Here is a 70858-nt window from a genome sequence, read left to right as displayed (position 1 = left end):
ATGTATAAAGGACAGACATCCATGTGGCATATGAGCAGATACAGTTTAAAAAATTTTTTTAACATATATTTATTTTTGAGAGACAGAGAGTGAGTGGGGGAAGGGCAGAGAGAAAGAGGGAGACACAGAATCCGAAGCAGGGTCCAGCCTCTGAGCTGTCAGCACAGAGCCTGTCACGGGACTCGAGCCCACAAACCGCGAGATCATGACCTGAGCCGAAGTCAGACGCTCAACCGACTGAGCCACCCAGGCGCCCCTGAACAGGGACAGTTTCTCTCTGGTGTGAACATTTCATGGGGAAAGGTCTCAAGTGTCTGTTTATGGGGGGCCCTGCGTGGGTGGCACAAGAGGTTACGGACAGACCATTCAGGTGCCGGGAGCAGTGCCCGGCGGTTCCACGCATCGTCTTATTTCGTCCTCCCAACAGTCGTTTATGGATCTGGGAGCTGCATGTTAATGACTTGCCCAAAGCCACACAGTGCGTAGGTCGCGTAGCCGAGGTCTGAGGCCAAGTCTCTTTCCCAAGCTTTGAACCTCCTGTGAAGCCAGGCCTTACAACTGAAGCCAGTGGGGAGATATCTGCGTCCTTATCTCCACCCCTGGGTATTTACCGTGTTGTTGGAGAGCAAGAACAGGAAAATAGACAGCTAACAGCACGCGTGTTTATGTTCTCACACTGTGTCTGCTCTGTGATGTGCGCGTCAGACATTGGCTTCCTGCTGCGGTTTGTGCCTTGGCTTATGGTCGCTTGAGGGGGAGCCACTTGCAGGGGGAAGGAAAGGGACCACGGAAAGAAACCACGGTGACCTTCACCTTCCGTGTTTCCTCCCTCTGCGCCCCTTCTGTGGGCTGCACCCCGTGGGGCTGGCCCCACTCCCGAACCCAACACGCTCTGGGTTTCTCACCAACACGCCACAACCTCCCGTTTGGGGTTGGTGAACTCAGGGGGTACGATGCGGGGCCGAGCAGCCATTTGAAGGCAGCAGATTTCTGACCAGTCACTCTGACATTCTCTGCCTTAGGGCTTAGTAGCAGCTCCAGGTCGGGTCAAGTTCCGGGTCATTCTGGACGAAGGTGGAGGGGACTCTTCAAGCTGTCTCCCCCACCAATATCCACTCTCCTCCAGGCTGTTTTCGATTCAGTGCTGGATGTGCGTGGATACTCTTGTGGATGAAAATTGGTCTTTAGGTGAACTCTTCTCCCAGGTGGAAAAAGTTAGCGGGTCTAACCCAACCCTAACATGACCGACATTCAGGGACAAGAGGGAAAGGGAAAAGGCGAAGAATGAACATTTTTGAGGTGCTGTCATAGGAAGATAAATGCTTTTCACGAATTATGTCATTTGTTCTTTACACAGCCTTAATATGGTCCCCGCTTTACCCATGAAGGAAACGAAGCAGGGACACGGAGAAGTTAGGTTTAAGTGCGCACAACTGGTTGACTCTTCACGTCGCGCTTCTCGGGGGTGCTCTGGGCCAGTTCTTGGGGGGCTCTGGCAGCTAGCCACCTTGGCAGTGGCCACTGCCCGGGCCAGGGCAGGGGGGAGGGGTGCCGAGGTGATTCTCCAGGGATGGACGGGGCCCGCCACCTTGCTGGGCACCCAGATCCCCTGCGGCGTCTCGGGCTGTCTCCTTCCTCCGGGCCCCACAGCAGCCAAGGGGAGAGCGTGGCTTCAACGGAAAGGACTGAGGGCATCACAGGGACACGCGTAGTGGTTTGTGGTAGTAAGATAACCCCGGGAAGACAGAAATCTGCAGAAAAACCCGTGAGGTGTGACAGAACCATGGCTGTTGTAACAACAAGTCAGGACAGTCAGGAGACCTCCCTGATGCATCCTCAGGCAATTCACTTCCTTTCTCTGGGCTCCCAGTTTTTCATCCATAAAAGGAGAGGATTAACTAGCTGAAGTTTTCTCCCCACAATTGGTGAAAGGGTCAGCTGGGGGATTTTTTTCTATATTTGGGGAACGTGTCTCCTCCCTGGTCCTCACCGATGACCACACTGCCCTTTGCCTCTAGATCCTTAGGGACGACGCCCCGAATAGTTGAAGGTGATTATATCGGGGACATGCCTCAGAATGTCCTGGTATCTGGCTCAGGAGGGAAACAGTGTAATAGGGAAGCTTTGTGCTATTGGATCTGCTTTTCAATAAGAAGGTCTTTCCAGCAAGTTGTCCCCGTTATGAGGGTCTCCGACCTGGGGTACTTTCTGTACTTGGGTAGACGCACTGTTCTTTACAGGGAGCGTTGCCCTTGATTCTGACCCCCCTCAGTGCATCCCCTGGAAGCCATGTGTCTGCTGGGACCCTCAGCTCCCAGGCTGGGCCTGGATCACAATCTTTTTGTGACCCTAACGTGGGAGGGCGGTCTGGACATGCACGTGATTTCCCTTCTCGTCCCCAATACCACCCTCTTTTAAGTGGCTCGCCTAAGCGTGCAGTAAAGGAAGCAAGACTTCCTGAAGTCTCACTGAAACCATAAGGTGTGTCAGGCATTAGACTAAGTGCTTTTCCCTGTAATTTAAGGTAATCCTGGTAACAACTCTGCAGGTAGCTGCTATTTTTATCCAGTTTCACAAACGAAGGCATTAAGTCCTAAAGAGATCAGTGATTGCGAAAGATCGTGACATGAGCTCAGATTCTCAAGCTTGTTGACTTGACCCCAGAACCTAAGGTCGCACCCCCTGTAACATTCATTGGCTGCCCAAATGGCCCTTATCGCTCATACTTAACCCATTTGGGGCATTTGATAAGCCAAGACCAAAAACTATTACAATTTGAGTATAGGGTTTTGGGGTTTTTTTTAATGTTTATTTTTGAGAGAGATTGGGAGCAAGTGGGGGAGGGGCAGAGAGAGAGGGAGAGAGAGACAGAGTCCCAAGCAGGCTCCACGCTGTCAGCACAGAACCTGATGTGGCGCTCAAACCCAAAAACCGTGAGATTATGACCTGAGCTAAAGTCGGACACTTAACCTACTGAGCCACGAGCTACCCCAGTTTTTGTTTTGTTTTGTTTTTTGCTTTTAAAGACAGCTTCCAGTGAGGACATTTTTCACTTCCTTTGTAGTTGGGCGGCTTTTACCTTGTATTTTACATCCTACGCCTTCTAGACTTCCTGAAAGTCTTCCCCGTACCCGACCCCTTCCTGCTTAGGAATATGACGGGTTCTCGTGTGCTTTCAAGTGAGGTTTAGGGGCACACCTGCTGTGTAACAACGGCCCCCACAAAGACGGTTCACTACTGTTGTTCTGCCGGCCCTATTCTCCAATGAGATTGCTCCATACCTATTTCTTGAGCACCTACTAACCTCAAGGTGGTTTTAGGCACCAGAAATACAGGCTGAACAACGCAGCCAGACCCTGCTCTCATGGGGCAACGCTCTGCGGCCAGAGAACCAGGCCCTCCCATGTTTTCTCTAAATCCCATGTTCTGCTGCTTCCTGGCCAGACCATCATGCTTCTCCAACGATTCTTAAGTTCAGTGTCTGGCAGAACCGCCTTCCACTACTTGTGCTCGATCCTCGTTTTCGTGGGGCATACAGCCTCACCTGGGCGCACCCTAAAGGCGCGTGATGCTCTCCTGTGGGGCCGAGAGAAAGGACATGAGTATTCGTCTGTACCACTAGAGACGGGTAACACAACTATGCGCTGGTATTTATAACACACCGTCTTGTGTAATCATCACAAAAGCACAAGGAGGTGAAGGTTATCAGCCTCATTTCAGACGAAACAGCTGAAGATCCTAGAGGTCAAATCAGAGAGCCTGAAAGGGCAGAGTTGGAGGCGGGATGCCGGCTGTAGGGCAGACACATCCCTTGTTTTCCCGGAGCGTCAGCCTCAGGGAAGTGCTGGGGACCCACCGGGAGGTGGGTGACAGCAATGGCTGAGCCCTAACCCGGTGTCACGCGACCCCTCGACCACCAGACCGTTCACGCAGAATCGGGGGACAGCCCCACCGCTCACACTTCCACCATCGTGGTTTATTCCTGGATTCTTAGATGGAATCGAATGCTCGTCTTCGGGCATTCCCTACTGACTGAGAGGCAGATGCTGTGCGAACAGAGCAACCACATCAAGGGAAAAGCGGGGAGCTGAGCGGAGAGGGAGATCGATTCCGGGAGCAAACGTTTCCCCCTACGCAGTTGACCTTAAGCTGCTGACTCCAGCCAGTTAGGGAGGCACGGGGATCCGCCTCTGGGATCTGTCTCTACAGCCTGCACACAGAACAAAACATCAAAGCATCGTGATGTTACAGACTTTTCCTTGTTCAACACGCTGTCTCCATACATCACGGTTCTCTAGGGAGCTAGACTCAGCTTGGAGAGGATTCTTCCAAGTTAGAAAAAAGGCCTTTATGCATCCAACTTTTTGCATGTTTTTTAAAAAGCTTATTTTGCCTATAATAAATATAAGGAAATTATTATAGCAAAAATTCAGACACTGAGCTTTCTAGACATAAGTTTCTAAGTTACTGTAACATTGTAGTGCTTAGTGGTCCTCATATAATGCCTTATTTCATAGGGCCTCTTTATTTTGAGGAAATATACTCTGAATTGCCTGAGTCATGAGTTCGGTGCTAACTGACCCATTGTTGGTCCTAGAAAAATATCTGTGCTTGGTTTTTGCGGGTTTTTGAGATAAGTCAAGGGATGATATCAACTGTGAGTCACTCAGGATTTCATATTCACAGAACAGGGCCTAAGGGCTATATAAGCAGGGACATTTGAGGAACTTTGCACGGAGGAGGAACCGGGTTAGTTGGGGAGAACCCTTCAGAAGTGGAGAATGAAGTTTCCTCTGTTGATGCTGGTCCTACAGGCCACTGCCTCTGGAGCTGTTCCTCTGACTAACTCCACAGGCTCTGAGGAGAATGATGTGCTCTTCGCTGAAGTAAGTACTGACCCCACAGCATTTACGCAGCCTGACTTTTGTCTTCAAAATTGATCGCGTTGACCAGTTTTCTCTTGACACGGACTAGTTGCAAACTGGTTTAGGCGGCTCTTTGCTTTGAACGCTGTATTTTTCTTTGCCAAAGACGAATGTAGGAGAAGTACTGGTTTTGAAAGTTTTATAAAATTGGGGGAGGACTTTGTTTCTTTTGCTAAAATGCTGTGGCCAGAGAGTTTTAGTTAAAAAATAATTGGAGTCGTACATCTGGTCCGTGTTTTACAATCATCGTTTCATGTCATTTAACAATCTGAGGTTGAAACAGTGGCTTCATTATTTAACCACTTCGGCCCACCATGATCTTTCAAGACGACTTGTTACCTTCAGTTATCCCAGCTGTTTCTTCATGAGCTTTTTTTTAAAGACAGGATTTTTTGGGGTGCCTGAGTGGCTCAGTCGGTTAAGCAGCCGACTTCGGCTCAGGTCATGATCTCACGGTCCGTGAGTTCGAGCCCCGCGTCAGGCTCTGTGCTGACAGCTCAGAGCCTGGAGCCTGTTTCAGATTCTGTGTCTCCCTATCTCTGACCCTCTCCCATTCATGCTCTGTCTCTCTCTGTCTCAAAAATAAATAAACGTTAAAAAAAATTAAAAATAAAAAACAGGATTTTTTTTTTCCATTTGTCTCTTTCCTCTAATTATGAGTTTGGATGCTCTCCCCGTTTTCCAAGACTCTTTTCACTTTGAACTTGTCGTCGTTGTCCATTTTGTTGAGCTTTGGATTTGTAAGCAGGAAAATTTTATCCCAACTTAAACTAATAATTTGTGCATCCTGACAATGAAGGTCTTGCTCTTTACTTGATGCTGTGACGTGCTAGATGCTGAAATATATTTTAAAAAAATAGAAGCCCGTTCAGAGAGGTAGGGAGACATCAAGGTGTTTTCAGTGGGCTTCCAGCAATCAATATCGCTAATGGTTTATGACTTCACCTTGACGGCACAGAAAATAAAGATTTTTTTCTCATTATAATTAGTTGTCTGATACCCGGTTCAGAAGCATCAGTGTACCGTTGAGTCATATATACAGAGGTGCCTCAGAATCCTTTCCGTGTAGTAGAACGTGTAACTAAAGTAGAGCGTCTAACGAAGTACATCTTTCCAGAGGTACCTGGAATCCTTTTACGGTTTTGTCATGGATGGAGTTCCAGTGACAAAAATGAAAGTCGGTCCGAACTTGATGAAGGATAAACTTCAGGAAATGCAGCAGTTCTTGGGGCTGAAAGTGACTGGGAGACTGGACGCCTCTACTCTGGACATGATGCACATGCCCCGATGTGGGGTTCCTGATGTCCACGAGTTCAGGACACTGGCAGGGAGGCCGGTGTGGAGGAAACGCTTTCTCACCTACAGGTAACGTCGTGGCGGTTTTCTCCTTTCCCTGAGGTCTGACTTCCAGAAGCCCGGACCATTTAGATATAGCCCCAAGTCTGAGAGTAGGTGAGAAGCCTCTCTCGATTGTCAACGCCATCCCTGTGTTAAAATTCGTTCTTTCTGGAAGGGGGGATTGTTCACTCAAAGAGGGACTGTTTGGCTTGTCCACCCAGAGCAGAGTAGAAAGCCTTCAAATAAAAGGAGAATTAAGCTATATCTATGATAAACAAGAGACAAGAGAGCATTTTATAGGATAGTCAAGATGGATAAATCCAGACGTCTGGGAGTGGGGACAAAAGGCATAGCCTTCTATGAATGTAAGTCCTTCGTGGAGAAAACCCATAAATCATAAATGAGAAGAAATCCAGTTAGATTCTGTTTCAGGAGGAAGCTGTCCAAGGATACATGTTTTAGTAGTTAATGATGTGGGGTTTGGTTATCCAGAGTATCGATTTACGAGGTGATTCTTTCTCCAGCGATGCAGACAGAAGTGAGGTGTCACAATAAGAACTAACACATGGTTCCCATATATTTCTCTCCCTCCCTCTCCCTCTCCCTCTCCCTCTCCCTCTCCCTCTCCCTCTCCCTCTCCCTCTCCCTCTCATACAGAATCAACAGTTACACTCCTGACATGAAGCCTGCAGATGTTGACTATGCCATCCAAAAAGCTTTTCAAGTATGGAGTGATGTGACTCCCCTGAAATTCAGGAAAATTCACTCAGGAGAGGCTGACATTATGATCGGATTTGCCTCTGGAGGTAAAGGAGGTGGACTTCTTTCATCTGTGTCATTGGCACGACCTGTTGTCTGTAAAGGAGGACTAATTGTCTTTACTCTTTCAAAAGCTCATGGAGACTTCAATCCTTTTGACGGCAGAGGGGGAATCATAGCCCATGCTTTCGGACCCGGACCCGGTATTGGGGGAGACACACATTTCGACGAGGCTGAAACCTGGACCGCGAACTACAGAGGTAGGCAAAAATAAAAGCTCACCCGGAGTGTGAACTCGGGAAGCTGAGAAGCCATAGTTTGGAAAGGTAAAAGCATTTAGGCGGTCAGTTCTTGACGGCACAGTCCGTGAAGTCCAGCAAAAGCAGATGCCAACCCTAGGCATACAGCCGTCCTCATGTACGTGGTCATCCACACATGTCATCATATGCTGACGTTTCCTTAGGTTTCTAGTGGCGCAGAAAGATGAAGTTCTATAATAGAAAGTTTAGAAATGCCTGTCGCAAAACACAAGGTTATATGGTCACATAGTCTCCTGAGCTTCCGGGATAGAAATTTCAGGATGCCCAGCTGACCCTTGAACAAAGCAATACCTTGTGTGTATTTACGGAGGAGGCTGCAACTCACCATCCCTCTCAGGCAGTTGGGGAAGAGGAACAACTACTCTCCCCTGTTTGAAGGAATCACTACCCATTGGAAAATTCAAACCATCCTATCACAAGCCTTCCTAATCTCTCTGTGGGACATTCTATGCTGTATGACTGACTCACGAGGGAAGTCATTGGAGAGAAGGTCTTCAAGAATGAGCTCCTCTCAGCATCCCCCTCTCTCTGGCCGATACTACATGCATCGGATGGCAATGTTTTTACAGACCAGAAAGGCTGTTTGTTTTAGTCTGATGCATGCCCCAAGGCTTATTAAGTTCTTTACCGAGAAGAGGAGTTTTGCACTGAGACAAAAAGCACACAGTGGGGTGGGAAACAGAGGACAGACAGACACCCAGGATTTTGAGATGAGGACCGGTGGTGGTCTTGTGTGCAACGCATTACAGGGATGGAGACTAGCATAAATTTAGGATTTAGGTCAAAATGCAATAGGTTTTGTTTACTTTTCCCAGTTTTAGGCAGAATGCTGAGAATGACAGTCTTTGGTTCTTTCTCATTATTGGAGAGAAGTGAGTTAGTTGCTCAGCCCAGTGTTAGAGGGAATGCTTAGGGGGTCTGTGTTCCTGAAGACCCCTCCAGAGATGCTCACTCTTGGGTACTGGCCACACCCTGCAGCTAAATGGCGTGTGACTCTGGGAAAATCTATTTTTCTGAGCCTCAGTTGTGCCGTAGAAAAAGAAAGATAAAAATGAAGGCGTGAGAGTAGAACAGAGATTTAAAAAAAAATCGTAACAGTCCAGGGCTAGTCAAATCTTCTGAAAACTGAGAAATGTGAGAGAAAGGATACGCCCCTTCTCTCTTCCCTACAAATGTGCATCTCTCTAGAACATACAGAAAAAATGAACAGGTGAGACTGTAACTTGGTGATGTCACTGTGTCTACATTGTAAGCATAGACTTTGCCTTCATTTTGAGTCATGTATAGTGAAAAAAGGAGCTTTTGAGCCAAGACATTTAGATTTGATTCTTGGCTCAAGCCCTCAATTTGGTCCATTAATCTTGCTGATACTGTGTCCTCGTCCGTAAATAGACTGAGTGCTGGCTTCCTTTCGAGTTTCGCAAGGAACAGACAGGGTATGATACATTCCTTGGTGGCTCAGAGGACCTGGAACTTAATTTGGCCTTTTATTTGGGTTTAGTAAAGGATGGTTAGTAAAGACATTTCCATATCCACTGAAGTCTGATCAAGCGTACCTGCGGAATGGAAAGGGAATGTTGTAGAAGTGGTGACAACCAGTAAACACAGCGACAAGACAACATTCTAGAGGTGTTCACGACAGAACACATGTCGTGTGAGCTGCTGCTGTGATCCTTTTTGCCCCCAACGGGAAATTTGATGGTGTGGAGAGACATTTTTGGTTGTCAAAGTGGAGGGAGTGTGCTACTTGAATTTAAGTGGCAAACCCGAGGGCGCCTGGGTGGCTCAGTCGGTTAAGCGTCCGACTTTGGCTCAGGTCATGATCTCGCGGTTTGTGGGTTTGAGCTCCACAAGGGGCTCTCTGCTGTCAGCACAGAACCTGCTTCAGATATTCTGTCCCCCTCTCTCTGCCCCTCCCTTGCTCATGCTCTCTATCTCTCTCTCAAAAATGAATAAATGTTAAAAAACAAGAAAGAATTTTAGGTGGCAGACCCAGAGATTTCTAGACATCTGTGATACACAGGACAGCCCTAACAACAAGGGATTATCTGGCCTATAAAGTCAATAGCGCTGACATCAAAAAACCTTATGTAAGAGAGAAAGGAAATAAGTAAAGTATTCGCAAATGCGTCCCCTTTCATTGTGGCAGATTTCAGTTGCGTCATTGTCCTCTGGATGCAAATATATTTCACTGCTCTTTCCCCCCCTCTGATTTCCTCTTAGGCACAAACTTGTTCCTGGTTGCTGTTCATGAGCTTGGCCATTCCTTGGGTCTTGGCCATTCCAGTGATCCAAAAGCCATAATGTTCCCTACTTACAGTTACGTTGACCCCAACACCTTTCGCCTCTCTTCTGATGACGTACGTGGCATTCAGTCTCTCTATGGTGAGTTGAGTTTCTTTACCCTTTTGCTTCACAAAGATACTCACTCTCATGAATAGTCTCATAATATCTGCATCTGAACAAACTTTAACATGGATCTTTTCTCTCGAGCCCCCTGAAAACCCTGTGAGGTAGGTCACCCAGATATTATCTTCATTTTACAGAAAAGCACAGAGACCCGGTGCGCTAATGCCAGTGACAGGGACAGATTCTGTGTCTTCTGGCCTCAAGCGTGTTCCTTCTGTCCAACATTGGACAATGCCATTGCCTTTGACGAAGGCACACAGAGAAATAATCTGACCGGAACAGGAAAACTGGAGTGATCAGATTTTTCTCCTCCCATGATGTTGCAACCACGTGGGAGAAAGATCTTTATTATATGCTTCCTATGAATATTATAGGAAGCCTAAGTTGCTTTTTATGCATTTCTCATCCCGAAAAGTGAATGTTGTAAAAGAATGATTCTTCCCTTTAGCAGCTAAAATGCAGATTTTTTTCCCTAATGCTTCTTGAAATGTATTTTACAGGAGGTCCAGAAAGGCGCCAACCCCCATCACATCCTGACAGTACAGAATCGGCCACCTGCAACCCCAGTCTGAGTCTTGACGCTGCCACTACTGTGGGAAATAAAATCATTTTCTTTAAAGACAGGTAGAATCCTCCTTACATCTAGCCAATATGGGAGGCTCTGTCCTTGGATTTATAATTTTTTTTTTTGGTCAGAGAATCGTGGAAAATGACGGAGAATGACATAGATGAAAATGAGGAGGGACTTGGACTGAATTCTGTAAGAAGTAGACAGCCTGAAGGTTTTGAAGGAAGAGAATGGTGTGATTGATTGCATTTGTGTTTAATGATAAGATTAGTAAGTAAAAAAAAAAAAAAGGATTTACAGTATGAATCTGGGGTGAGGAAAGACAAGACAGGAAGTGGAACAAGGCTTTTTTAATCACAGGTAAAAATGGTTAAGTCTGGGACTACAGGTGTGACAGTACCTATTAAAAGTCTTGATTCTTGATTACAGAGAAAGTGATTCCAGGATAACTTAATGGTTTCTGCCTTAGAGCACAGATTGGAGCAGGTATTGGAGGTATGAGGAGTGGAGAAAATTAGTATTTGATGGATGGGACAAATATTCTCCATTTTTTAAATGGAAGAGTAATTGACATACAACACCGTATTAGTTTCAGGTGCTCAACACAGTAATTTGATATTTATGTATATTACCAAAGGTCACCAGAGTAAGTCTAGTTACCATCTGTCACCACTTAAAGTTCTTACAACATTCTTGACTGTATTCCTTATGCTGTACATTACCTGTCTGTGTCTTACTTATTTCATCACCGAAGTTTGTGCCTCTGAACCCCCTCCAGCTATTTTGTCTACCCCTGACTGACTCCCCTCTGGCAACCATCAGTTTGTATCTGTGAGTCTGCTTCTCTTCTGTTTTGTTTGTTCATTTGTTTTTGTTGTTTTGTAGACTCCACATCTAAGCGAAATCACATGATGTTTCTTTCTCTGCCTGACTCCCTTCACTTAGCCTGATATGCTCTAGGCCCCCCATGTTGTCGCTAATGGCAAGATTTCATTCTTTTCTTATGGCCAGTATTCCATTGTATACATACCACATCTTCTTTATCCATTCATCTATCAGTGGACTTTTAAGTCGCTTCTGTATCTTGGCTATTGTGAATCATGCCGCAATGACCATAAGGGTACGTATGTCTTTTCTAATGAGCGTTTTGTGTGCTTTGCATAAATACTTAGAAGTGGAGCTGGTAGGTCATATGGCATTTTTTTTTTTATAACTAACTTTGTAAAGAGGCTCCATACTATTTTCCAGAGTAGCTGCACCAATCTGCATTCCCACCAACGGTGCTTGAGGGCTTCCTTTTTCCCACATCTTCACCACCACCTGTTATTTCTTGTCTTTTTGATGACAGTCATTTCGACAGGAGTAAGGTCATAGCTCGTTGTGGTTTTATTTGCATTTCCTGATAGTTAGTGGTGTTGAGCATCTATTCATGTCTCTGTTGGCTATCTGTAGGTCTTCTCTGGAAAAATATCTGTGCCAGGCCTCTATTTTTTTTTTTATCAGATTGATTTTTTTTTTAAATATCAAGTTGTATGAGTTCTTTATATATTTTGGATGTTAACATTTTATTGGATATATCTCCGGCAAGAGTCTCCCATTAAATAGTTTGCCTTTTCCTTTTGTTGATGGTTTCCTTCACTGTACAAAAGGTTTTTAGTTTGATGCAGTCCCACTTGTCTATTTGTGCTTTTGTTGTCCTTGTCTGAGGGGACAGATTAAAAAAAAAAAAGAAGTCTCTAAAGCTAGTGTCAAAGAGCTCACTGCCTATGTTTTCTTCTAGAAGTGTTATGGTTTCAGGTTCTACAGAAAACTCCATTTTGAGTTTTTTTCTGTATGTGGTGTAAGAAAGTGGTCTGGTTTCATTCTTCTGCATGTAGCTGTCCAGTTTTCCTGACACCAATTGTTGAAGAGACTGTCCTTTCCCTGTTGTATGTTCTCAGCTCCTTTGTCATAAATTAATTGACCATATAAGTGTGGGTTTATTTCTGCGCCCTATATTCTGTTTATTGATCTCTGTGACTGTTGTTGTCCTAATACCATACTGGTTTGATTAATTTTGCTGTGTAGAAATCTGGAGCATTTTACCTCCGGCTTTGTTCTTTCTCAAGTTTGCTTTGGCTACTTAGGATCTTTTGTGGTTCCATACAGATTTTAAGGGTCTTTGTTCTAGTTCTGTGAAAAGTGATGTAACTATTTTGATAGAGATCTCACTGAATCTGTAAATTGCTTTGGATAGTATGGATATTTTAGTAATATTTCCTCTTGCAATCCACGAGCATGGAATAGATTTCCATTTATTTGTGTCATCGTCAGTTCTTTCATTAGCATCTTAAAAGTTTTCAGAGTACAGGTCTTTCACTTCCTTGGCAAAATTTATTCTGAAGTACTTTATTTTTTTGATACAATTATAAATTGGAATGTACTATTAATTTCTTCTGATAGTTTATTATTAATGTACAGAAACACAACAGATTTCTGTGTATTGGTTTTTTATCCTGAATCTTTACTAGGTTCACTTATTAGTTGTACTGGTTTTTTGGTGGTGTCTGTTGGGTTTTGTATAGGTAGTATTATGTCATCTGCAAATAGTGACAGTTTTACTTCTTCCTTTCCAATTTGGATGTCCCCCTTTTTTTTTCTTGCCTAATTTCTGTGACTAGGACTTCCAATAATAGTGAACTTCATGGTCTTGTTCCTGATGGTAAAGGACAATTTTTCTGCTATTGAAACGATCATATGCTTTTTAGCCTTCGTTTTGTTCATGTGATGTATTGCAATGATTTGTGGATATTGAACCATCCTTGCATCCTTGGAATACATTCCACTTGATGGTGGTATATGATCCTTTTGATGTGTTGTTGAATTTGGCTTGCTAATATTTTGTTGAGAATTTTTGTATCTATGTTCATCAGGAATATCGGCCTGTAATTTTCTTTTTTTGTAGTGAGTTTGTTTGATTTTGGTATCAGAGTAATGCTGGCCTTGTAGAATGAGTTTGGGAGCATTCCTTCCCCTTCACTTTTTTTTTTTTTTTTTTGGAATAATTTGAGAAGGGTAGGTATTAAGTCTTCTTTCATTGTTTGGCAGGATTCACCTGTGAAACTGCCTGATCCTGGATTTTTGTTTGTTGAGAGCTTTTGATTACTCAATTTCATTTCTGGTAGCGTCTGTTCAAATTTTCTATTTCTTTCTGATTCAGTCTTGGAAGATTGTATGTTTCTGAGAAATTATATCCATTTCTTCTGGTTGTCCAGTTTGTTCACACATAATTGTTAATAGTAGTCTTTTGTGATTGTTTGTATTTCTTTGGAATCCATTGTAACTTCCCTTTCATTTCTGAATGTATTTATGTGAGCCCTCTTTTTTTTTTTTTTTCCGGTGAGTCTGGATAACGGCTTATCAATTTTGTTTATCTTTTGAAAGGCCAAAGTCGTACTTTCATTGATCTTGTAAATTTTTTCTCAGTCTTTATTTCATGTATTTCCACTCTGATCTTTATTATTTCCTTCTTTTAACTAGCTTTGGGCTCTCTTTGCTCTTTTTCTAGTTCCTTTAGATGTCAAGTTAGATTGTTTATTTGGGATTTCTCTTGTTTTTTTTGAGGTACGCCTATATCGCTATAAACTTCCCTCTTAGAACTGCTTTTGCTGCTTCCCTAAGAGTTTAGACTGTTATGTTTTCATTTCCATTTGTCTCAAGGCAATTTTTAATTCCTTTTTTGATTTCTTCATTCTTTATTGGTTGTTCACTAGCATCTTACTCAGTCTCCACATATTTGTGGGTTTTTTTTTCCAATTTTCTTCTTGTAAATGATTTCCAGTTTCGTTATTCTCCATTCTTGAGATCCCAAAACTGGACATTTAGGTTGAATAACTTCATTTAGATTACAAAACTGGTGAATGAATTGTGGGTGCAGATGAAAACCTAGATCCCTTGAAGTATCAAAGCTTGCATATGGTGGTTTGCCCATTCAGATCATTGTTATTATGAAAGACTTGATTAAGGTCCTTTCCTCGTGCTCCTAGGGAGACATTCATGGAACAGAATGTAAGAATATTGAAAAACAACATTGTTTTAGGTCATTCCCACTGAACATTTCATGGCTCTTGAGTCTACAGTGATTTTTTAACATGTTTTAAATGTTTTTCATCAGATACTTTGGGTGGAGGAATCCTGAGAGTCCAAAGAGCAATATTAGTTTAATTTCTTCTTTCTGGCCAACCTTACCATCTGGCATTCAAGCTGCTTATGAAATTGGAGACAGAAATCAAGTCTTTCTTTTTAAAGGTAACTCTCATGTTTAGTTTGCTATTGAGTGTACTTCAAGGAAGAGAATACATGAAGGAAATACTACTAATTTTTATAAACATAGAAAAAAGTACCCCAGATCTAATTAATGGTGAGTCTTAACTATGAGCCAAAAATAGCTTAAATACCTAGGTAATGTGTAAAAATTTCAGGAAAAATTTGTCAAATATCGATCATAATACTTGTGAAAAATATACAGAACCACTGGAGACAAATCATGTTCAAGAGCAAAGAGCAGTATGTTTTAGAACTATGGATAAAGAATGACATTGTTTGTAGTGAGTGTTTCTGTGACTCTTTTTATATGACTCCAGTGTATTCTTTTTCTTTATCTTCACAGATGATAAGTATTGGGTAATTAGCAACTTAAGACCACAACGACTCTATCCCAAGAATGTACGTTCTTTGGGCTTTCCTAACTTTGTGAAAAAAATTGATGCAGCTGTTTTTAATCCACTTCTCTATAAGACCTACTTCTTTGTAGGTAATCAATATTGGAGGTGAGCTTTAATGATTGGTTATTTGACTCCTAAAATTTGTGGAATGGGCAGGGAGTGGGGTTTTCCAGTAGGTAGTTTTTCTATTTAAATTCCTAAGGATCCTTGACCTTCCTAGAAGAGAGATCAAGAGAACATACATCTGGAATAGTTAATTATCATCCTGGGTCAGTTCTCGGGACTTCTGGATTCTGATTTGTAAGATGGCACATGATGTGTTTTTTTTTTAAAGGAACACTTTAAATAAAATGTTCCATTATTAATCATAGTGCAGACACATTGGGAAATAGTGGTATAATGTACGAGACCCAGAATTTACACAGTCTCTTTAGGGAGTGTGGGTATTTTCAGATTCCTTTTCATAACCTTGGACCCAGGAAGACAAAATGAGGAGACCATCTTCTGAGTGACAGCAAATCCTGCAAGGTCTTCCCTAACAGGAAATTAGACAGTCTGGCTCTGTAACGCAAGACCAGGTCCTGGTGCAAGCCTTGCGCAGGAGCGAGGGAAGTGCCTGACCAGAAATTGGGACTCCTAGGGTCCGAGTCCTGTGGGGACTAGGAATAAATCAGTGAACTGCTTAGGTCTTTGATCTTCTTATCAGCACAGTTTAAGCCTGTTCAGAAAAAAGCCTTTCAAGAGAGAATAGGTGGGTTTTGTGGTTCATGTCATAAAATATCAAGGTCTACACCATGAAATCCATTTTTCAGTGGAGGTCCTACTGATTGTTTTTTTGCTCAGGTACGACGAGAGGAGACAACTCATGGACCCCGGTTATCCCAAATTCATTACCAAAGCCTTTCCGGGCATTGGGCCTAAAATCGATGCAGTCTACTATAATAACAGTAAGTAGATTATGGGAATCCCTTTTTAAAACACTGAAGATGATAAAGGCTCCAAGGTCAGAGGATGTGGAATCAAATCAGAAAAGAACAGAACCCTGAATCTCTCCACAGGGCCACAGACAAAATTCATAGTCTGCTTAGTTGAGAATCGGTAGGCTTGAAGAATGAGGGAGCTAGAACCAACAGTTTATTTCTAGGGTGGTCTAGCAGGTGGGAGCATATGGTTGTTGCCGCGCCTATGTGTCTGAGTCTCTGGAGTTGCTGTTCCCATCAAGCTTTGCAGTTGTGCAAGTAAGCACGTGCAAGTCTCGGGCAAGCTGGACTCACACACTTATTTGTGCCTTGCATTTTTTTCCCTTCCTGGCAGCCCCCTCCACCCTTTGTGGGTTTTCATGGAGCAGGGCTAAGGGTGGGATAAAAAAAAAAAAACTGATCTTGTTGGCGTTTGTGTTGAGGAATATCCTCAGGCAAGGTCAGCCTAAGCAAATTGTTGTCTGGGCCAAGGCGTTTGGCTTCTATGCCAATGCCCCTGTCTGTCTTCCTTCTCCATCAAGGCCTCCGTGTGCCCTGCCTGGGCCCAGCGTCTTCCCTCTCACTCTGAGTTCTCCACCTGGAGTGTTACTTTTCAAAAACTCACCTCTTAATAGTCAGTTTCTAAGACCAAGCAATCTTCTCAATAAAATTACTGAAGATACTTAATGGTGAAATGATGATAGACACATATCCAGGGACAGGATACCCAGTGCCAGGACCCAACGTTTATATTCTCAAATGTCTAATATAAACCATCTATAAGTCTGGTCTAATATAGATATTCTGTAAAAACACAGATGTGTGTTACCTTGTTTTTTTAAAAAATGCAAGTGGGGATTTAAGCTATTCAATGTGTTTTCGCTTTCAGGACACTACTATTTCTTCCAAGGATCTGATGTATCGGAATATGATGTCCTATCCCATCGTGTCACCAAAAGGCTGAAACACGATATCAAGTTAGGTTGTTAGGAAGGGTGTAATTAGTAATGTTTGTCAATTCACTTCAGTTAAATAAGAATTTATTGCTTACTTGCTCTGTGGCCAGCGTACCAGTGCATGCTGGTGCATTTCATAAAATAAGGTAAAGTCTATAGGCCAGAGATAAACGATCATACACGTAAATGGTCATACAAATTGCGTAAGATTTTTCGATTTTGAAAACCCTCACTGTCACTTTTTGATTCAACTATTCAGCTTCAAAACAGACACCTTCAAGGGGCCATAGACTATCTTGGTCCCTGACCATCCCACAACTGAGACATTATCATGATTTCTTTGCCTTAACTAATATTAAGAAATAATTTGTTTCTGTGGCCACTAAAGGTTTCAACAAGTACATTTTTTTATTCTTTTGGAGTAAAAACAGAATATACCAGGAAATGACAATTAATGTAAGTAATATATAAGTAAATTATATAATTATGGTGATAATGTTATTTTATTCTGTTGTCAGTGTTGACTTTTCTAAATCGTATCTGAAGTATACATATATATATATATTTTTTTTTCTTTTGCTCAAATAAAAACTTTGAAAGAAAGTATTTGGTTTCTGGGAATTTTTTCATGAAAAACTGTATTTTGAAAATAGTTTTGGACCTACTCCTAAATAAAGAGTCTCTACATGAGTGAGGTGTGAATGGGAGTATGGCAAATGGGAGAGGTCATATTTGCCGTGGCCACTTATCTAAGGCTACCTAAATCCCTGGTCTCAAGGCAGGAAAGCATTCTCTGGACTGCGTGTGACCCCGAGGGGCACGCCCAGTGTACGACCATGCGCCTGGAGAGAAAAGATGTAGTGGGAACTTCCTGGTCTCCTGTGATTCCCACTGTGGCTCGAGTCTCCCCATGTGGGCCTTGTAATTACTGTGTCACCTTGACAAGGCATTAAATCTAAGCTTCCCCAAATTTAGTAAAAAGTATTAGAAAGCGTTACCTTCTTTCAAGGTTTTTATTCATTGAGAAAACAAGATACATGATGAGCACGTCACGCCGGTAGCTTGTTCTGCCTAGTGTCGATTTTGTTCGCTGCCTTGACCCACACTTTCCCTATTTCTGGATTGCATATACACATGTTAAAGTTCCAGTTCGTATGACACGGGTTTGTGGAATGCTTGTAGCTTTCCATTTATTTGCACACCATCACTGCTGATGGCAAGATCCAAGCAATAGTGAATCCCATTTAAGCTCAGATGATCCCTTTTGATTAGTGGGAGGAGCTGAGGTCAGAAAATATGAGGAGCAGATCGATTCTAGATGGGGATGGAGTTCTCTGTCCTTCGGGGCTTAGATCCATTCTCTAGTAAGTGCTTTTTCAGTATAATAATCCTGGCATTGTCTTTGCAAGGCACAGGGTCAAGCCATTCTGAGAAGGAATGTTATTTCCCCACAGCAAACTACACGCTGGACATCCTTCAAAAGAAGAAACTTCGCCACGGGATTAACATCAAAAGAAAACAGTGGTATCTGGGTTGGATTGTCTTTGGCCTTAGGTAATTCAGGGGCAGCCATTTCCCTTAACAGATGAGTGTGTTGGAGTAAAAGCCAAGAGCGTGCCCTTCTCAGTCTCAGCGGCACTCGTGCCAAATGCCTCCACAGATTTACAGGTGGACACTTCCTCCCTCTACCTCTGTTTGTGGTGCATCTTTAAATTTGTTTAACAAATCCTTAGAATGGGAACCGTGTGCCAGGCACTGTTCTAAGTGATGCATGCGCGCGCACGCGCACACACACACACACACACACCTCACTGCTTTCATCCCAAGCTCCAGGCAAATGCTGTCTTTCTCTTTTGTTTCAAATGAAAAAACCAAGGCACCGAGAGGTAAACCCAACTCGCCCGAGGCTACACAGTCTTGGAGCTGAAATTCAAAGCCAGTCAGTTTGACTCCAGAATCTGTGTTATTAACCACCACAAAACCCTGCCTTTTAAAATCATTGCGTGGAGAAAAATCAAAGTACCCACTCTGTACCACTTTCTACCTCCACTTGACCTCTCAGTTACAAGGTCTTTAATATGTCATAAGGATTCTTTGTCCAGTCCACGGAGTATCATTTTGCTTTGGGAAATGTAGTAGCGTTATCTTGCTAATGACAGAGAGCAAATACCCAAGACTTGGAAATGACGATTGTCTTTACGATACAGTGACTCACATTGTCTAGCAGATCCTCTGGAGGACAGCTGATCTTACGAGGGTGAGCACCTCTGACTTGGCACCGACCTGTAAAGATAGAAATAGTATAAAAATGGCAATAATGCAAATTGTTCCTTTCTGTAGCAATGCAAATAAATGTTACCTCTTAGAAATTTAATTGAGGGGCTCCTGGGTGGTTCAGTCAGTTGAGCTGACTCGATTTCAGCTCAGGTCATGATTCTGGGGTTGTTGGATCGAGCCCCATGTCAGGAATTCATTCTCTCTCTCTCTCTCCCCCCCCCCTTCTGCCCCTTCCCTGCTCGTACTCTCTCTCACTTTCTAAAATAAAAAAGTAAATATAATTGATCTCTGCCTTGTAGAAGAGACAACCCCAAACATTACATTTCATAACCCTATAAGATAAATTCATTATAGGGTTGTCTGGGGGGCTTAGTCGGTTAAGTGTCTGACTCTTGACTTCGGCTCAAGTCATCATCTCATTGTTAGTGGGTTTGAGCCCTGTGTCAGATTATGCTGACAGCCTGGAGCCTGCATGGGATTCTCTCTCTCCCTCTGTCTCTGCCCCTCCCCTGCGCTCTCGCGCGCTCTCTCTCTCTCTCTCAAAAGTAAACTTTAAGAAAAAATTCATTTCATCATATCTTACTGCATACGTATTTTTCAAATCTTTCTTAAAACCAGTTCCCTCGCTAGTTACTGAGTTGGATAATATCTCCAACGTGTTCATCTTTTATGTACACAAAAGACACTTTTAACTCTTTTGAAAATTACGCTTCGGCGCTAGTTAGCCAACAGGAAGGAGCAGAGGCTGCCCACCATTGGGGCCACCAGGTAGAGAAGCCCCCATGCGGGTAAAGCAAATCCTCAACCCAGACAGAACCAGAAGCTAGTCTTCCTGATCCTGTCTCCCTCCTGCCCTCTAATGTAGCGAAGGACGTCACCGCTGCAGAAGAGAAGGGAAAAGCGTGCCACTTCTGGGTGGCAGTCAGTTTGCCCGTTCACTTGGGTTGCCTTTGTTCATTCACTGAAGAATATTTATCATCTGCTGGATTCTCGACCCCGTGATGGGTATGAGGAGCCCAGAGAGAACTGGGAGAGTCTCTGCCCCCAAAGGCACAAAAGGTGACAGACATGCTAATGACAGATTGCCATGTTGTCAAGCGGGTGGAGTAACTGAAGTTTAAGCACAAGATGGAAAACTCAGTCAGTCTCTGCCCAGAAATTCAGGGACACAGAATGCCTGCTGTGGACAACAGTATCGGAGCTGTGCTTTGAAATATGAGAGAACGTTGTCAGGCAGCAGAGTGTTCGGCTGAGGGGACTGAGAGCAGCGGCAGAAGCCTCTTCAGAGGCCCCCGATGCACAAAGAGTAGCTTTTACAAAATTGGAGTGTGAAATACGAAGGAAGGAATGACAAGAGTTGAGACACCAGACCCACGAAGGACCTTTCCTGCCATGAGTTTGACCTTTGTCTCGTAAATGACATGGCCTTATTGGAGGGGTTTAAAATGGAAATGAGCAAATTGCATACAGAAGATCTTTTTTATACATTTTTTTAATGTTTTTTATTTTTATTTTTGAGACGAAGAGAGACAGAGCATGAGCAGGGGAGGGGCAGAGAGAGAGGGAGACACAGAATCTGAAGCAGGCTCCGGGCTCCGAGCCGTCAGCCCAGAGCCTGACGCGGGGTTCCAACTCTCGGACTGTGAGATCATGACTGAGCTGAAGTCGGATGCTTAACCGACCGAGCCACCCACACGCCCCTAGAAGATCTTTTGTGATGGAAGTTTCAAAAGTAGACCCGAAGGAATTAGGGTAGATGCAAAGGAGAACAACTTCTCTGCTATCACCAGTAGACCATGCGAGAGAAGTGAAGTCATGGGGAGGGTGGAAGTGACGTTCAAGAGGGGATATTATAACAGCTACAAGAGAGAATTAATAGAGTCTGGTGACTGCTTTGCATGTGGGTTATGGCTGAAAAGGACTAATAGAGGATGACCTTTAAGGATCTGGTTTAAGAAATTATCTTGAATAGGGAAGAGACCAGGAAAAGCGGGTCATGGAGAGGGTAGTGATGTGGTTGGTGCAGTGGAGATCATTGGATCTGTTGAGTCTGGGAGCCTCAGGACATTCAGAAGAGGATGTCCGATAGACAATGGTATGGCATCCAGGCCCAGTAAAAAGGTCTGGATATTATGTGTACATAAATATGACTTCCAAGGAGCATTTTTGTTTCTGGCCATATTGGAGTAATTCTTTTTTTTTTTCTTCTTAAGAATAGTGGTTATTGCGTCTATTAGGAAGCAAGAGGATTTTTCTTGGGTCTCTTTCTAGGATTTGTGGCTGGGGCTTTTAGATGCAGAATCTCTACCTTGCAAATTGCTCAGGATTTAGTACCCTCAAGGTCCTTCTGACATAAGCATTTGACCACGGAGAATTTCCCTTTTCCCCCCATTTGTTCTGGCTAGCTGCTCACCCATTCTTTCATCCTTAATTTAGCTTCAGCTCACTGTGTGCATGCATGTGCGTGTGTGTAGCAGGGCTGGGGAAGCCCTAGAGATTTCCGATATCTCCTTCAAGCCCAAGAAAGCATAGAAAAGTAAGCTTTAATAAGTGTGAGGTTGTCTTACAGTGAAAGGACCCTTTGGAGTACGTCATCTGCTAGATTGCAGGAAGTAAAAGTGTGGCTTTTCTCTTGACCAGTTGCGAAAATCTTGGAAAGTAGAGATGTCAGCAGTGAATTGTTGTATAAAGTCCTTAATATTGATAAGTTAGGAAGTTTGTGCTGTGATTCACTGTCTGATCTGAAACAAAGGTAATTGACCTCTTTGAGTCTCCAGGAAAACCGTAGATGTCTCGTAGGCCTGATCTGAGGGATACTGTAGGCGAAGTTCCTGACACTCCGTAGTTCCTCCCCTGAAGCTTGTTTCCTCCCATCTCAACTCCCCCGACCCAGAATCTCCCAGACTTGCTGCTCCCCTCCCCCATAGGCATGTTCACACCCAAGAACCTCTCTTTCAGGAAAGGCAGGGAGCTCACCGGGCCCCTCTTCCATTTTCTCCATGTTTCCTTCATCCCCAATTACTAAAGACCATTCAAAGTTAGAAAGAGTCACCTAATTTTGTTGTTATCACTCTAGATCTCCATTTCTTAATGAATAATAATGTTTATTATATGCCTAGAAGTTTATATGTATCTTCTGTCACATATCAAGCTCACAGGACAGATTTTTATTGCCATTTCTAGAATGAAAATGAAAAGGCATAGAGAAGACAGCAGTCTGTTTGGTGTCACAGAGCTAGTAGGTGCCAGACTAAGACTGGAACGGAGGGCCGTTCAGCCCCAAACTCATGCTCTTTTTAGTTCGGCACTCTCCTTCTCTTGGCTGATAATCTTTCAACTAACAAGGAGCATGATCTGATATTGTTTGGTCCCATTCCTAACGGCAAGATAAAATAGTCAATAACTTATCATCCAAACCAAAAATTCTAGTCCTCTTTTGTGCTTTTTTGGAGCAGCCAAGTTAGCAATAAAGTATCTTAAGGGAGATGTGAAAATAAGGTTCGAAGAGAAGTTTTTCCACTTAAGCTCTGAATTCATGACTTAGAACAGCATGTTCCCCTCTCGTCGCTGAATAACATACAATTTTGAAAAGAAACAAGGATTGTGAAATGTGTTTTGGGACGCAAAGGTATCACACTGGGTGTTTATGCTCAGAACCTTAGAGTTGGATTTTTTGACAAGCACTCAGGAATTCATGGCCAGCAGGATTTTGCTAACTTTTTCAGGAATTGGAACGTTGACTAACCTCGGTGAATAAGGAAGCTTTGTGGATTTCTGAATCTTAGTGATGCATAGTGACTGCTCACAGATATGTGTCCTAACTGGGTCACATCTGGGCAGCATGAGTGAAGGAAACGAGCAGGAAAGGCTGGACTTGAGAAGGGAAGACAGAAGTCAGGGGTCTAAAATCGATGAGAGCTAGCTGCCCCCCAAACTGAAGCCTGATTATCAGACAGACACCAGGTTAAGAAACACATAGAGGATTCAGTTTTCAAGAATGTGAAAGCTCGAGAGATAACATTTGTGGGACAGTTAAGTCCAGGCTCAGAAGGGTTTACTAACAGACGAGAGGCAGAAATTAGTCTGCAGACACTGCAAGCTCGTGTTCCTGTTTGTTTGGGTTTTGATTCGACGACATTTGCATTATCTCTGCCACTTAGTTTGCTTATGGACTTGAGCAAGTGTTTTAACTTTCCTGAGCGTCAAGGTTTTCACCTGTGAAATGAGGATACTGATCTTGACCGACCTGCAGTGCAGGTGTAATGCCAAGACGTACTCCGTGTAACACATGGGATGCATAGTAGATGATCGATATGCAGTTTCTTCCTTCCTTAAAGAATGGTTCTGAATAGACATCTGTTTGTATTACACGTGCTGGAAGACCCAGAGACATTTATTACCTAAAACTATATAAAATAATGGAAGTTCAGGGCCCTTGCTTGATTCCATCTTTGTCGCGGTATAGTTTTAATGGAGAATAAACTGGAACAATGCCACCAGTGAGGCTGTGAGTCTGCCGTGCCTTGGTAGCTATCCAACCTTCCTTCTAGCTATGACTACAATACAAAACTTCATTTTGTCATTCTTACATAATGTGACCCCTCCAAAGAAGTGTCAACATTAACAACTCATGACTCAGAAGAAAGTGAGGCGTCTCAGAGCTGTGGCGAAGCAGTGCCTGGGACCGCAGGTCCACAGATTTGTCAGGCCAGTGGGCATTACTGGTTTCAGGTATTTGAGAAAAATGTGAAGAGACCTACTCCCCAGAGTAAAGCACTTATGAATTCTAGGGTTCAAGCAAAGATATGTGGATAGCAAAAGAAGAGGCCATTCAGCCAAGGATGCATTTCCAAGACTTTGATCTCTTACAGAGCCACATAAGCCATAGGTTGGAAACAACTTTTCCAGTGAGAGTCTGAATATAATATAACATGGACGATGGCCAGATCCTATATAAAAATAGAACTTTGACCCACAATCCACAGCAACCTGCCAAGGAAACCCATTCTCTTATCTACAATAAACAACTCAGAAGCCAGCCCACTCATCAAATTTGCAGGAAGCCCAATTGTTATCTCTAGTAATAATCCAAGAATCTAAACAGTCACTTCTGTGACAATCAGTCCACAATGGCCAGGACTTAACTGGCAACTGATAGCTTCTCTAATTCTTTCCCTGTTTCCAAGTCCAGACCAGTCAGAAAAAGCCAAATACGAGCTCCAAACACACAGCATGGGAGCCCGGCTTCTAGTTAGCTCACCTCCAGCCTCCTCATGCCAACAGCGCTGATCAAGGTGTATGTGAAGCCTTTTCTCTTTCCACAATAACACTTCCTACTCTTCTGTCTGCCGTTGCGTGTCTGCCAAAACGCAAGTGATGGTGGCTGACTCCCTTGTTACCGCCAGCTCTGAACAAATAACCATTTCTTATTCTCATTTGGTCGGTCTTCATTTATTTCCACACCAGGCAAAAGTGTGCCAAGTCCCAAAGAGAGAACTCACCCTTAACTGCAGACCAGCTGGATTCCATATTTCTCAATTGACAAGACTCAGTGCCATGTCCTGCCTTTTCCCTCCTGCCTGTCCTTTCTCTACGTACCATCCCTTTCCTTTCTCAGTTCTTTTCACTTGTGTCTGTAGTCCTTCAGGTGCTCCTTCTAGTTTGCTGGGATGATTGTAATGGCCCATAACCCCATCGACCTCACTTTCCTCACATTCTGATCTACCTCAACCACTGCTACCAGATAAATCTTCTAGAACATAGTTCTGGTGCTGTCACATACCTAGCCAGGAACTCTAACTGGGGAAGTGCTCAGTCTAGGAAGACGAGTGATCTGGATCAAAATCCCAGCAAGTTATTGTATAGACATTAACAATTGCATTCTAAAGTCTACATGGAGAGGAAAAAGACCCAGAATAGCCAGCACAATATTTAAGGAGAAAAACAAAGTTGGAGCTGATACTACCTGATTTCAAGACTTACTTGAAAGTAAGTCAGTGTGGTATAAGAGAAAGAGAAGATACATAGATCAATGGAACAGAACAGAAAGCCCAGAATAGACCCACATAAACATGGTCAACTGATCTCTGGGAAAGGAGGGAAGGCAGTGCAATGGGGCAAAGGTAACACTTTGAGCAAGGGGCACTGGAACCAGTGGACATCCACAAGCAAAAAAAGTGAATCCAGGCACAGGTCTTACACCCTTCACAAAAATGAATGGATCACAGACCTAAGTGGGAAACATAAAGTATAAAACTCCCGGAAGAAATCACAGGAGGACACCCAGATGACCTTGGGTGTAGAATGACATTTTAGATACAACAATCAGAGGCACAATCCATGAAAGAAAGAATTGTTAGGTTCGGTTCCGTTGAAACTAAACATTTCTGCTGAGTGCGAGACAGTGTCAAGAGAGCAGGAAGACAAGCCACGGACTGGGAGAGAATATGTGCAAAAGACACACCCGATGAAAGGACTATTATCCAAAAGATATAAAGAACTCTTCAAACTCAACAATAAGAAAACAATCCCAATGTAAAAAGCCTTTAAAAAGCCAAAGGCCTTAACAGACATCTTATCAAAGGGAATACGGAGATGACAAGCGTACGAGGAGATGTCCCATGTCACGTGACGTCAGGGAGATGCAGATTAAAAATGACGAGACTCCACCACCCACCTATTGGAATTGGCCAAAATCCAGAACACTGCCAACACCAAATGCTGACAACGATGTGGAGCGATAGCAACGCTCATTCATTGCTGGTGGGAATGCAAAAGGGTATCATTTGGAAAACAGGCAGTTTCTAACAAAACTACGCATACTCTTACCATATGATCCAGCAATCATGATCCTCGATCCTTACCCAGAGGTGTTGAAAACTTACGTCCCCGCAAAAACCTGCACGTGGATGTTTCTAGCAGCTTTATTCATAACTTTCAAAACTTGGAGGCAACCCAGATGTCTTTCCACAGGCGATGGAACTGTGGTCCATCCAGACAGTGGGTATTATTCAGCACTAAAAAGGAATGAGCTGTCAAAACGTCACAAGACAGAGACTCACATGCATATTTCTAAGTGAAAGAAGTCAGTCTGAAGGCTATATACTGTATGTTCCCAACCACATGACATTCTGGAAAAGGCAAAACTATGGGAACAGTTAAAGGATCAGGTTGCCAAGGGGGTGGAAGTGAGGGGAGGAATGAATACAGCACAGAGGACTTTTAGGGCGGTGGAAATGCTCTCTGTATGATACCATAATGACAGATGCATGTTATACGTTTGTCCAAACAGCAAGAGGAACCACATGTAAACTGTGGACTTCAGGCGACCACGACGTGTCAGGGCAGGTTTATCGGTGATGACCAGTGTACCGGTCTGGTGGGAGATATTTACAACTGGGGAGACTGTGCATGTTTGGAGGCAGGGAGTATGTGGGGAATGTCTGTACCTTCCCTCAATTTTGCTATGAAACCAAAACTTCCCTGAAATAATAAAGTCCTTTTTAAAAAGTTAGTGTGAGTGGGTCCCTGGGGGCTCAGTCGGTTGAGCGTCCGACTTCTGCTCAGGTCATGATCTCACGGTTCGTGGGTTCGAGCCCTGTGTCGGGCTCTGTGCTGACATCTCAGAGCCTGGAGCCTGCCTCGGATTCTGTGTCTTCCTCTCCCTCTGCCCCTCCCCTGCTCATGCTCTGTCTCTCTCTGTCTTAAAAATAAATAAAACATTAAAAAAAATTTTTTTTAATAAAAAAGAGTTAATGTGAGAAAATGAAGTGGTCCTTCTCCTAAAACCCTAATATTCCATGGATAGAATCTATTGAAGGGAAGCAGCCCGTATAGATGTTAATTTACTCTCCAAGATAGAAAGAAATTTGAAACTTACTTGTCTCTATATTTATATCTATCCTTACAAGAAGCATTTCTTAAAAAAAAAAAAAAAAAAAAAAAAAAAAAAAAAAAAGGTGACCCTGGCTAGGAGTCACTGAAGGAACCCTTCCCAGACTTGCACACAAAATGAAAAGAAACAAAAGCTGTGACATTGAAAACAAAGTTGCCTCTTTAAATGAATTGTTCAGCTGCTTCTAGAGGTTGTGAAGTTATGTTGGAATAAAGGCCCATCTTTGTCTTTGGAAACCTCGGGAACCCTGGTAATTGGAAGGAACTAGAAAGGTATTTTTTGTTCCTCACATGTGCACTCGGGCACAGGACACTTACTTCTATCACTGTCTTCTCACTAGACAACATGAAGCTATGTCTCCACTGGATGAGTGTTGACTTGGAAAGAGAGAAAAAATTGTGTCCCATTTCATAACCATCCCAGGCACCTCCTGTGGGAGAGCTTAATGAAAGAGGCGCTCAGACGTGGTGGAATCAGCAAATTTCACTCTTGAACCACCCTTGGAAAAAAAATTACATACAGGCATAAATTGGGGCCAGTTGGCTCAAAATGAACATTTCCAGAATGTATAGGTCAGGCTCTAGGAAGTGTAACAGAGCTTTCTTTCCACGGTTAGTTTGGCAAAGCCCGTTTTCTTATCTTCTTTTTTTTAATGTTTATTTATTTTTGAGAGACAGAGCACCAGCAGGGGAATGTCAGAGAGAGAGGGAGACACAGAATCCGAAGCAGGCTCCCGGCTGTGAGCTGTCAGCACGGAGCCCGACGTGGGGCTCAAACCCACAAACTGTGACATCATGACCTGAGCCGAATTCGGACGGATGCTTAACCAGCTGACCCACCCAGGCGCCCCAGCAAGTCTGTTTTCTAACAGAAAGATGGCCATGCCCCCACCGTGCCGTCGCCCCTGTGACCATCACATCAGAAAACGTGCTTCTCGGGCGTCTTTTCCATCGGTCGGAATATGCTGCCTGTCGGAGCACCACTCAAAACTTTAGTTCATGTTATTCTGTTTGCATAACTGGAATATTTATGCCAAGAACATTACAAAACACTCTCCTTCTTTCCATAATATCAGAGTTGCCCGGAGCCACATAAAGGCCGTTGCCACCGCCCAGGAATGTCAGTGATGGATTTCGACATTTTTACCACTCACATTGGGTGATCTGAGTCATTGTGCTCTCAGAAATGAAGAAAGACTGAGCCATCCACGTGCCCATGTTATCTGTTCCTAATTCCGTTTTCTGTTCTGGCTCAACTTCCAACTAAAATGTTTGGAAGTTTCTGGGGCAAAATACTTGTGAAAATTAGCATATGTGGTCAGATTTCAACTATGAAAAACATACATTAAAAAAACCCCGTTAGCAACATGCTTTATCCTATAATTCAAAGGAGGTATATTGCCTTATAAGTACTCCTTTCTGGCTGGTGAGATTCACAACTGTGGAAAAAAATGGATACAATTTTCTAAATTCCCCCTGATCATCATGATGTAAAAAACTAAAACTTAGAAGGAAGTACAGTAAAGCGTTCACTGTGTTTTTCTCTTTGTGGCATGACTATTTATGATTTCTTTTCTACTTTTAACTTTTTCTATATTCTGTATTTTCCTATAACAAGAATATGAAATTTTATTGAAAGACGTAAAACTTTATTTTAAACACTTTGTAGAAACATGGCTTCCCATCCCCAGCAGAATAAACTGACGTCTCAGCTGGAGACTAACGGGTTTCCACGAATGAGCTCCAACCTGCCTGCCCACAACTTCGTTTTTCACTTTTCATTACTACCCTTCACACACTTTTTATTCCAGTAAAAATTAATTCTGTCTTTTCCCAAACGGACGTTCAAATTTCTTGACTCTGCATAGTTGTTCCTTCTGTTTCCAGACTTTCCTCCGTGTCTGCTCCTCCATGGCTTTCTTTCAGTGGGCTTTTCCTGGAGGAAACATCTTCCCTTATGCACAATTCCCACACACCTCCTCTCTTTATTCCGTGCAGAGCTAATTATGCAGGAATCACCTCCGCTAGATGGCACCCTCCCTGTCTTTCTTCATTCCTTCATTTCATCTCCCCCTTCCTTGTTTCCTCTTTTTAAATAGATAATTCGGTCACGTTTTCTCTGAATTTCTCTTTTGCTTATTACCCCCAAATGTACACTCTTAGTTTGGGAGTCCTGAAACATTCAAGACGGAGACTCGGACACATGATAAATGAGTTTGGAGCCGAAGGGATGATTGTATCAGCTGGCCGCAGCAAGCCTCATGTATTATCTTGTCTCATTAGTCATGGAGAAGCGTGGTGAGTGGGAAGACAGAAAGGAGAAGTTATCGGGAGGAATGAGGCTTGCACTGACTGCCAGCTTTTGAACCCAAGTTTGGATCAGACCGAATTTAAGTTTCCTGCCAGGCCCGATCCCTTCAGGCTAGCTTTCCGCAACCTGCCGTCGTGTGGCCCTTGTACGTGTTCAGCCCTGTGATAAATGGTCATCCGGCGAATGGCCGTTCTCACTGCTGTGCTGGAAAAGCCAGTGTTTTTCTCCTCGTGTTCACAGATTCCCCTCTACCTTTGGGGTATTTATTCTCTGTCTCTTCCTTCTTTCTTCCACCCAGTTGCCTCATAACCTACCTATCTTCCTCATTAACGCATCGCCTTTTAAAATTTAATCTCCAAAATGCAAATTGACTCTCACCCATTGTCAGAAAATCCCTTGACGCTGCTATCTTGAGTATTTTACAGACAAAGGAACGAGGGATATGAGTACACAAGCCTTCGATTTATTCTTTACTAGAGAGACTCAAGATGATTGCCTGATTCTTTTCCGAAGACAGTGAAGCAAAAGAATTCAGTTAATAGGGTTTTCGGTAAATATGACATGTAGGTTCTGGGGATTTAGAAACATCTGCATGATTTGTGAGTATTTTTTTTAACTTTTCATTCACCTCTTTGCTTTTTCCTGTGAGCCCTTCATTCATAACTAATACATTAATGAATTCTGTCAGCAGTTCTGGGGTATCTGCTTTTCACCAGACACTATGCTCACCACTAGGAGCTCAGAGATGAACGAGGAGCCCCGGCGATGGAGGGGAGGCAGACAGGTCAACAGTCCGGCAGGAAAAATCCGCAAGAGACGTGGGTGCCAGGCACCACTAAGAAACCAAAAACGAACTCTTCTGGAGGCTCGAGACTTCCCGAGACCTCTCAGACGCCGTTTTATGAGGACAAACTCTGGACGAGCAGACTCTTGCGTTTATTTCAGGAACAACAGCGCGGCCCGTTGTGCCAATCCTGTTTGGACATCTGGGAAAATAAACATGATGTCTGTAAGGTTTCCCCGTAACCTTGAAATGTGTTTTCTGAGTTATGACACCAGAGAAAATGTAGAAAAAACCCTTGATCCAGAAGGAATTGAGACCTGTGCTTCACGTCCCCCCCCCCCACCTCCCCTGCCCACCCACCCGCTTCCCCAGTCCCAGCCCCCTCAGCTATGCTGACGTCAGTGAGGACCAGCGTTCCCCCTGATTTCGGTCAAGACGAGGTCCAAATTCTCTCCTCTGAAGGAATGAGGTGTCTTTCGACAGAATTGAGTCCGAACGCCAGTGTTCACACTCGATGCCCAGCCCCTGCCCGGTGGCCATCGGTCACCTGGGCACCTCCATCCAGGGTCTTACCACATCTCTGATGCACGTTCGATGAGCTACCCCTGGTGTTTATTCAGAAACAGACAAAAGGTAAAGCCAGTAAGGCATCGAGAGCAGCACTTGCCCTTACTGAATGTTCTGGACACGGACAGCACGTGGGTCATTTCACAGGTTCGCACTGGCCGGCCGTCTGTCGCATGGCCAGCGGATAGGCAAGCAGACAAAGGAAAACCAAAGTGTGGTGACGGATCAAATGTGCCCTCAGCCAACGTTTAGCAACTGCGAATTTCGCCCTCTAGGGTTTGCACGTCTCTCGCTGTTTTATTTTCCTAAGGGTAAGGGAGGTGGGTGGGTCGGGGAGAGGGGGCCGGAGGATTGTAAGACGTTCAACCAGGTCTCCCCCTGGGGATGTCTCCTGTCTTCCAGACGAGCACCTGTTACACAGCCCGCGTGAGCAGCACTCCGCAGGTCACAGAAGAGGAGTGAGAGGAAGGCAGGGGAGGGGAAGGGAGAGAAAGGGAAGAGGAGAGAAAAAACAGGTGAGCACCCTGGGGAGACCATTCAGGGTGGCTTTTGTTTTTTAAGTTCAAACTATCTACGAATTTGAATGGAAGGTGGAGGGAAAGGGATTGGAAGAGAGTAAGAAATGTGTAGGAGATACTGACAGAGAATTCCAGTCCTGCGCAAAGTAAATCATTCGATGCTGCCACTGTTTTTACAGAGCCCCTGTTCCAGGAAGGCCACCTGCCAATAAACCGGGCACAGACTCTCACAGACCAGAAGGTGAGCATAAACCGGGCACAGACCCACACAGACCAGAAGAGAATGATACACTCCCTTCTTCGCCATCTTTGTTCTCTCCTCCCCTTGAGCTTTCTCTCCTCAAAAACTAAGGAACCCAAGGAGATACCGATAGCACGTATTTCAAATCAAAGACTCAAAAACTGAACTCTCCCTTCCAGCTTTATTCTAGATCTTGCTTCTTCCGTTTTGACAGAAACTAATAAGACTCTAGCTACGGATGCACAGCTTTTCATTTACTCACATCTCATTACATTTGATTTTAAGTACGTTTTTCTTAAAATGAGACCGCATCTAGAAGTCCTACTCAATTCTGACTTTTTACCGAGTCAGCCTATTTCTCCTCTCAAACACCGCAAACAGAAATTGTCTAGTAAATTCCAGTCACTTTTTCTTTCCAGAATAAAAAAAAAAAAAAAAAAGCCCTAGTTTTCATCTTACGAAGACAGGAAGCATTTCCTGGAGCTTAATCACTGTTTTGATTTGCAAAATTGGAAAGGTTGAGAGAAATTAGTAAAGTAGGTTGTATCATCCTACTTTGGATTTGGAATTTTTGGACAGGGTCCTGCTGCCATTCGGATGAAAGCAGTCATGAGTCAAGCTGTGGGTGACCTAAACCAACACTGTTGCCCTATAAAAGTCAGGGCTCCATTCGGCGGACCCAGGAGAAGGTAGGCAGAGAGGAAAGCACTAAGACGACAAAGAGCCAAGGAGAGCCAGTGGAAATGCAGACTCTTCCGGCTCTACTGCTGCTCTGTGCGGCCGTGTGCTCAGCCTATCCAGTGGACAGAGCCGCAGAGGACAAGGACAGCAACATGGACCTCCTTCAGGTAATTGATGGACGCATCTCCCACAGGCATTGGCAGGGCCGAGTGGGAACACCACCCCTGCCTTCCATTCATAAACACACGGGATGCTTCGGGCTCACTGTGGAGGAGAAGTTCAGGAACAGGGGGTTAGGAAGTGTGGGATGTGGAGGGGTCTCCCCAGCCTACTGTGTCTCCTTTCATGCAGGAGCAAACAGAGGCCAGAAACTTTAGGTATTTGCCTAAGATCTTGACCCCCTGGGAGCAGCAACACTGGGGCTCGAGGGGCAGGAGTACAAGAGGAGGGTGTAATTAAATGCATCTTGCGATGGAACTTCTTTAGGTATTTTAATCCAGGGGAAGTTACGCTAGGTATTTACATGGCTAGTGTCGTGTTCGGACCCAGAGATCTGTCCAACTTTCTCTCGTAAGTCAGGTCCCCGGGGGAAGCACAAAGTAGAAAGTTGAAGGGCTTGAATAAGTGTAACTGAAACACAAATATGCCCAAAGAAGCCTTTTTGCTTTGTGTTTCTGCCTTAAGTTCATTAGATATTGGTCTCAGCTCCCACGCCATTGTCGTTGCTTGGGGAGTAGACTAAGCTCCAGACGTTAGTTGGTTACAGAGACAAAACAGACGCAGGGAAGAATCTGTAATTGAAGAGTGGAATGGAATATGACACTTATTCTGATTTTAGCAACTGGAGGAATACCGGAACTAGGTGAGGTCTGCAGCTGCCATTTGGTACGAAAGGCTAAAAATCATGACTATACTTACTACCCCACTAGCAATACCTGGAGAACTACTACGACCTCGCAAAGGATGTGAAACAGTTCGTCAGAAGAAGGGACAGCGGACCTGTCGTTAAAAAAATCCGAGAAATGCAGAAGTTCCTCGGGTTGGAGGTGACGGGGAAGCTGGACCCTGACACTCTGGCGATGATACGCAAGCCCCGGTGCGGCGTTCCCGACGTGGGCCAGTTCACCACCTTCCCTGGCCTGCCGAAGTGGAGGAAAACGCACCTCACCTACAGGTAACGGGTCCAAAGAGGTGTTCACATCACACTGTGATTTTACCAAGTACCATCACAGGAGAAAATAATCTCTTCAATTTTTTTCTTAAAGGATTGTGAATTACACACTGGATTTGCCGAGAGAGGCTGTTGACTCTGCCTTTGAGAAGGCTCTGAAAGCCTGGGAGGAGGTGACCCCACTTACTTTCTCCAAGATTTACGAAGGAGAGGCTGACATAATGATCTTTTTTGCAGTTAGAGGTAAAAACCAAAGACAATATGAAATGCATCCATTTATTTAGTGCTGTTGTGGGGGGTGGGGGTAGGAAGACTCCAAAGGTGTTTTAATTACCTGTCTTTCAAATAAAAACACTTTCTCCGTCAGAACATGGAGACTTTATCCCTTTTGATGGACCTGGAAATATTTTGGGTCATGCCTACGCGCCGGGGCCCGGCATCAATGGAGACGCTCACTTTGACGATGATGAGCAGTGGACAAAGGATACATCAGGTGAGTCGCACATCTCTCAGAATGATTTGGGTGGGTTATTTTTGTTGTTTGTTTTTTAGATTTAGAAAATTCTGAGAGGCTACAAATCTTCGAGAAGTGGTGTGTTCTAGATTTCCCCAATGGCTCAAGAAATAGAATGTATTTTTGTTTTGATCATTATTGAAAACACTTTCAGATGTCCAAAAAGTTTATTCTCTGTCTTGGTAAGCACGCTATGGAGGCAGCGTTAAAGTACTTCTTTGAGGACGATGGTTCTAGTATGACCTTAGGACCATCCTTAAGAGTATTTTCTCATTGCGTTGAATTGCAGATATCCAAGGGACCACGTGTTGCCTTGCCTCTGTGCTAACATGGGCCCTCGATAGTGCTTATATCCAAATTGGGGGAAATGTCTTCTATACTCTTCAAAATGGAGATGGGAGTTAAATTCCAGAAACTGAGGTCCCCGTTTAGGTTTTTCTGGTAAATCAGCCTTTTACTCTCTCTAGGTTAAGAGGAGTTTTTAGGGACTTGTTCTAAAGGGAGACACTAGCCCCCAAATACAATGCCCAATTTTTTTAGGTAGGACGGTATTTCTCAGTTCATAGCTGTATACTTTGAGGACTGACTTCCAACGTTTTCAAACAACTGGCTAAAACAAATAATACTAGCCTCTGAAATTTTCTGGGATTTATAATCAAAATGCAAACAGAATATCTATAGGGAGTACAAATGTGAGGTTAGTGCCGGATAAATTTCTTTGGTTTGATCGAATTAACAACTTCGTCCTGCAAAGTCACAAATGAGGACTTTAGTAGGATCACAAGTTACACAGATAATGCTCGCAAAAGTAAACTTGGCGTGTCAAACGTAATTACCCAACGATTTCCAATGTCAGCATCCTGGGTTTTTTTTTTTAATAATACACGGAAAAAGAAAATATGAATGCAGCTAGTGTTTGCATGGTCAAAGTCTCTTTTGTGACAAATGCTGGGCATGATTAGGCATGCTGTTTTAGACCAATCTTAACAAGCCCTATGACAATTATCATTACTAATATTTCCAGACCCAATGTGTACTTAATAATGATCCTGGGGTTGAAAAATTATGCAGGCAACAGTCTGCATACAAAAGTATGATTGTTTAGGGTTTCAGATTTGAGTTGAATAAATTGTGATTCCTTTAACTGAGACTATAACTGGCAAACATTAATACGTTGAGACAGAGTTTCGCTTTTCATTGACAAATGAAGAGAAATATTTATGAATGTGCTAAACAAGTGGGTCAGTTCCCTTCCGGAGTACGAGAAAGAGGACCTTGTTTTCATGAAGTAAATAGGCTTCTGAGGTGGGAGAGGGCAGTAGGTGGACACACTGGCTGTTTTGTCTCGAAGACTGATTTCGAGAATGAGAAGCATTAAAAAACGCTAGGCTTTCCGTTAAGTGTGTTATCAATCGATCAGTCAACCAAAAAACAAGGCAGAGAAGGCCCTCTGTGCTTCCAGTAAGTAAGCCAATAAAATACAGCTGACTTGTGTGATGTACATGTGCTTAAGGGATTAGGAACTATTATTTATGATTTCTTAAATAGGGACCAACTTATTCCTCGTTGCTGCTCATGAACTCGGCCATTCCCTGGGTCTCTATCACTCGGCCGACCCCACAGCTTTGATGTATCCCGTCTACAACCCGCGCACAGACCTGACCCGCTTCCGCCTTGCCCAAGATGATGTGAACGGCATCCAGTCCCTGTATGGTGAGTGATGCTGGAAAAAGGAGGCATTGGAGCTTTGCAGCCATGGTCTTCGGGAAAGCTTTAAAATGCTGCATAAAGCATTTGCAATTCGTCTCAACGCACTCAGAGAGTGTTTGGAAAGCATAGAAATCGACAGAAGCATCCCATTTCGCCTCATGTTTGATCCCCCACATCTGTTTCCTTTAGGACCTCCCCCTATGTCATCCCCTGATGGCCCTGCGGGGCCCACGGAATCTGTGCCTCCAGAACCTGGGACACCAGCCACGTGCGATCCTGCTTTGTCCTTCGATGCCGTCAGCTCTCTGAGGGGAGAAATCCTGTTCTTTAAAGACAGGTCAGACCAGAAGATTCTATTTCCCTATCTATTCTTTTGACGTACATTCTTGTCCTCTCCTTGTTGTTCCTATAAGTCACGCTCGCTTGGTTTTCAAAAGTCCAACTTCAGAATCGCAACTTTATCTTCACCTCCTTTAAAAATGGAGTCAGGAGAGTGTTACATTGAATCAATAATTTCCTGTCTGCCGGATACACATGCACTTAAGAGAACATTCAAGCTGCACAAACAGGCAGAAAGTAGACAGCACGTCTCCCTCACCACACTAATCTGGGTTCCCTAGGGTATCCCCGTACTCAAGGACCCCTGTGCATCCTTCCAGAAGGTTTCCATGCATATACCAAAAAATACTTACAGACACAGATACGCACATGCACACACCGGTCTGTCTTTTCAGAAATGTAGACCACGGGGCACCTGGATGGCTCAGTTGGTTAAGTGTCTGGCTTTGGTTCAGGTCGTGATCTTACGGTTCGTGGGTTCGAGCCCCAAGTCAGGCTCTGTGCTGACAGCTCAGAGCCTGGAGCCTGCTTCGGAGTCTGTGTCTCCCTCTCTCTCTGCCCCTCCCCTGCTCGTGCTGTGTCTCTCTCTCAAAAATACATAAACATTAAAAAAAAAAGAAAAAAGAAAATGTAAGCCATGTTGTCGCACACACAGCAGTGTGTGTGAATTGTAGGTATTTAGAGGTTACACTTGGCTAATTAATTTCGCCACAGGATCACTTTTCTTTGCCAGGAGGTCTGGTGCAGGCTTCCCGGGAGAAAGAAAACATATTTTCCCATTGGAAGTACACCTAATTTCTGCCTGTCATCCAGCCAGACGATGAGAGAATGCGGGAAGATGGGTGAGGCAGGTCAATGAGAAAAATGTGCTACAGGCGAAGGTCTGGGTTTCAGTTTTCATTTCTTTTTATTCATATTGCAGACATTTTTGGCGCAAATCCCTCAGGACGCCTGAACCTGGGTTTTATTTGATCTCCTCGTTTTGGCCATCTCTACCTTCGGGCTTGGACGCCGCATACGAAGAGACTAGCAAGGATATCGTTTTCACTTTCAAAGGTAATTATTATACGATAATTTCTCTAACTTGTTGAAATAAACCCTTTCACGGGAAAATTGAATAGGACTTTGATTTTCTCTACTATCACAAATTGTGTCTACATTGTTGCTCTCAGGTAATGAAGAAGGGAAGGGATGTTATTTTCTTTATGTTTTACAAATGATAGAAACGAACATAGCAACATACATGACTCAGAGTTGTAAATTCCCTTCTTTGATTTGTGTTCATTCATTCAATCCACACATTGTCGTTCAATGCCCACTTTGAGCCGGGGATTACATTTTTACTATGAAAACCAAAGGCGCTAACAAGTATTTCTAAAACTCAAAGGCTTAACTTTTACAAATTCAATGCGTTTACAAGTAATTAGGTAAATAATGTAGAAATAATGAAGTAATTCCGTGAGTTATTTTTCTTAACAGGAAATCAGTTCTGGGCCATCAGAGGAACCGAGGTACAAGCAGGTTATCCGAAAGGCATCCACACCCTGGGTTTTCCTCCGAGTGTAACGAAAATAGATGCTGCTCTTTTTGATAAGGAAAAGGAGAAAACGTACTTCTTTGTAGAGGACAAATACTGGCGGTAAGACGCGGTTGGAATGACTCTGTATGGAGCCTGCTTAGGGACGTTAGGTTCTTTCCCTGAGGGACCCCCACCTCACTCTCAGCCCTGCTTCCGTCTCACCGAGGAGGACGGATACACGCCTACTTTCCAACGCAGCAGCGCCTGGTAATCGGCATTTCTTAAGCGCTCCTGCCTTGAGCCCTTGTGCCACAGGCTGGACCTTCCCTCTGCTGTTGCCCCACCCGCCTGGACGGCCTCTTCTCTCCTCCGCCCCTCCCCCCAGCCCACTCCCCCTAAAGTCCTGGCTCGAGTCCCCCCCCCCCCCCCCCACGGACCTTCCCTGCCGGACTCCAAACCCAGATGGGTTTGAAAGAAGCCTCAAGAACCCAGGCCACAGTTTAGCATTCCTTTCCTGTGGACTCACTGCCTCCCTGGGTGTTTGTCTCATCTTCCCAAATTTACCCTATGATTGTGAAGGGCTTCCCTGAAGCTCCACCCCTCATTAGTGCTGCCTGTTTAAGTTTTATGGATAGAACCGAGGACTCACACAGAGGCTGATTCCTGGGCCGACCGCCCACACAACTGGGCAGACCAACCAAGGTCCAGCCCCCGAGTCCAAAACACATTCCCTGTGATTTCCTCCTCGCCACTCCGCCTTTTCCTAACAGGCTGCCGTAGGAGATCCAGATGTGCAGGGTGGGGAGGACGTATAGGAGTCAAGCATGCTGGAGAGCTTGAGATGTGTATTCGAGATAAATGAGCCAATTCGCTTCATGTACCTGTTCGTACATACCTTCGTGTCTTTGTGGTTGAAAGACGATTAAGGTTCTCTCTGTCCAGCCTTAAGAAATACGGTAACAAACACCTTCCAGATCGGGCTGTTGACTCTGGTCCTGGTGGAGATACGGCTCTAAGAACTAAGTGTGCAGTTCCATTCAAGTCCCGTATTTCTGTAGTGCTAAACGCGTTTGACATTTCTTTGCAGTACTTAGAAAGTTCACTAGAATTCCGCATGAAACCAAACATGACTTAAGAACGTGGGTAACGAAAACGTGGCCTCCGTGCAATGCTGAGCTGTGTTTCTTTGGATGCAGATTTGATGAGAAGATACAGTCCATGGAGCCACACTTTCCCAAGAAAATAGCAGACGACTTTCCAGGGGTTGACTCGAAGGTTGATGCTGCTTTTGAAGCATTTGGTAAGAGGGTACTTGCTCCGTTGGCAACGGGCCACTCGGTGTCAGAGGGAAGAGGGCAGCTGGATTGACTTGTGATGACGGGTTTCCTTTAACCAGTTTCCACCTCCCTCCCCTAGATTTCAATTAGCAGTTCTGTACCACTTCTATGACGACTTTATATAGTACGTTGATTTGAATCAGAACAATAATCAACGCAAATCCCTATATTTTGTCCGTGTGGATAAAACCCAAGTGCTTGAGAGTCACTTCCTCACCTCTAGAGCTGTTGTCTTTCAGATTCCCATGTCGTTATAAAACCCCTCGGGGGTGTGGCCAAGTTTCTTAACTGGCTGGCTTTCTCCTCCCCTCCATCCTGTTGGGAGATTTTCCTGAGTAGTCATCAGCCATTGCCCACAGGGCTCACTTGCAAATACAGTAAAACCTTGGATTGTGAGTAACTTGTTCTGCGTGTATTCCGCAAGACAAGCGAACATTTCTAATACATTTTAACCTGATACACGAGTGATGTCTTGCAATACGAGTAGTACATGATGCCGAATGTCATATGATCGCAACTGAGCCAATGGTCCTTGCAGTTCGGTTTGATGTACGACTGCTTTGGATGACAAGCATGATTCTGGAACAAACTATGCTCACAAACCAAGGCATTAGTGTCATTGCTTTGGCGTGTGCACAAGGTTTTTTAAAAAGATACATTTTTTTGCCCTAATCAAAGAGAGATGGCTGGTGGCTGGTGATCCTTCTCGAAAGGTAACCCAAGCACCATGATGGAAGAGCCGTAAAGGGTCCTGTGGTGTTTGGAAAGAGTTTCTGTGCTTCTCTGGGGCCACACGTGACCCTCAGGCTATGAAGCGAGGAAAGGGGAGGAGGGCTGTCAGGAAAAACGAAAGTAAAGAGATCACAGTTTCCACAGAAGCAGAGAGTTTTGTCTGATCAGAGCAGAATAACCTGATGACCCGAACCTGGGTTTACTGCCAGAATGCGCTGGAATGGAGTGCCGTCTCCAACCCGCCCAGGGGTGACCTCGGGCAAGCAGATTGTGAGCCTTCACCTGCTCATCTATAGAATGGACTTAGATACACTTCCCTCATAGGATTGTTGCAGAAATCAATCTAAAACGCTTACCATCGTCCCTGACACATAGTGAAACTCCATAAACGCTCTGTAATTTTCATCATCTACTATTCTGAGTTCTGCATGTTGCCAACTTCTGTTTTTGAACAGATATCCCCTTATCTCCCTTGTCCGCACTTCCAGGGTTTTACTATTTCTTCAGCGGATCTTCGCAGTTGGAGTTTGACCCCAACGCAAAGAAAGTGACACACGTGTTGAAGACCAACAGCTGGTTGAACTGTTGACGTGTCTAGAAGCACCACGTGGGCATTGGAAGGGAAGCCGAAGATTCTTCACCTGAGTCTCTGTGAACCGAAACGGTTCGCTTCCTGCTGCACATGCACTGACAGAGCACGAGTATAAGCTGCGTGTCTGGCCGGTCAGCCTCACCTATGACGGGCCCTTCAAGCAGGCTGCTGGGCGCGCACTTGGGTCACACGGAGCAGCTTCCCCAGGGGAAGGGAGAGCACTCGTGTGCGAGACGACTGACTGGATATAGACTGTTTGCTTGTTATTTAATAAAGATGATCAGCCATTTGCTTTATTGTTTCGTTTCTTCGAGAATGAGTCGTCCTCACAATCTCGGGTGGGGTAGGGGCGAAACAGAAGGCAGCTGAGATTCTTGGCCAGTGGTGTCAGTACTAGGGTCTCCATGGCGGCAGCCTCACCGTGAGCCCATCCTGAACTGAAGACAATGTGCCCCTTGTCCTCCCCTGGTGTCCGACGAAGAGGTGTCCCTATGTCCACCCCCCAGACATCGTATGTGTTCCTGCTATACCCCAGGAGAAGGATCTAGGGAAGTGATCTTGCAGGGAAGGCTCTAGAGAAAACTGTGAAGCGGGATCCTACGGTTAGCACAAGTCACCTCGTTCGTGCACTTTATTTTTCAGGTGGAGAAAATCCAACACACCCGCTCTTCATCTTTTCCTTTGACGTATCTGTTCCCTCTGTGGAGCCCCTTTGCCTGACCTCGTGGTCTGCTCGTGTCCACCCACACATGAAAGTATCCTCTTGTACTCATTTTGTGGCTGTCTGTGCGAGAAGTCCACGGGCAAATGCTTATCCTGAGGTAGATTTATTGCCCCTAAGTGGCATGTCTGGGCAACCACACAGTAAGAGCGTACTCACACTTTAACTTGCTCATTGGGGAATAATTTGTCGATCATATTCCGTGTGCCAGGCACTGTGCTGGGTTGTAGGCATCGGGATCTCAGAAAATGGACACAGCCCTGCCCTCATCAAGATTATAATCCGGCAAGAAAAAATATATGCAGATAGCCACAAACATGTACATGCAACCATCAATGTAATAAAAGTCATAAAGGAAAACCATCGGTGTCTTTGACAGAATAATAGGGAGACCTACTCTGCTTTGGGCTGCTTTGAACGTTTGAGGCAATGGCACTGGGGAGGTTTTGAGGGAGGTGTGAAACCGGGTGAGGGGATCGTGGCTGGGACTGAAGCGGTCACACTGCAGAGTCAGACAAGAATACGGAAGAGAGCAGGACTTCACGATGGGGCTAAGAAGAGAAGTAATTCCCAGATGGCCTCCTAGAGCCTAAGGACAAATGTCACAGATGGTGGCAGCTTTGCTGAGGTGGGGGACGACTTGGAGACGCACAGCTTTGTGAGGAAAAGGTAAGAATTGGGAAGAGTTGCTTAGGTTTTCCAAGTTTTGAAATGTCCGTGACATATCCAGGTAGGCCATGACATAAGGAGTCTACACTGGAAAGAGGAGGCACAGTGACTGTGGGAGGTGATGGGTGTGGACCACACCCACGGTGGTGACCATTTTGTAATATGGACATGTATGGAGTCTTCACCTCGCGCACCTAAAATGAGTACAATGTTGTATGTCGATTGTATCTCAAATTAAAAATAGATCTACCCTATGACCCAGCAAGAGCACTGCTAGGAATTGACCCAAGGGATACAGGAGTGCTGATGCACAGGGGCACTTGTACCCCAGTGTTTATAGCAGCACTCTCGACAATGGCCAAATTATGGAAAGAGCCTAAATGTCCATCAACCGACGAATGGATAAAGAAGATGTGGTTTATATATACAATGGAATACTACTTGGCAATGCGAAAGAATGAAATCTACCCATTTGTAGCAACGTGGATGGAACTGGAGAGTGTGATGCTAAGTGAAATAAGTCCTACAGAGAAAAATACCATATGTTTTCACTCTTATGTGGATCTTGAGAAACTTAACGGAAGGCCATGGGGGAGGGGAAGGGGGAGAAAAAGTTACAGAGAGGGAAGGAGGCAAACCGTAAGAGACTCGTAAAAGCTGAGGATAAACCGAGGGTTGATGGGGGGTGGGGGAGAGGGGAAAGTGGGTGATGGGCACTGAGGAGGGCACCTGTTGGGATGAGCACTGGGTGTCGTATGGAAACCAATGTGACAATAAATTTCATGTTAAAAAAAAGGGGGAGGTATCAATATACGGATTGTCAGCATTTAGATCCTCCTTAAAACCATGAATACAAAAGAGACTACATGTGAGATTGCATTTTGCTAGGAATTGAGCATTTCTTTATCTCAAAATCACCTGAATTTATCAAGTTTTTTTCTTTTTTCTTTTCTTTCCCTTTTTTTTTTTTTTTCTGCAGGGTCCTATGTGGTCACAACACAATTCCAAAAGGTAGAAAACTGCAGAGTTAACCTTTCTCACACCCATCACCGACAGCTAGTGCATTTTTTCTGAGACCACCATGGAGAGCTATTCTGACCCGGCCCCTGCCCTCATCGAGATCACAGTCCAGCAAGAAAGAGCGCATGCAAATAACCACAGGCACGTACACGCAGCTTTCAGAGCTGTTTTGTAGAGACGCAAACATCAACACTGTCTCTTGAAACTAAAATGGTGGCGTGCAAATTCGCACTGCTGTTTGCTATTTTCACTTAACGCATCTTGGCAACCATTCCACACAAGTACATGCTTCATCCTCTCGCTGGCCGCCGTCTATGACCTAAACACGTAATTTGTGTATTCAGTCCCCTCTCGGTGACTAAATCAATACTTCAATAAATGCATACATCGAAGAAATGAAATTTAAAAATACAACGTCATCAAAAGTGAAGAAAATAAATATAGCTGACATAAATAGAAATATTCTATCAGGAAAATAATTTAATGATATATAAAATATACATTTGAAAAATATACTTGAATATAATTTGTTTGAAATCAAAAATAGAAAGTGCATCAAATAAAATTATGTGGACGCGTAGATTATTTTCGGCTGGCGACGTATCAGTAGGTTATGTTCAATATTTGACTGTCCTTCCCATACACGTACTTGTGCATCTGGTGAAAAAGTCAGCCTCCAAAGCCTGCGCAGAGAGGGAGGAGCAGGGGGCCTGGTGGGGGGGGTCTCCACCCTGCAGGTCGCTGCACCCCATCTACTCCAGCAGTGCGGGTGCAGCGACGAAGCTAAATGCTGGCTGAAAGGGCACAAACATTGGCAGGTTGGGATGCCTTGGGTTACGGGTAGCAGTAACTGCCGACTGGCTTAAAAATGAGAGAGTTTATCAAAAAGACAAAAGAAAAGTGTTGGTGAGGGTGTGAAGAGAGGGAATCCGTTGTGCAGCGTTGGTGGGGGTGCAAACGGGTGCAGCCGCTGCGGAAAACAGTGTGGAGGCTCCTCAAGACGTTCAAGATAGAACTACCTTACCATCTCTACTCTGCTACCACACTGCAGTGCAGCAAATCCACTTCCGGGTGTGTATCCCGAGGAATGAAATCAATATTTCAAAGAGATACCTGAATTCCCACCGTCCTTGCAGCATGAGTCACGACGGCCAGCACAGAAATAGCCTAGGTGTCCTCTGATGGGTGATTGGATAAAGAAAATGTCGTATGTATACACAATGGGATACCATTTTTTTTTTTTTAGTTTCTATTTTGTTTGAGAGAAAGAGAGAGAGCACGTGCACAAGTCGGGGAGAGGGGCAGAGGGAGAGGGAAAGAGGGCGGGCTCAGCATGGAGCCCGACACGAGGCTCAATCTCACAACCCTGGGATCATGACCTGAGCTGAAATCAGAGTCAAAATGCAAAAATCAACGAACTGAGTTGCTGCTCAACTGACTGAGCCACCCAGGCACCCCCACAATGGAATATTATTAAGCCCTGAAAAAAAAGGGAGATTCTGCCATTTACGACAACACAGATGAAACTCAAGGACATTATGCTAAGTGAAATCCGCCGGACAGAAAAACAGAAACACCGCATAATCTTACTTAGATGTGAAATCAGAAAAAAAAATAATTGTCAACCTCAAAAAAGCAGAGAGAAGAATGGTGGTTGCCAGGGACCAAGGGGGTGGAGGAAATAGGGAGATTTTGGTGATGGGATAGAAAATTTCGGTTATGTGAGACGAATAGGTTCCAGAGAGATGAGGTACCACGTGGTGACCACGGCTACTAACTCTGTATTGTAGACTTGAAATTTGCTGAAGGTAGATCCTCACTGTTCTCACCACACAAACCCACAATAAAAGGTGACTCTGTGAGGTGGTGGATGTGTTAATTAGCTTGACCGTAGTGATCCTTTCACGATGTGTACAAATATGCAAACACCGTGCTGTATATATACCTTAAATATACAGCGTTTTTGTTTGTCAATCGTACCTCACGACAACTCGGGAAAAATGTTAAGAAGTAAAACAATGAAAGTAAAAATAAAAGAGCTTGAGGACTCACATTACTTAAAAGCACAGCGGTCGTGGAGATGGTGGCTTCGCTGCGATTGTGGCCCCAGCTCCCTCCCCGCACTCTGGTCCCCCTGCTGGCCGGCAGGTGAGCCGCACCTTCACCCTGGTGCTCCTCAGGGTGGGGGGTGACGCCTGTGATAGCTCCCCGGGCGTCAGACCTCCCGCCATTAAGCAAGCTGACCACAAACCACACTGCTGAGCCGCCCCTGTCTGGATCTTTTGTAATGGTGGGGTCATCCCGTAACGGTCACCGTGGTGAAGAAGAGCCATCTCACCCAGCCACGGTGCCGCAGCAGTGGGGTCGGGGGAGACACTGAGGCAGAAATCTGGGTCCATCCACCACAAAGAGGCTTGCACAGGTGAGAAAGTGGAAGCACTACGTACAGATAATGCTTCGAAGTTGGGCTGGGAGGGAGGGAAACAATATACATGTTCCTTGTCCTACCAGACCTGATTCACATCCTTCTGTGTGTCTTTGCTGGTTTAGGGAACTGGAACCAAGCAACTGTTCACTTGCTGAACGCCTGGATTTTCCAGGCACTGCCCAGGGCTTGATGTGAAGCGTCCATTTAGTCTTTGTAAGGACCGTTGGGTCGGGGCCGTGTTTCCATCGTGCAGAAACCCAAGTTGAGAGCAGCTCAGGGACTCTGCCACGGTCACAGAGCAAGTAGCAGAGTCAGGACCTGATTTCCCTTCTTCCTGGTCCAAAGATCATGTTCTTATTTTGTCTAGAGTAACCGACAATAACCCAGCCCAGATGGCCATATCTTATTGAGTTTAGACTCTGCTCTGAACTAGACGTTGTGCTCTATCATACCGCACGACCACGGAGAGGAAGCTGATTCTTCCTCAGTCCTACAATTTAAGACCCTCACGGCCCGAAGGCCAAGGTTCTTGCATCTACATCTGACATCTGGCCTTTCTAAATTCCCCTGTGCTATCCGACATTATAACGGACAATGGGGGACCTCACACCTGCTATTGCCCCCCTCTGTAATTTCCCCAAGCAATCTTGTTCCAGAAGGACTGGCGTGTGCTTGTGTGCCCACAAGCCATTCGCTCGTGTTTTTTAACACCAAGCGGAGGCCAAGCACCGGGGGGCAGACTTGTCGCCCATGTTAAGACAAGCCCAGCCCCAAAGGTGACGTGACGCTGAATCCCAGGATGGTGTTCAAGAACTGGCTTGATTTCTCTTGCCTTGGAAATTGAGAGTCCATTTGCATTACAGGAAGTGAGTCTAGTTTGGGGGATGGGGGAAGGAAAGCAGGATCTGGGAACCAGATTGGAACTTGGCGATAAACCCACAGAGTGGTGGATTGAACACCAATGAGAAAACAACAGATAAAGAAGGCACAGAATCTCAGCACCTGGTGTACAGATGGTTACTATCCCAGAAGCCCATCGTCAAGGCTAGAGCCACCTCGAGACTGGTCGTGAGCCCGGCCCCCCTGTGAAGAGACTCAGGCGAAAGAGCCCGCTGAATGTTCTCCAGTGCTGCAGGACTCCTCTGTGAAAGCAAGAGAGCATTTAGCTTGCCAACCTGGGTTTTGGGTAGAATTAACTCAATTCTTTCCTTTATTATTTTAGCAAGGGTTACTTAAGTACTTACAAATACCCTGCTTGTTTGATTTTCTTCTGCACAAAAAGATTTGGATTATTAGAAGGAACCAGCTATTTTAAAATCATAATTGTAATTTGAAGTGTTGATGAAAATATTTATGAGTGCAAATAGTATTAAACCTTTAAGGATACTTTACAATTTTAACCATATGAATCAATATCAAAGACCCAATGAAAGTGATCATAATTATTTTTATGCACATTTCCTAGATTGATAGAGTAACAAGATTAGAAAGTTAAATTTAAAGTCTTAAGAACCTGGGCGCCTGGATGGCTCAGTCGGTTAAGCGGCCGACTTCGGCTCAGGTCACGACCTCGTGATCTGTGCGTTCGAGCCCCACATCGAGCTCTGTGCTGACAGCTCAGAGCCTGGAGCCTGTTTCAGATTCTGTGTCTCCCTCTCTCTCTGACCCTCCCCTGTTCATGCTCTGTCTCTCCCTGTCTCAAAAATAAATAAAACGTTAAAAAAATTTAAAAAAAAAGTCTTAACAACCTTAAGATGTAAGTTTTTTAATAAATTGAATAGTAATTATAAGACAAGTAAACTGTAGTAGTGGGCATGCAAAAAATGCTGCCCTCAGACATTAAGGAATCCAGCTGAAAGGCTGACATATATTACTTAATCCTATTTTAATGCAGAAAGGACACAAATACCTTACATATATTATCTCATTTAATTCTCATTTACGAGGTAGGTATTATTAAACCAACTTTACCCATAGAAGGATTGCTGTCACTCACAGAGGTTAAGCCGCATCCCCAAGGTCGTGCACATGACAAATGGCATAGCCGGGGGTCGAATCCATCTTGTCTGACCCCAGGTTTATGTTCGATCCTCTCTGCCGCCTCTCTTCTCTGAGTGTTGACATGAACTGCTTTACCAACGTGATTAACAGCAAGAAGGAGAGAGCGGAGCCGAGACTGACAGAGGTAATAGGGCAAGAGTTGAAAAAGAGAGACAAAGGGGCTGGCACTTTATAGCAGGTCAACTCAACGGGGGATGGTCGGACTGATCCACGAGTGGGTACATGATGCAGACATTGAAACGTTTCAAAAGTCAAGGGCTCACAACTTGAGAAGTTCCTGTAAGTTCTGATAAGTGCTGCTATTTTCTATTTCGATGAGGAACGTTAAGCCATGTAATGGAGTACTTCGTGTGCATCTAAGTGAGTAGGAATATGGTCTGTTATTAATAAATAAAGCAACTGTTTCATAATTCAAGAGTGCTCATTTGTCAGTGGATTAATTCATTAAGAAATCACTGCAAAACCTGACCCACAGGAAGAGATGTGGTGACTCATAAATCCCCAGCGTGGAGGGACCCCACACTCCTGAAACCACAAGTAGATTTCTGAAGCCAGAGAATATTTCACAGACCTGGCACAGGACCTCACATCAATACCCCTGAGTTCTGGGCCTGAAAATGACAAGTTAATTCTTGTATTTTGTTCTGTACATTAACTGGTTTTGAATTTCTTTTCCCACAAAGCCCTAATTTGTCACCATTTGACTCTGAAGCAGATGAGTGTTTGTCTCAACGTTCTCAGCCCACATCAGTCCTGTGATGAATCAGGCTCAGATTACACCCTTGTGCGGATGAACGTAAGACAGGAGCCACCATCACAAGACGGCCGGGTGAGGGCCATCGGGTCAGAATTCTGCTCTGCTAGGCACAGACAGAAATGTTCGCTGCCCTTTTGGGACTCCCGGTGTGGGGACGGTCGGGCCGATGTGGGGACAAACATAAAGGGTAGACCCTGACGGGAGCTACTCATTTGTTTCTCTGTTCACACTGCGGGCGATAGCAGGGTGCGGGCATTCTGCAAAGACCTTGCGACCGTCAGGGAACAAAACAGACAAAGACGTTTGGCTTCTTAAGACCGACCCTCGGGGGGGGGGGGGGGGGGAGGCGGACGAGAACCAGAATGATGGGCTGTAAACACACTGTATCAGACCTTAGGAGAAGTGCGCTCGGGGGGTGGAAAAGAAAAACCACGGAGGGAAGGGAATTGCAAACACAGAGCGCTGCAGGCCGTAGGACTGTAGGACTGGCAACATAATGAGCGTGGCCAACGCAAGCTCTTCCCCCCGAAGTAGAAAGACGAGACCCGCCTTTCAGGACACAGGGAGTCACCGTAGGCCCCCAGCCGCTGCCCGTGACCTGTGCTGCCCTGCTCCCCCTCCCTGCCCCCAGCGCGCTGCTCGTGGAAGCTTCTGGGAGCTTTTGGGAAGCAGGAAAGCAAACCCCCAGCCGCGAATGCAAAAACGAGCCGTCTCCATGTGGCCAGGAGGTACCCCAGCCACAGCAGAGACAGTACATCGGTGCTAAAACTCGCAGAGCCGTCCCAGAAGTGAAGACTGCCCTCACATGCGTTCTCAAGTGGCTTTTGCAGGTTGGAAACCAGGCCCCCCTGGGTTCATGAGATGGAGGCCGTCACCAGAGGGACTGCCCCTGCCGCCCCGCTTTGTCGCGGGAACGTTAACCTCATGTTTCTGAGGCGAAAACCAGGGAGGGCTGCAGGGGCCAGGACCGCACGTGCTGCGCTGACCACAGCGTGTCGCACGGTGACCCCCTGGCTCCGCTGTTGGTGCCTGTGCCCGAGGAGGAAGCTCATTCACGCACGGCGCGTGTCCAGGCTCGTGTCCTACGTGCGTGTGCACGACCAGCCCGCCTGTACATGCACGGCGAACCCCTCTCCGCATACGCCCCTAACCCTGAGCGACAGAGGCCCCCCGTGCCCCTGCTCGGAGAGTCACATCCGGGGACTCTTTCCGCACCGTCTCCTTGTTTGCTGAGAATAAATGGTCCTTTGTGTGACAAGGGCACCTGCTGTTTGAACCCGTGACTCACCCAGGAGAGAACCGAGGACGGAGGATGGTTGGGTTACAGAACCACTTCCAGCCGGGACTGGAGGGGGGACCAGAAGACACGGTCAGAGGTAAGGCCAGGGCTGGAGCACCTCACGAGGGGGCCGGGGGGTAAACCTGGCTCTAACTCTGAGTGAACCGGCAGGGCATGGTGGGGGGGGGGTCAGAAGAGTGTCCTCAGGCTGTGCTGGATGTGACTGGAGGGGACCAAGGGCAGGGGACCAGAGCCCGGGGAGGGGGCTCCCGCCTGGGCAGCGTGGAAGTGAAGGCACGTATTTGGCTTTACGTGAACAGAGAGCCCACAGGATTAGTGACGGACAGGCTGTGAACCGTGAGAACAAGAGAAGGGTCAGGACGACTAAGCAGTTGGAGGAGAGGCCACCAAGTGGCACCACCTGGGACGCCGTGGGGGCCGAGGGCAGAGCAGGCGGTGGGGGAGCGCCGCGGGCTCACCTTCCGGCACGTGTTCCGCTCGCGACGTGTGTGTTCATCCAAGGACAGACCTGAAGCATCACAGTCGTCAATAAAACACAGCAGGTGTATCGTAATCTACAATGACAGGCTGCCTCCTCCTGCTACTTGTGAGAGCCCGGGGTTACTGTCTGTACATAAGTGTGTCTGACCTGGAGAGGGGCAGTTTGGGGCCGGAGCGTGTAAACTCTGAAAGAGCGTCCAACGATGAGCAGGTGACGGGGGAAAGAGCGTCTCAGCGGGTCTAGGAGAAAACTGGGCAAACGTGAGTGGAGAAGGGAACGGATTAAGGTGACAACAGACAGAATTACGTGAGGAAAGGAGGCTGGGTCGGTATTGTAGGAAGTGGGTCAGGAACACAGAGGAGAGAGGTGTCTGCAGAGGACTTTGGTCCAGGGTCCCAGAGCTGAGCCCGGAGACCCGCGGGAGGGTGTGTGTTCCCCACGGACCGGGGGTGAAGAACTCTCTGGCCGGTCCACCCAGGAAGTGAAGCCAGACTTGACCCTCAGGCCAGAAAGGGGGTACGACCCTGACTTGACTTCTCTCTGTGTCGTTCGTTCAGTGATTTATTGGTTCCTCAAGCAGATATTTTCTGAATGTCTAAGATGGCCAGGCCCTGGGCGAGGGAGGAATATGCATTCAGACAAGGCGCCTGCTTATCCTCCAGCAGAAGAGACAGAAAAGTGAACGGGCACTAGAACACCGAGTGGGTGGTGACCACGTCCCAGAGCAGGCACGCAGAGCTGGGGAGACACACGGCAACTGACCGTGCTTGGGGAGGTCAGGGAAGACTTTCAGAGGAGGTGCTTCTAAGCTGAAGCTCACACGGTAAATACTTCCTGAGCAAAGAGGAAGAGGGTTCCCGTCCAGGTGCAAGGTACATGCACCGTGTGCAAAGCTGTAAAGGGGATGCAGCTCGGCTTTCTATCCGCGTCAGCCCCTTAGTATGGCATCCAGGAACTTCAGAACTTCAGGCCTTCTGCCATCTCACCATGTCCCGCCCTCGGCGCTAACCCCAGACAAACCCAACCGCTTGGCGTTATCTATGGGAGCCGGTTCCCTCTGGCTCCTCCAGCCCTCCTGTCCCCACATTGGGCACAGGGTCTACAAGGTCATCTCGGGGTGAACGAGGATTAGGACCATGGTAGCTCAAAGTCCTACACAGGCTGATTCACAGGGGGGGCATCACCCTTGGAGCAAAGCTGGTCTATGGAGAAAGGAAAAGCAGCAAGCATTCAGGCTCAGGCTAAGAGCGAGAGGGAGAGACAGAGACAGAGAGGCTGGACCCTCCCATTCCTCAGGAAGGCTGTCCCGAGATTGTATTCCATGAGAGTCCCCAAGCCTCTTATTGTAGATCGACTCGAATTAACCTCCCTACAAAACGATTCTTGGCTTAGACGTAAGCGGGAGTGGGCACAAACCACGGAGAACGTGTGGAATTGGTGGCGGGGACCCAGCAAGGCAGAGGAAAATGTCTGGTCAAGGTGAAGCCAACAGCCCTTGAGGGGAGAAGAAGCAGCTGGTTCCACTACTGAAACTCCAGCTGTGGGCTCTCTGAGGGCAAAGTTTTAGGGTCTTGGGATGGAAAGTAAAGGTGTCTGAAGTTGTTGGTTACTTCTTGTCATCTGAAGTCTACCAGGAAAGGCGTATTTTACGATCCATGTTTCCTTACTGGAAATAAGGGAAAAACAGTAAATAACTCTGTTGCCAGAAGCCCTTCCAGCCTGTGATTCACATTCAGACTATGAAAATGTCTAAAGGGAGCAACCACAGCACTTTGATGCTCTGCCCTCCTGGGTGTCAGCAGGAGTGGGGTGTTCTCAGGACGATAACAGGACAGGGGACATGGAGAACTTGAGGGCTGGGAGAGAGCTACGTGCTCAACCTATCCCTTCAAATCTCTTCTCATTATTGCATTTCACGAGCTCCCTCAGGTTCTTTAAAATAAACTTCCTCTTAATTCAGTCATTCTTTCCAATGAAATGGTTCCCCATGAAAACAAAGATGTCATATTCCCAGCTGACTTGCTCCTGAAGATTCAGCTCGGGGATTGCCTTCTCCGGAACACATTCTTTGACCTGCCCACCTTGCCTTCTGGCTGTGTTCAGTCTTCCTCTTATGTGTACCCAGTAATCCACAATGTGCAGTAACTATCCTCACACATGTCCTACGTTGGACTGTCCTCAGTGCCCAGCACCATGCCTGCCTCCAACAATTGCTTATTAAGCTTTTATTGAATGAATGAATGAATGAATGAATGGAGTTTCGGAAGGAAGCAATGCTTGATCCTAGATGTTCTTCAGCCAATCGGAGTCTAGCAGGCCAAGCGTGGAGGATAAGGGAACAGCATGTGCGGTGGTGTAAAGATATGGGGAGTGACATACCTTCATCCATTTTGGGCAATCACAAAGAATTGGTTGGACTGTAGCGAAGAAAAGATTTTTTTCCCTGAGTTATACTGTAAAAGGAAGAGTATTAGGAATTCAACTTGCCTTTACATAGCTGAAAACATTGCATTTCAACTAATAAGGGTGACAACAGAGAAAACACTCCTCAAAACATATTAATTAATTCTGTCAGTGAATAATTCAGCAGTAAATTCATTGGAGAAGTCATCAGGCTATGAACAATACATTGAATTATTAACTTCAGCAAGCATCACCTCCTGCACACACAGTATATTTCCTAAGCCTTTCTGAAGTAGATTAAAACAGGGGCATAGAATCGGGTGATAAGTACTGGGCCTTCCAGACTCACCAGAGAGCTGCTTCAAGATCCACACCCATCATTCGCTCCATATTGGTCAGTAGAAAAAAAGCTGCTTTGGGGGAAATCCCGCCCTGGGATACGGTCCTGAAAAGCATCAGATCACAGAACAACAGCTGATTCGTAACATAACTGCATTTATTAATAAAAACTCCTTAGCATGATTAAGAGGAAACTGTTTCACTTTCCCGAGATATATCTAAAGGTGAGTATGTAATGACACATGGCTTCCTGGCCATGATTTATGCAACTAACGAATTTGCCGCCTTGCCATCTACTATTCGAATCACATCTAGCCGGTGTCAGTGAAGGTGACGATGACATTACACCTTAGAGTATGGCTGCTTCTCGGGCGAGCTTCCAAAATTAGTAAAGGAGGTAACTCACTGCGTTAGTTTATGTGCAGGTAGCCAAAAATTATGTTGACGTTGACTTGCTGTACGTCACTGCAAATAGCAATTTCTTCAAGAATCATAATTAATTTGTAGATAGTTTTTTACTATCAATATTTGGCATATTGACATGTTCTCATCAGGACTCATCATTGCAACAGTTTTGCTTCCAAGAATTAAAACAAATAAAAACGTAGGGGCTCGATTTCCTCGTGTCCAGTGTAAAATGGCCAACGTAGATGATTTTAGGTGTCTTCTCCCTCTCGGAGCAATGAATGCTCAGTGGGCAGCTATTACACAGTAAGCATGATGTATATTTGCATTTGGGGATTCACGTATCCCTAAAACCGTCATGGAAAATCATAATGTTGTTGTTTGCATTTTATATGCGAGACAATGAGGTATCAGAAAGGTTAGTATGCCTAAGGCCTAAAAAGCTACGAAATTGAGTTTTGAATTCAAATCTGCCTTACGTGGAGATTAGATTTCCTTCACATCACAGTGCTGCCGCCGGGTCTGTGTTCTGTGTCTGTGTACATCTATTACAAGTCTACGTTTGCGATCAAGCCGCCTGGAATATCAGTTAGTGGGAGTAAATCGAGTTTGTAATGCACGCATACATTTTGGTTAATATTCTCAAGGCAAATCTATCTTCGTATTTCAAGAAAATACTAACTGCAGACCCAGAAAATGGGTTTCGGGTCTGTGAACCCTGGTTAACTTGTATCACTAGGTAGTACCTGATGGTGCAGATACTCTCAAAGGTCAGGAGGTAATGATAATTACCATATGCAGTCATTCAATTTACAAAGTACCTGCCTGTTCAATCACATCGTAAAAAGAAAAAAAAAAAAGGGGCTAGGCATTATAATTTCTTTTTGCAGATGATAACATCCGAGACTGCTCAACTGTGATTCAAACCCATGTCGTTTGAGTCAAAATGCTGTGCTTTTTCTACCACACCTTTTGGAGGGGACCTGAAAGGAAATTCTCTTATCCATACCCTCCCCAAATACAAGGTGACTGTCCACACTTCCTACAGTAGGAAGCCACTATTGTGTGAGCAAACGCCGGTGTCGAAATGCACTTTGATCTTGGAAACGGACAGCCACATACTGGTGCCTCGGAGGAGGTGATGTGTGTTTCCATCTCCAAAGTGTGGAAGCGTCCAGCCTCCCTGTGGCCACCCACCCCCACCCCAGCAGCTTCCAGGGTGCTGGAAGCCAAGCGTGGGTCTTTACGCCTGGTGGAACTGACCAAACGTTCCCTTTTCCCGTTTAAGGAAACTGCTGTTCTGTGCCATGCTTCCCTCAAAACTGGTTCCTTTCCCCTCTTCGCCAAAGATGCCTGTCATAACCTCCCCCAAGTGTTCTCAGGTTTTTCCACAGTTGGAAAGAGATCTTGCCTTCGATCAAGTCGCTTTTGATTGCAGTCCTGAAGACACCTGTGAACTAGGGCATACAGAGCTCTTGGCAAGGTCAGGGCAAACTATGAGACAAAAAATGCAATTTTACATCCCAATATATTATCCTATGACATCTATTGTCTATAGAATTGTATGTATATATTCTTTTGCAGGCACTGTGCTAAGTATATCTGTGTATATAAAGTTACACGGGTTTGCATATTTATAGATACCGAGTCGTGAAGATCAATATATATCTACACATATATATAAAATATGCAAAACACACTGGTCCCCTTTTATACGGAGACTGTGCTAACCCCGCGGTATAAATGACGATGTAGGCTTGCTTTTGCAACCTTGGCAGAGGGCAGAGGACCCCGGGGGACTTGAGGGGCTCTGTGATCTCGGGCTGATCTCCAAGGACAGGGAAGAAAACACCCCAATGCTCTGTTGTGTAGCTTGTAGGATAGAGGCTTCTTCTCTTTGGAAACCATTTCTCTAAACACCTTTATGCCCTAGTCAGCACATCTGTACACACTCTCCCCTTTCGAAAGCTGTATGGCCTGGGAACATCCCTAGTTTCCTTTCCCCAAACCATGGAGGGGAACCATAACATCAGCTTCAGCAAAGAGGGATGGTGCCACATCACCGGCTTTTCAACAATAATTTCCTATGAGAACAAAGAAATGCATCCCAGCGTCAAGCATATGAAGAGGTCTGCGGGGATCAATTAAGATTCTCTCAGGCCTGAGGGATTGGGTGGTGGCATGGAGACGTTATCATAGACGTGACACAAGTAACGGAACCGGCCTGGTGTCTCACAGCATTTCTCCGTTAGGGAGGCCAAGTCTCCATACCCAGAGCGTGTGTGACCTATCTGGCGACAGAGCACCGTGGAGGTTGGTGGACTGGAGTTGCACAGACTCGTGACAGTAAGTGCCTCCAGGTTGATGCGTCCATCATTTCTACCCGGAAGGAAGCCGTGACATCTGAAGGAACCAACAGGTGCAACGTGTCTGTCAGATGTCTGGCACACACAAAGTGGTTGTCCGTGAAGCCACCATGTGGCCACGGGGAGGGAGGAGATACGGATCGGGGCAAAGCTTTCCCTCATGTCACTCCCAAAACAAAAATTATTAAAACATTAAACCTCTGGGGGCGCCTGGGTGGCTCAGTTGGTTGAGTGTCCGACTTCAGCTCAGGTCATGATCTCACGGTCCATGAGTTCAAGCCCCACGTCGGGCTCTGTGCTGATGGCTCGGAGCCTGGAGCCTGGTTCAGATTGTGTGTCTCCCTCTCTCTGCCCCTCCCCCTTCATGCTCTGTCTCTCTCTCCCTCTTTCTCTCTCTCTCTGTCAAAAATAAATAAACATTAAAAAATTAAAAAAAAAAAACATTAAACCTCTGGCTAAAGGTCACTTCAAGACCTGTAGGAGCAAAAAACTAGAAAAAAAAAATGAGACTCAAATTTAATTATAAAACGAAAGAGGCTGAATTTCCAAGCATAAAAAACACGAAGCAAGATGGATATTCCAAGACTCGACTTCATATGCAAAGACACAAACATGCGTGAGTCCTTGCACAGAGCAGCATGAAGTGACCAAGAAAACCTTGGAAATAATTTGCCTATATGGAAATAGTCGGGAGTCAGCTGATGTGGTCACGCTCTCAAAAGCCCTCCTAAATCTGCCATGCCCCCCGGGGGATACACGATGGAGGAATCATTTCCACAAAACTACATCCGAAAGGGGATTATGGGGGAAAAAGAAGCTCCCAGAGGGAAAAAAAAAAAAAACATTCAGACATGAAAAGCACTAAAATTCTAACATGTCTTGAGCTTCTTGGAAACTATACAAAGTTTCGGCATTGCTAGGCTTTGGGTAGGATTTAATCCCCAGCTTTCTGGTCCCAATTTGTATGTTTTCCTCTCCACTTTCAAATCTCTCACATGCCGGCACTAGCCAAGGAGCTCGTGTGTTCCGCTGTGGATACCTAACCGGAAATTTCAAGATTCAGGACACCACGAGTCTTTGAAGCTGTCTGCTGAACTGAAACTTAATTTAAAACTCGTTGTTATTTCGGGAAGAGATGTAACAAAAAGCTATTTTAAGTGACCAGGGCCCGATCCGCGTCAGCATTCCTGAAGTTGGAGGGAAAAACACGGCTTTTCCATCGGGAGCTCTGCACCCAGACCAGGAGCAGAAGGTTGAGTCCCGGCTCTACGTGCTTCCTCCGACCAGGTCCTCCCCCCACCCCTGTCCCTTCAGAGTCACGACCGCGGGCCTGTGGGCAACCTCCCTGCTGCCCAGGGTCTTGTGGGGAAGACCAGAGTGCTGGGCTAGACCCGTGGGTTTTGAACTCCGTTCCACTGGATCCTCCCTGTGGCACAGACGCCGGGGCTTTGCCAGTGGAGAGGAGACAGGGGACCGGGTGGGAGTGAGGCAGGGGAGGCTCTGTGTCCCTCAGATTTCCCAAAAGGGATTTTGTTTAAAGGATACTGTCGTTTACAAAAGTGGGAAAACCTGTAGACCATAGGGTACGTAAGCTCTCGCCACGTTGACTATTTCATGAGACTCGTCCCGGGTGATATCTTTGTAATGCCTTGCCCAATCCCAGAAGGTCACATGCTCTCGAGTTAACCTCGTGACCCTTGCTTCTCACTGGCCCGGAGGGCGGGGTGCATCCTCTTCACACTGACCAGATTCCCTAGGAGTCCGGGGGGATGTGCTATCCCTTGACTTTGTGCACACAACCTCTGACATAAAAGCTTCTTCCAGTATTTTCCTTGCCTGTACCGAAGTCAGTTCAACCGTTGGTGTTCTTTGGTCTCAGCCCCACCCTTCATCTGATGCCCATGAGAAGGAGAGGCTTTGACCTTGGTGAGAACTTCTTCCAATTCCTCTCACGGTCTTGAACTCACATACTCGTCCACTTATGAGGAAGTTGTGGCTAGGTAATTAGGGAGAAAATGAGCCCTTTCACGTCAGTCCAAAAGATATTGAAGCGATATTTATACACAAGGTGTTGTTCTTAGCGTGGCGAGGAAAACAGAAGTTGGTACGGTGAGAAAAGTCCAGAGAAAGCTGTCTTGCCAGGGTGGGAAAGGCAGGGGCACCATCAGGTGCTGGAGGGGAAAAGAGGACACAGGTGTTTCTCAGCTTCGTATCTCATTAAACACTTTGGAGGAAGGAGGCTGGGGTGTGAGCAGAGGAACCCACGGACTTAGATCAGCTTTTCTCACCAAGGGCCAGAAGGATAGCCCCCAAGACACATATTCCCACATGGACACACAAATGAACGTTTTCATGACATAGCCATGTATTTATTTCAATATGCATACAAAACTAATAACCATTAAACGATGATTTTTACAGACACGATAGCCTATAATGAGGCAAACTGTAACTTAAGGAAAAATACAAAAGTAATACTCCAGGTGGCACTAAGATTTGGCAAAAACTATGGTAGAGATAGGAGGGTTAGTGAACGTTAGGAAATTTAGGGTTGGACCAGCTCTATAGTCTCGTGCATCCTGGCACTTCCTGGTAAATCTAATCTGAGCAGCGTTGTATGGACCTCGGTTAAAGCCACCTTAAGATATCTCATACGATGTCTGTTTACTAATTAACTCCCTCCCGTGGGAACTGGTGCCCAGAAGATGCTGAATACGATCATGTGGATGAATGAATGCAAAGATACGTGAACGAATGCATACATGAGAGAATAATTGCAGCCCAGCCCTAACGAGCATGTGCTCGCATCAACGGGAACGAGGATGATTAAAAATAAGACAGCAGAGGGGCCACAGGTGGCTCAGTCCGTTAAGTATCGGACTTCGGCTGAGGGCGTGATCTCACGGTTCGTGAGTTCGAGTCTAGCAGGTGATGAGCTTGAGACCCACGCCCCCGACCCATCGGGTGAACCCCACTCCTCTCTCTCTCTCTGCCCCCAGAAGACTCAAAATAAGACAATAAGACTGGGTCTTTGGCCAGCCCCTGCCTCCTCTGGTACATTGTGACAGGTTTCAGAGAAGGGTCATATTTCTCCCACGATGCCAATGGGCAGTGTCTGCACAGGGTGGGAGTTATCTCACCAGACCTGTGGACGAGGGCTTCTGAGTCAAGGTTCTCAAATCCTGGGCGCACGTAAAGACGGAGACCGTGGGCTATGGAAATAGTATACTAGACCGTTTGGCAAAGGCAAAAGGTAGCAAAGCCCACCTTTTCACATGATCACGGAATACTTACTCTACGATCTCTGACAAGGCCCTGTTCAAAAAGGGCAGACAGGAACTGGAGAAAACCAACGTGTCTCCCTCACACACACGGACTGTTTGATATTAATCATAAGGTTGCGACACCGAGTAGATCCAAATAATCTGTGCGGCGTCACCGTTTCTGATAATTGCCGGAGGTATTCATCACTAATCAAAGAGGATGTTACGCAATGTGAGCCGGCCAGCCTTCAGCTTTCTGGAAACACAGACTATATAAAGAGGGAGCTTTTCCTAGTTGAGGTACTTCAACAGCAGGCAGGTGGAGAGCATCAGAGGCCATCCCCAGAGAAGAAAAGCCAAGGTCAGCATGGCCAGCCTTCCTCTGCCGCTGCTGCTGCTGCTGCTGCTCTGGGACGTGGGGTCCCACGGTTTCCCAGCAGTGACCTCAGACACACAAGAGAAAGATGTGGAGATGGTCCAGGTAAATGCTGAATTTCACATGCCAGAAACGAAGAGCCTTTATCTGCATTTTCCCATGGCTTTATAGAGAAGCAGTAGTAGCACGAAGGGGCTTAAGAAATGAGCTTTATTTATTAATAAATAAAGGGTGGGTTTCTTACGAAGAGAAACTCGTGGTGGGAAGGGTCCTCTCCCCAGAGCAGATTCTTTTCCCTTTTCCAGTTGGAGGGAAGCAAGAACTAAGGCAGCCAATTGTAATTCTGACTTCATGCTGTTGAGAGGTCGGGAGATTGCTACTTGAGATTAGTTTCCACCAATAATAAGGACCCTGAAATCCAAGCACAATCTTTCAAAGTGGCTCTCCACTTCTGTGAAAACTTCATATTGTCAATCTTCAGAGAATAGAAAGTTCTCATCTGGTGGTTTCAGTACCTTTATCTTTCATCAGAAATACCTGGAAAACTACTACAATCTGAAGGACGACGGGAAGAAAATGGTAAAGCAGAGAAACCATAGCCCAGTGGTTGAGAAGCTGAAGGAAATGCAGAAATTCTTTGGGCTGAAGGTGACTGGGCGGCCAGATGCCGAGACCCTGCACGTGATGAAGCAGGCCAGGTGTGGGGTGCCCGACGTGGCTTCCTATGTCCTCACTGAGGGGAACCCTCGATGGGAGCACACAGACCTGACCTACAGGTAACCAGAACGGGCACCAGAGCGAGGACTCTATTCCCCATCAGAGCCATGACAGAGGAGGTCTGACATGTCTCTGTTTTATTTCACGTGAAGGATTGAAAATTACACACCAGATCTGCCAAGAGCAGAGGTGGACCGTGCCATTGAGAAAGCCTTTCAACTCTGGAGTGATGTCTCACCCCTGAACTTCACCAAGGTCCCTGAGGGTCAAGCGGACATAATGCTATCCTTTGTGTGGGGAGGTAAGCCCTTCTTGTAGCAGGAAACTCTCCTCACCTTCCCTTTGCCTTGACCCTAGATCCCTTCAGCTGCTGGAGGACCTTGCTCAGGAGGAGTGTTGCTTTTACAGGCTGAAGGAGGGACTGTGCCACACTGGGTGGGAAATCGGTGGCCCTCTCAGCAAAGCTGACCCTCCTGGGTTAGCCGGAGTTAGAACCAAGAGGGACACCTGTTGAATTCTGTTTCTGGCAGATCACCATGACAATTCTCCCTTCGATGGACCTGGAGGGAACCTCGCTCATGCTTTCCAGCCAGGCCCAAATCTCGGCGGGGATGTCCATTTCGATGAAGACGAAAGGTGGACCAACGACTTCAGGGGTGAGCCAGCTAATCCTGTCTCTCTTGATCCCCCCACGCCTCCTCAGTTCGTTGTAATACTGGTTGGCTTAACTGAAAAGGTGCATTAGTAGAAGTATGTATTTTTCCACTACGAACACCCTTCAAAGAATTGCAAACAGGGTCTATTGGAACTTTTAGATTTCAACTTGTATCGCGTGGCCGCTCATGAGTTGGGTCATTCCCTCGGACTCTCTCACTCGACTGATATTGGGGCTCTGATGTACCCCAACTACATCTACAGTGGTGACGTCCAGCTGTCTCAGGACGACATCGATGGCATCCAGGCCATATATGGTGAGTGTACAGAACAACACTGGGGACGAGGGGCCGTTAGAGCGGCCGTCAGTGGGGACCTTTAAGAAGCTGGCTTTGTGGTTCATGCAGCTTTCCAGCAGAACTAACTGCAGATCTCTTTCTCCTTTAGGACCCTCCCTGAATCCCATCCCTCCAACAGGCCCCCAAACCCCACAACCGTGTGACAGCAAGCTAACCTTTGACGCAATCACCACGATTCGGGGAGAAGTGATGTTCTTTAAAGACAGGTAGGACATCAGTTCCTCTTTGTGTTTTGTGTCTGTAACCGCAACAACGCTCATGACTAGGCGAACCCATGCGCTATACTCTGCCCCACATGTTATTTGTCTTACGCTTACGTGCCTAATTAGAATTTTGATTAAGTGCAAGCAATTACGTACATTTGCACAATGTATGAATTTATGACAACTTCTCCCCCCACATGCGTTCTGTTGTTTGGTGCTCAGAAAAAAAACGAAAACAAAAACAAAAAAACAAAAAACACTGAAGTAGAAAATTCAGGAAATATAGTCCCGTTTTGCAGATCAGTAAAGTAAGGCAGAGAGAAGGAAAGAGATCCTTTCGGCGCACGGAGTGGTGACAGAGAAGCAACTGAGCTTCTGGCTTGTACTGACGAGCTCTCTTCGTTAATGCCCGCTCTCGTGATGAGATTCACGTTAGCACTTTGGTAGAAGCCAGTGGTTTCCACCGCACCGTTAGGCTGATGGGGGTTTTGTAGCCACCCTTAAATGTCACCCCTCTATCCTAGTAAAGATGCCCCCCAGAGCCTGCGATCCCCAGAGACCTAGGGAAGGACAGGAGCCGTTGTGGGGAAAATCCCCAAGAGTTCACGAGAGCCCTCCCTCGAGCACATATGTGGGGCCACGACATGCTTCTCTCCTCACAGCAGGGTCCTGGACCCCCCAGTACGGTGTGTGGCCTCAAAACATCCAGGGCTCCCTCCCAAGGAATAGGCCCGCTCTCTGCGTCATCCTGATTCCTAAAGGACCGTGGTAAATTTATAACGTGGTCCTTTTTTGAACGATGCAGTCCGCCGAAAGGACAGCCCTGAGGAAGGACCAGGGCTTTGGCACAGCAAGTAGGGGTGCTTTGACGGGCTCACTTCTCAGCCGCCCTTGCTAGAGTCGTGCCCGTGCTGTTTGACTGCTCTGTGATCACATCCACCCCAGAATGCAGGGTGTTGGTCCCAGACGCTTTCCACCCTCTTCTCCCCTATAGATAAGGCTGCACGCGAACCATATAGGGTGTGGCTGAAAGCTAAGGAAGCAGCTGGCTTTAAAGGAAAGCTCTGAGTAGAGCAGGACGCCCCCAGCAGAGCAAGTGCTTGAGGGATTTCTTCAAGGACCAGGAGCAAGTCTAGGATTTGCAGGAACTCCTCTACCTGTGTCCTTTGTCACTTAAGCGGCACCAAAGAGGGAGCTGTGGGAGGCTGGATGGTAGTGGATTTGCCCAGGGCCTCACCGCCAGGCGGAGGTGGGGCCGGACCGCCACTTGGGCTCCTGACTGCCGGGCCCATCGTTCCCCGTGGCCTGCGGTCCGGACCCTTCTTCTGCGGCCGCGTTACAGTCTATGCTTTCCCATCACCCAGTCCCTGCGGACTGTAGGACCGACGGTGTGAGCCACCGGCCTAAGGGGACAACGGGACCGGCGGCCAGCTCTGAGTGTAAACTTGACCTTTGCCTTAGACACCTCCCTTCCCCTCCCTGACCCCTGTCTCTCCTCTGTGAGGTGCGAGCAGCACGCTCTCGTAGGGTCTTGCGAGGAAAGGCGTGACGGGGGAAAGGGCTGGGCTGGCAGGGGCACGGACGTGGCTGTGTTCTGCCACAGGCTCCTCGCGGCTCCGACGCCAGCTGTCAGACGGAATTGGTGCAAGCTGGTTGTCAATCACAGCCATTATCTGAGTAACTTAAATCATATTAATACCAAAGCCACTAAAGATAAGTGACACGGATGGTTGTGTAGTCACTCTACCGCAGTCGACTGTCCAGGTTCCTGAGGTTGTTTGTGCCGGACGTGCGTGGACGGCAGCAATGCTCTGGACTTACCAGTGCGCTCCCGGGAAGCCCCAGGACTCTGCCGTGGTGCTGTCAGCGTGCAAGGGAGTGGACACCACGGGCCAGGCTTCCCCACCGCCGCCCGGGCCCCAGCCCGGACGACGGACGTTCGACATTCACCAGGACCCGCTTGGCCGGCAGTAAACTCCCTTAGATGTCAGCCCACGCTTGCTCCCCATTAGCTCAAATTTCTTTACTTTTTAATCATCAGGTTCTACATGCGCATAAGCCACTACTCCCCGGGCGTTGAGCAGAATTTCATTTCTATTTTCTGGCCAAACCTGCCAAATGGACTTGAGGCAGCTTACGAAGCTGCAGAGAGAGACGAAATCCGGTTTTTCAAAGGTAATGTTTCCGCGATGGTTCCGTTCCGTGGATTAATGTTTCATCCGCTTTGGGGCTGAGATAGAAGACAGTTGTAGCTACTTTCTCTCCACGCACTTCGGGAAATCTGACGATCTCGCTTCTCACACCGGTGGGAGCTCATCACCGTAACTAAGAACGATACAGTGCAGCTCTGAGTTGTTTTCCATAAAGAGCATGTGACTACAGATCCGTGTTCTGCTGGTTTATGAACCTGGAATTTTGAAAATGTTTTCTGTGTGGGGCTCTTTACAAATCTCCCCTGGAGGTGCTCAGGAATGAAAAGGAGAGACTGAGGCCAAAGTTAGAGAGAGGATAGCACAGACACATGAAGGGAGGGGGAGGTATCGTGGACATCCCTGGGGAGTCTGTTAAGACCACAGACTCTCGCTTAGCCTGACGTCCTCAAGGTCTGTCCACGTCCTTCAGCTGCCATGTACATTAAGGGATGAGAAGTCCTGAATCATCATGCTTCTTTGATTCTATCAGAATGAAACGTAATCCAATGATGGGCTCCTGGCTTTGAAGACACTATGGCCAACGTCACTATTTCTGCAAATAATATACGCAAACATTAAAGTACTTGACCCGGTCATACACTCAAGGCAAAGGATCGAATGCAGTTTAGGTGGACAGAAAACTTGGAAACCGGCTTTCTATCCCTCAGATCATGAAATTAAATAGGAAATCGATTAATTTAATTTAGTTATTTAATTTTTAGAGAGGGTGTGTGTATGTGAGAAGGGGAGCAGGGCAGAGGAAGAGAGATTCTTAAGCAGGCTCCAGGCTCAGCACAGACCCAATGCAGGGCTCGATCTCACAACACTGGGATCATGACTTGAGCCAAAATCCAGAGTCCGATGTTCAACCAACTGAGCCCCCCAGGCGCCCCTTAAGTAGGATGTCAGATGCACAAAGTTTCAAGCTGCTTTTTCATAAGGGGTAAACGAGCATGTCTGTGCAATGAGAATAATCCTGGCTTCAAGGTGGAAGACCAGTGTTATGTGACATGGGGCTTTTTAAGTCTAAATATATAGATCTGGACACAGCATAAATGAGCGTTTGGAACTGTATTCTAGCCAGATGCAATGGTTTTTGCTGACAAAGGCTGCAAGTCATTACAGATTGTGAGTCATTACAACACTCTGGCCTTTGGGAAGCCATTGGCGGGAACTTTCAGAGTCGAGGGGAAACCGCAGAAGCGAGCCTGGTGTCACGGAGGTGGCGCGATGAACGCTGGGGCCATTTCCAAGCTTGCTGCAGATGCCGATATTTAAAAAACATACTGATCTAATAGACCTTGGTTACAAAATTAGCTCAGGCATCTTGGGAAACCCCCCCGGATGGTTCTAGCGTGCAGGTGAGACACTGCTCTGGCATGTGTAGCTGAGAACTTAGCTGGAAATCAGCCTACCGTCTTCTGGCGCCCTGGATAAGGATTTTCATCTCTGTTTTTTGATTGGCAGGCGATAAGTACTGGGCTGTCCGGGGGCAGGATATGCTGTATGGATACCCCAGGAACATCCACAAATCCTTCGGCTTCCCCAGAACTGTGACGAGCATCGACGCTGCTGTGTCTGAGGAAGAAACCGGGAAAACGTACTTCTTTGTCGGTAACAAGTACTGGAGGTAAAGACCGAGGACAGAAAGTGGTAGTGCACCAGCTCTTTCTACACAGAGGGAACATTCTAGATTGAACCGTGCCCACGGGAGTCTCTTACTGCCTTGACTAGCTGCCGTTTCTGTGAATGGCTGAAGCAAGTATCCAAGGCTTAAGAGATCATTGTGCAACACCCATACTGGGAATCCAGGGAACACGTGGGGCCACATTTGAAAAAGGACACCTAAGAAGGAGGGCGTTTATCTTCACAGGGCCCTTCCGCCAGTAGAAATGTATCCTTGATTGCAGTTTGCCTTAATGGGATGTCGTGTGGTACTTCCCGGAGAATTAGAATTAGTGGTTGGCGTTCAGAGGGACCTTCTAAATCTTTTCCATCCAGCATCCCATGTCACCCTCCCCCATGCCACACAACATCTCTGCAGTTAAAAGTTCTTGAAACATTCCTGCTGCCAAATTCCCTGTGATGACTTTGCGAAGTCTACACATTTGATGCATTCTGATGCCTCCAATTATTTTTTGACCAGGTATGATGAATATAAACAATCCATGGATGCAGGTTATCCCAAAATGATAGCAGATGACTTTCCTGGAATTGGGAGTAAGGTTGATGCTGTTTTCCAGAAAGATGGTAAGTGAATATATGAATATATTTCCTCTATGTTGTTGTGATAGAATAACATCAGTATTGTTATTTGGGGGATGGCAGACGTCAAAAATATTCTCACAAATGACAGGATTTTTCAAGAATTCAAGTCAAGCCTAGAAACCATTTGTATAACATAGTAAGTCTCTTTTCTTTTCTTTCTAGGATTTTTCTATTTCTTTCATGGAACAAGGCAATACGAATTTGATCCTAAAACTAAGAGAGTTCTGTCTCTCAAGAAAGCTAATAGCTGGTTCAACTGCAGAAATTATTGACCCACTGTTACAGCAGAAAAATATATTTCAAGAGCCTAAGGAAAGTGTCTTCCTGGAGAGCCATTTGTTTAAAAGAAATACAGAGCTGTTAGGTATAATCTTATTTATATCTCATTCTACATGCCTTTTTATGCTTTAGAATGCAATGTATTATGTACTGCTGTAATTTAGTTCCACACCTGAGAACTGAGACAGTCAAGTTCATGGGTTATAGATTCAAATGGGCCATTTCTGCAAAGAGGCTCTTTTCCAAAGCAGAAGACTCTCACCCTGATCTTGGAGTGCAGCTCTTCAAGAACAGAGACCAGAGAAACAAGCCTTTGCCAGAGGAAAAGCAGTCCCCTAACATCTAAGCAGCCGCTAGAACATCCTTATATGCAAAGAACAACTTTTGTTACAGAAAATAAAGTGTTTTATGTTTGGAATAAGCCATGCGTATCTCTACTGTTTTATAAACTTTCTAGTACATTTAAGTCATTACCTTGTTACTTCCTGGTGATAAAGCCATGCTTACAGAGACTAGTTTTCAAGTTTGAAGTGGGAATAGGCAAACTATTCATGTGGGAAGTGAGGGTGCACAGGAAGGTGGAATATTCTCCCGTTTTCATGGAAGTTACATCATACGCAAGAGGTTAAAATCGATTTCCCGTGTCCCATGTCAAGATTCCAAAATTGGTTTTAGGCACAAGCATTGACAGCCTGGTAGAGTTGTTTAAGGGCATGTCCCTCACCCTCTGAGCCTGAGGGAAGGCTCTGCTTTCCTAAGGTCCCACTCCTGGTAGCCACGGAGGAGGGACGGGCAGCGCCATCTAACTAGTCCTGGCCAGCAGATTGTGCCCAGAAGGGACCCATAATGATGTGGAGAACAAAGGCAAAAAGAATCGAAGATAAAATTAAATTTCCTTGGGGCGCCTGGGTGGCTCAGTCGGTTAAGCGTCCGACTTCGGCTCAGGTCATGATCTCACGGTCCGTGAGTTCGAGCCCCGCGTCGGGCTCTGTGCCGACAGCTCGGAGCCTGGAGCCTGCTTCGGATTCTGTGACTCCCTCTCTCTCTCTGACCCTCCCTGTTCATGCTCTGTCTCTCTCTGTCTCAAAAATAAATAAACGTTAAAAATAAAATAAAATTAAAAATTAAATTTCCTTATAACCTGCAGCCCATTGACCAATAGTTGGGTCAGGCAGAGTAAGACACTCCTCCAGGAAGTCCCAACTGTCTTCATGATAAAGCTTGGCTAGAGTAAAAACAACCGTAGCTTGACAATATCTAAGCCTCCAGTATCCTGTGAGTGTTTAGCAAGTGAAAGTCCCTTTGGAAACGTCCCCTTGCCTTTACCGCCCTCCCCCAATATAATCAGTCTCTCCTCACAATCCCAGGGAAGCTCCTCCTGCCCCTGGGCCCTGTCCCCATGCTTTAATAAAACCACCCTTTGCACCAAAGATGTCTCAAGATTTTGTTCTTGGCCATCGGTTGTGAACCCCAACATTTTCCACATCAAATATCACCTCCAGATGGAGACACAATTGTAGGCGCACATTTCTCCAGTGGTACCCTCTTGCTGTGGTGATCGCGAAAGCACAGCAGAGCATCCACGACACGGAAGAAGCCTGAATTGTCACCACTCAAAGCGATCACCCCAAACCTCGGTAGATTTTGCTTAAAAAGCTTTGATTGTTCTAAACTCCTAAGATTCTAGATTTTGTTCAAGCGGCATAATCTAGTTATTCTTTATGTGGTTTATCATGCCTAATTTGGGAGGGTGTTCCTGTAAGTAGGAGTCCCACAAGTAGTATCTGAGCCCTGCAAGTTTTACGAGAGCTCATGGGTGTTCGTGGTATTGGTGGACTTTCTGGTATGTAGAAGAGGCTTGGGAATATTTTGAAGTACTCATGATTCTGGGGCAGGCAGTTCTCAGCTCAAGAATTTGGAAAGAAGTGTAACCTCTCCTTTGGCCAGGTGTCTTTCTTTCTAATAAGCATGTTGATATTGAAGTATATATAATGTAAATACAGATAAATGCACAAATCCTAAGTGTTCCTATCCGTGAGTTATCACAAAGTTAGCAATTCCATGTAACTCTCACCCCGATCAAGAGATAGAACATCACCAGGTACACAGCAATCAAGACCCTTTGATCACTGCTCAAGTCTGTGTCAGCTCAGTCCACTTGAATCAGAGCCTGAAACAGGAAGACTGGGACAGGAGTGTTCTGAGGAGAAGAGTGGACACAACATTTGAGAGCGAGGAAACAGCTACAGAATATGGTCCCAGATTGCTCCAATCTAATGATTCAAAACTTGAATCACAGCTAATCCCATCTCAAGGCAAAGGGACCAGCTTTTGTACCCCTGTATCCTCAGTCATCAGCCGAGGTCTGGTTTGGGGGGGTGGGGAGGGTGCATAGCTCCCAGGCGAGATGGCTTCTCTTTGGCAAAGAAATGGGACAACTGAGAATTGCAAGCCACCAACCCTTGAAGAAGCAGGAGGATGGGCACACTGGTGCTAATGGGGGTCTGGAGACACGACCAACCGTGTGTCCAGTACATTCTCCATTTCCCAGAGGCAACCCTCATGCTGACCTGGAACATCTGAGATTAAATCTGCCTGTTTTTGAACTAAATTAGATCCAGTATATATTCTCCCGTATCTCCCTTGCTGTGTTCAACATCATGTTCCTGCACTTCATCCACTGATGATGGACTTTGATTTGTGACCATTTGGGGGCTCTCATACACTACTGCTCTTATGTAGGCACTTCTGTTGATTTTATACCTAAGAGTGCAATTGCGGAGTCATCCAGATTCCCTGTGCAAACACCGTCTTCAGATTCTCTCTTGGCCTCCTGTCTTGTGTTCCAGCCACAGCAGCAGTGACTGGTTCTGTCCAGGTTTTAAAGCAGCTTCTAAGCCTCTAGCTGTTCTCATCAGGCCTCTGCTTTCTGCTCTAGGGCTCCTGGCCTTTCCTGTTGGTGTTGCATCAAGCACTGCTGTGGAACTCACTCAGAACACAAGCAGTCTGTGCGAAGAGCAGTCACTCGTGGAACAATCATTGTACCAGTGCGACAGACACAGATGAGTAAATGGGTCTCCCTCTTTCCTCAGTGGGATGTTCCTAAGATGGATTCCAAGTGGGTCCTTGGCGCCATTCTGAGCAAGATATTTCTCATCTCTGCCTGGCTGACAATTCATCTTTGTATTGTCTCTTCCACTTTCCCTGTTTTGCTCTCCCCAACCCTCAATCCAGCCCTCCCTCCACATCACATGCCTTAATAGTCACTTATCTTTAAAATTTTTTTCAAGTTCTGCTTTCTGAAAATACCAGATTAACTCCACCTGTACTAGAAGTGGGGCAGTGATAACCTTGGTATGTAGTGTCATCACAGTGGTGGAGATTCTCATCTGTGGTTGATTGTGAAGGAATAAAGGTGAATCATGAGTAATGGGTGATCAGTTGGCCATAACCCCTGAATGACATGGCAGGAGTGGTGGTTATAGGAAGTGGGGAGCGGGCTGGTTAACCACCCTTGGAATTTGATAAAAAGAAAGTAATTAGTTCGGGGCAGCTAAATGTCAACTGAAGAGCCACTGTGAAAGTCAAAAGACATTAATGACATTTAAAGAAATTCTCATTTTGCAGGCTGTGCTGAAAATCAACCCCAGATCTCATTGCAAATTTGGGCACTTCCTAGCTGGAATAATGGGGGTACCAATCTGAAAATATGGAACATCTAAATTCTCCCGAAAGTTCCACATGGGCAGCAGTCCCTTTGCCAGAGGAAGGCAACGTCCCCTTGCATAGGGAACCAACAAAGCCCTTACCCGAGTCAGTACCTCACAAGATAATGTTCATCCTCCTCTCAAATTCCTTCCTTCACTAGTTCCCAAGGAAATAACTAGGGTCAGGTCTCAGTATAGTTCAAATTCTAGCTATGGCAGGAAATTGCTTATAAACCAAAGGCATTAGAGGATATGGCCCTTGAGTGCCATCAGGAACTAGGGGAACATGCATGAGAATGGACTTTAAAGGCATTGGACCAGGGTGGGAGGATGTAAGCCTGGACTGAGAAGAATTTATTAACATGGTGCACTCATTCTGGGCTCAAGAGTCAGTTTTCTGGCAAGGAAACTGGGACTTTGTCCAATACTCAGCTGATGTAAAGTCTCTAATCTTGAATGCAATGATGTCCTACAGTGTATGAGGTAGAGATGCCAGCCCTTTTTGTAGCACGGTGTTAGGGAATGAGCCAGGAGGCACAAGGAGATGGGAATCTTGAATGGATTTATTACATGAGATTGAGGGACCCACCCCCAGATCCTTTCTGGTCCAGATGGCTCTCCATTCATTGAGGCTGTACAGAATGCACTAGTGAGGGGATGTACTGGTGTCTGAGATACACAATGATGGTTGCTCTCTGTGGGCTGGGGTGACAGTATGAGGTGTGGCTTGGAATTGGGCTCTCTAGTGTCATAGGGATGCTGCAATTTCAGGATGTGAAGGGTAGGTGTCCCACCTAACCATCAAAGGCAAGGTAAACCAAAGCAACTCTCATTAACATGGAGACTAGACTAGGACTAGAAGGCCTTCATTTCCACAGATCATGTGTTTCTAGCAGTAAGTAGATGAGTACACGGTAAAGGTGCTGCTGAACTGATATTTTAAAAATTAAAAACTGCCGGTATCAGTTACTGCAACAGAAAAATCCTTCTCAATTTCCAAATCTAAAAAGATTTACAAACTCAAGCTCATTGATTGCAGAGGAGTCTAGGTCTCCTTGAAGAAGGATCCTTCTTCATACTTATGTATTTGTATGGCTTAAACAACAGAAGTTTACTTTCTCATGATTCTGGAGGCTATGATTTTTTTGTTGGTTGGTTCTATTTATTTTTGAGAGACAGAGCGTGAGTGGGGAAGGGGCAGACAGAGGGGGGGACAGAGGATCTGGAGCAGGCTCTGCGCGTACAACAGAGAGCCCGATGTGGGGCTCAAGCTCACAAACCAAGAGATCACGACCTGAGCCGAAGTCAGATGCTCATGTGACTGAGCCACCCAGGTGTCCTGGAGGCTATAATTTTGAGATCAAGGTGTTGACAGGGTTGGGTTCTTCTGAGGCTTCTCTCCTTGGCTTGCAGATGACCATCTTCTCCCTGTTTTTTCCTGTGGTCTCTCCTTTGTATGTACTGGTGTCCTAATCTTCTCTTCTAAATACAGACCCCAGTTATATTGGATTAGGGCCACCCTAATGACCCCATTCTAACTCAATTGGCTCTTTAGAGACCCTATGTCCAAATTCAGTCCCATCCTGAGGCATGGAGGGGCTAGGACTTCAACATATAAATTGTGGAGACAAAATTTAGCCGACAATACGCAGCCTGTGTGTCTGTGTGTGTGTGTGTGTGTAGTAAATTATCCCACAAAAGGACTTGTGTCCATTGACCAAGGTAACTGTGCTCTGGAGAAAGAGAAACATCCAGATTTTTCAAAAA

At 45.7% G+C, this 70858-nt stretch overlaps 3 protein-coding genes across 3 annotated transcripts; all 3 read left to right on the top strand.

Moving 5' to 3' along the window:
* The first annotated feature begins 4781 nt into the window (after positions 1-4781).
* On the top strand, positions 4782-17362 carry MMP12 (matrix metallopeptidase 12). Its single transcript, XM_047071506.1, has 10 exons — positions 4782-4886; positions 6043-6290; positions 6921-7069; positions 7157-7282; positions 9566-9727; positions 10252-10375; positions 14473-14606; positions 14968-15127; positions 15866-15969; positions 16871-17362. Exons 1-10 carry the CDS (start codon positions 4782-4784, stop codon positions 16969-16971), a joined length of 1413 nt encoding a protein of 470 aa, XP_046927462.1. The 3' UTR covers positions 16972-17362.
* Positions 17363-32271: 14909 nt separating this feature from the next.
* Positions 32272-40120, top strand: LOC124504841 (stromelysin-1-like). The gene is made up of 10 exons (XM_047070426.1): positions 32272-32376; positions 33139-33383; positions 33475-33623; positions 33748-33873; positions 35443-35607; positions 35794-35941; positions 36866-36999; positions 37423-37582; positions 38659-38762; positions 40020-40120. Exons 1-10 carry the CDS (start codon positions 32272-32274, stop codon positions 40118-40120), a joined length of 1437 nt encoding a protein of 478 aa, XP_046926382.1.
* Positions 40121-58639: 18519 nt separating this feature from the next.
* On the top strand, positions 58640-65805 carry MMP1 (matrix metallopeptidase 1). Its single transcript, XM_047070425.1, has 10 exons — positions 58640-58817; positions 59244-59488; positions 59582-59730; positions 59960-60085; positions 60245-60400; positions 60531-60648; positions 62687-62820; positions 64305-64467; positions 64984-65087; positions 65268-65805. Exons 1-10 carry the CDS (start codon positions 58704-58706, stop codon positions 65375-65377), a joined length of 1419 nt encoding a protein of 472 aa, XP_046926381.1. The 5' UTR covers positions 58640-58703; the 3' UTR covers positions 65378-65805.
* The last annotated feature ends 5053 nt before the right edge of the window (positions 65806-70858 follow it).

The sequence above is a fragment of the Lynx rufus genome, unplaced genomic scaffold (genome assembly GCF_022079265.1).
Source record: "Lynx rufus isolate CCGP_SWC_20201006 ecotype Redwood Valley unplaced genomic scaffold, mLynRuf1.p SCAF_9, whole genome shotgun sequence".
NCBI classification, from domain to species: Eukaryota; Metazoa; Chordata; class Mammalia; order Carnivora; family Felidae; genus Lynx; species Lynx rufus.
Note: the sequence above shows the minus strand (reverse complement) of the source record. Positions and strands in the feature narration are given on the sequence as shown.

Coding starts and splice junctions, on each gene's coding strand:
- MMP12 (XM_047071506.1), top strand. CDS start 4,782: ATGAAGTTTCCTCTGTTGATGCTGGTCCTACAGGCCACTGCCTCTGGA. Junction 7,283..9,565: donor CTGGACCGCGAACTACAGAG/GTAGGCAAAAAT, acceptor ATTTCCTCTTAG/GCACAAACTTGTTCCTGGTT. Junction 15,970..16,870: donor TGCAGTCTACTATAATAACA/GTAAGTAGATTA, acceptor TTTCGCTTTCAG/GACACTACTATTTCTTCCAA.
- LOC124504841 (XM_047070426.1), top strand. CDS start 32,272: ATGCAGACTCTTCCGGCTCTACTGCTGCTCTGTGCGGCCGTGTGCTCA. Junction 32,377..33,138: donor GCAACATGGACCTCCTTCAG/GTAATTGATGGA, acceptor CTACCCCACTAG/CAATACCTGGAGAACTACTA. Junction 37,583..38,658: donor GTAGAGGACAAATACTGGCG/GTAAGACGCGGT, acceptor CTTTGGATGCAG/ATTTGATGAGAAGATACAGT.
- MMP1 (XM_047070425.1), top strand. CDS start 58,704: ATGGCCAGCCTTCCTCTGCCGCTGCTGCTGCTGCTGCTGCTCTGGGAC. Junction 59,489..59,581: donor CACACAGACCTGACCTACAG/GTAACCAGAACG, acceptor TTTCACGTGAAG/GATTGAAAATTACACACCAG. Junction 60,086..60,244: donor GTGGACCAACGACTTCAGGG/GTGAGCCAGCTA, acceptor TGGAACTTTTAG/ATTTCAACTTGTATCGCGTG.